At 43.3% G+C, this 72,089-nt stretch overlaps 1 long non-coding RNA gene across 2 annotated transcripts; it reads right to left on the bottom strand.

Annotated features, from left to right (window-relative positions):
• Positions 1–17,724: 17,724 nt before the first annotated feature.
• LOC128327938 (uncharacterized) lies at positions 17,725–54,664 on the bottom strand. Of its 2 annotated transcripts, XR_008308905.1 has the most exons (5): positions 48,847–48,944; positions 43,475–43,621; positions 40,206–40,300; positions 36,530–36,626; positions 17,725–18,107 (listed from the first exon to the last, which is right to left on the bottom strand). It is a non-coding gene; the product is annotated as an uncharacterized LOC128327938 (long non-coding RNA). The 2 variants fall into 2 exon arrangements; XR_008308906.1 differs by lacking the exons at positions 43,475–43,621; positions 48,847–48,944 and adding an exon at positions 54,620–54,664.
• Positions 54,665–72,089: the final 17,425 nt, after the last annotated feature.

The raw sequence follows: 72,089 nt of genomic DNA on the forward strand, positions 1-72,089 counted from the left end.
CATGGGCTTACTCTTCTGTAATATCATTTGCACAATTTTTGCATTTGCACAGCTATTGTACATGCAAAGTTATTGGGCTGATGTACCCTTGCCTGGTATGTCAGTCACTATTTCCATTTGCATTACCAACAGGAAAATGAAAAGACTCCACAAGTTTGGAACATCTTGTCTGCAACATCTATCTCTTTTCCTATAGGTGACTGTGCATACTGCTTTGATTATGTTATATATACTGCTATAGTTGCATCCATTTTTCATCACCCTTACTCATATCCAAAAAATCTATATCCATTTGTTTTCCACAATAGGGCAAATAGCACCTTGGGGTGATTTTCACCATGAAAACAGCACAGGAGAAGCAGAAGCACATCCCCACTCCCCAGTACCATGATCCTAATCCAGACAAGGCCCCTTGCAGTTATTTGCAAAATAACTGGAAGATCCAGTCACAAGTCTCAGTTGCTTGCTCAAGTTTGTCCCATATATTTTGCAAACGTTTTTTGTTGTTTTAATTGGAAGATGTGGGGCAGGGGGAGAAAAAGAGATAGAGAAGGAATATGACTAGTGGTGTGTTGAGATGAACAAAAGGGAAATTGGCACCGAGCGGGTGTGTGTGTGTGGCCAGAAGAAAGAACAGATGATGGAGAGGGGGGAATGATGGTACTGATAAAACAGAAAGCTACTTTCCTTGGAATATGACAGAGCCTCCCAAAGAAAGTCTCCTGTCATCTGAAAGACTGTCACCAAATTCAGATGTAACAGGCAAACAAAGGTCCCTGCACTTCTGGTTTCCTTAGATGCACATCCGAATTCAGGAAACTGGAGTTGAAGGCAAGGAGGGACCGTGGTTTCCCTTCCCAAGCTCCACTCTAACCCTTGGTTCAGAGTGGAGTTTGGGCACCTCCAACAGCACTGCAGTTTCGGTCCCACAGGGCCAGAGCTGAGGGAGGAAGCTTCTCCCTCACTCTGGCCCGATTGGCTGTGCAGGCTATCCTTCTATCAAGAAGAAACCCCACACAGCTAGTTCCCCCACCTCTCTACAGTCTCGCGGACTGCAGTGAGGCAGCTCTCCTGCACATTCGAAAGCAGGTGGGAGTGCGGGGGGAGGGGGGCATGGAACCACAGGTGCATTGGACCCACATTACATCTACATTACATCTGAAGGGGACCTGTTTCAAGAACGCTAGCCATGCAAGGGACAAAAGGCAAATGGATACACGGAGCCTCAAACCAGATTTTGTGCCACCCACATTCAAGATGTAGCTGCAGATACCTTTCCCAAGCCTGCAAATATGATAAAATATAAATATCTAATGCTCTGACACATTTCATTCTGAGTGTCAGAATCAGTGCTTTCTTTTTTTATCCGATTTAGGGTTTCTAACATCTTTTTGCTAAAGAAAGAGAGATAAATGTGGCCAGAGATACTGTATAGAGACAGCAAGCTCTTAGGAAGGGAGGGGGCCCCAGGAACGTTGATTCTGAAGGCTCTTTTGTTTAGCCCTTTGGAGAAAGACCTCTGTGACCTTAGAAAACCTCCAGCTGCAGCCTATGAAAGTGGGTTAAGAATCCCAGAAAAGAACTTTGAGAGCCCTCTACAGGCTGCCATGGTTTATTAACTCCAGTCAGACTGATCTTTTCTGACAAACTCTTATTTGGTAACCTTATACTGCTCATCTTTATCTGTCTTGATGTCTAGATGAAAGAAATAGCTTATTTGCCATTTATCACAGCAGAGGGTGAGGACATGCAACAGTAAGCCTCCCTTTCATGATGTCTTTTTCTGGCAACACTATCCCGTTTAAACAACTGCTGGCATGCCAAAAAAGGAAAAGAATCTCTGCTGTCTCTGGATCTGTTATTTCATTAGGGTTCCTCAAGAGAACTCCAATAAAGGATTTGGGCCAATTAATCACTCTCCACAAACCTTCTTAAGTAATTAGACTTTGAAAATGTTTGCTGCCTCTTTAAGTAGAATGTCATCTGATGCTGTTGGTGTGGGGAGTAATCAGCCATAGCTCAGACTTGCTAACCTTTTGAAATTTGGCCTGCCTGAGCTCATCAGTCCTGAAGTCTTCATCTGAATGGAAATCTAGCTCTTCCTTGACTCTTCTTAGCTGATTTATTATCCAGTACTACTGGAACTTGACTATGAATGGAACATGCAAAATGTATACACATTCATGATGAAAGAATGATATAAAAAGGGGCTTAATATTTTCATGCCATCAAAGATGTATACAAATGTATAGGGATGCTGCTGAACATGATCTGAGCATAGCCCAGAAACTGAGCCCAGCAGGTATATAATGCTCACCTCCAATTTGTTGTTGTTGTTATGAATATTTATATACTACTTTACAACAACAGTTTTCATAGCCAAAAGAATGAGAAAATGTTACCCTGTCCATATAAACTAAAAAAGAAAAATAAAGGTTGTATTCTCACAATCATGGTGATTCTGCTTAAACAGTTAATCAGGACTGCCAAGCCACATGCAATCCTAGATATCTATCCTGGTTAAACCATAGCCATTTTAACAGAATTGCCCAAGGAATCAGGATTCTCACATAACACTTCACGGGAGCGTGTGGGGCTTCATGATCTACTCTAACTAGGATCATTGTGATCATGAGATGAGAGCTGGTCTTGGAGATGAGATGATGAGATGAGATGAGATGAGATGAGATGAGAGCTGGAATTGTAGTTTTTCAAATGCTAATGATATAGGTGTGCAAAACTAGCTAGCATGACTTGTCCCCTTAGCTAAGCAGGGTCTACCCTGTTTGCATATGAATGGGAGACGAGAAGTGTGAGCACTGGAAGATATTCCCCTCAGGGGATGGAGCCTCTCTGTGAAGAGCAGAAGGTTTCAAGTTCCCTCCCTGGCTTCTCCAAGATAGGGCTGAGAGAGATTCCTGCCTGCAACCTTGGAGAAGCCACTGCCAGTCTGTGAAGAAAATACTCAGCTAGATGGATCAATGGTCTGACAGCTTTGTATGTTCTTATGAGAATGCAGCCAAAAGAGACATCAGCAACAGCTACTGGAGTGATAGTATGCTAGGCTGAACAGGAGCAGTTCCCCCCCCCCCCGCTAAATATAAGAGAAACATCACTTTGAAAGGTGCCTCTTTATCCCATTAGTGAGGGGCTATGTGAGAGCTCATCTGAATGACCCAAGTAAACTTATCCAACATGGATTTTAATCTGAGCTGGAGAAGAATTTAAGCCTGGCTTCCCTTCTTCCCTGCCATCCCACTTATCCTTATATCCTTCCTTCCCTCCACCCTCTCCCTCCCTCCCACAACCACTCGCCTTCAAGCCCCTTTCCACCCCCTTACTTTTGTTGTCCCAACAGCTGGATAATGCTGCTCCCTCATGCCTGGCACACTGTGATGGCAGTGCATTTCAGATGCAAGGGGTGCTAGGAATTGTAGTTTTTCAAATGCTAATGATATACAGGTAGGTGTGCAAGACATCAAGGAGGGGGGAAGAGAAACATCCTTCCATTCTCCTGCTGCCAGAACAAGACAGGTAATTGCAGGGATAGGCCTTGGAGTGAGATATGCAGGCAGGCATGTGGGTGAAATAATGTGATGCATGATCTACAGGGGGTTGCAGGATGGATTGTGTCCTGTTGTGCTCTCCAAGACATAATGGAGACACAACAGAGTCTGGAACAAACTTGGATTTTTTGTAAAGCGCTATTTTGCAAGTAATGGAGAAAATATTTCATGTTTTCCAAGCTCAGTTCCAAGTCTGATTGGGCTGTTTAGCTCACCATTAGTTATGTGGGCAGAAGCTCTCACATGCTCATTCAGAGACAGATGTGGCAACAGATGTGCTGCCCGTGGATTCCCTAAAAGGGTAGTAAAAGGCCCAAATGGCTAAAGTTTTCCTAACATCATTGGAGCCTCTCAGGGCCCATTCTGTATGTCTCACTTCTTCAGATTTGTGTTTGTGCTGCATGTGACTACTTGCCCTAGAATTGGAGCTAGTCCAGCTGAGCCACTTATGGGATGTTGGAACATAGGAACATAGGAAGCTGCCATATACTGAGTCAGACCATTGGTCTATCTAGCTCAGTATTGTCTTCATGGACTGGCAACAGCTTCTCCAAGGTTGCAGGCAGGAATCTCTCTCAGCCCTATCTTGGAGAAGCCAGGGAGGGAACTTGAAACCTTCTGCTCTTCCCAGAGCGGCTCCATCCCCTGAGGGGAATATTTTACAGTGCTTACACTTCTAGTCTCCCTTTCATATGCAACCAGGGCGGACCCTGCCTAGCTAAGGGGACAAGTCATGCTTGCTACCACAAGACCAGCTCTCCTCTCCTGCCTCAGGACATTTCTAGAGCATGTCCACCGCAACCTTGCAAGAGACCTGAAGATCAAGAAAGAGACATACCTGGACTCTAATTTGGCAACCAACACTATTCATAGCCTCTCCACAGGAATTAGTATTGGCTTGAAGCTGGCTAATCAGTGCAGATTAGACCATTCTTGAGACATGTTGACCAACGACATTGACATGCTAATATGAAGAAGCCTTCATATGAAGCTTGTCCATGGACACTGGATAGTGGCACTTTTCAAATAAGACCATATATTACGATCAAGATGGGCTCATTATTACCATCCCCAGAAAACAACAGCAATAGTGTTGATGTACCATGTGAAGTGCTAAAAGCATCCTCTGCCAAGCTCTGTGCCAAGCCCTATGGGAAAAGCACAAAGATCACTGACTACTCTGTCTAGAAGGGGCAGGATGTTGTGTACTGTCTCTTTAAGGAGCAAGCCCCAAAGGGATCAGGATGTGACAGGCCATGTGAGGAATTCTCATGAGTTGGAACTGTTTCACTTTTGCAGAAGAAGTCTGTTTGAGTGGTTGCGTATTACTTATTTACGGAATAAGCCGGAAAGGCACCAAGATGAGACAGGTTCCATGAGGAACTCCTGAAATTTCTCAGAGGTCTGTTTGAGTGACTGAGCCTTAATGATCTACTCAGGGCCTAAACAGTCCAAAGCACGGATTAACACAGCACAGTAAGCAGAGAGAGTCCTAAGTTAAGCTATAGCAATCTAAATCTTCCTGGTCCTTTTCAGTGGATTGTAAAGAAAAAAATGGCTGAGTTATTAAAAGATCTACTGTACATTGCTGTTCTCATGTATCCAGTACTGTACAGAACAACACCTTCCTAAAGGACTTACATTATAATCTAGACGGATAATGAAATGTGTCAGAAAGGATCCCGCAAAAGGGTAGCAAGAAATGAGACAGTAACTATTTAACTGAGAACAGACAATGTAGAAAAATGAACCTATACTGGTTCAGGAAAAGCTTTGAGGCAGGAGAGATGAAGAGGAAAGGAGGTAACTTGATAGAAAGAACAGAAAGTGGTTCTACTAACCAAGCATAGACATCACAGAGGCATAGAGATGGAACAATTTCCTTAAATGATGACGGCACAGTGATGGCAATTTCAAATTATAGTTTCTAATTTCAATTGAGAATATTATAGGGTAAGACTAATTTAGAACATAAAACCTTACACAGCTAAAACATCAGCATACAAATCTATGTGACAGTCAAATACATAATTGTTGTTCCTGTCAGTCTCCTTTTGCTTTGTGCTTGCGTGGGGCCCCTTCCCTCCTTCTCTGAGGTAGGCTGCATTTATGAGAAGGTCAAGGATGCTATTTGATAAACTTCTTTGTAAAGCTACCATTGCTGTTATTTTAGTTCCCCTAATTGCCACTCCAAGAAAAGCCATTAGATGCAACCCCAAACCTTCTCTTGTTTTCATGAATGAAATTGAGGTGAAATTCCATTCCTGCCTTCACCAAAGGATATAAAAACAATATCTAAGAGGACACCTGTCTTCTTTTTCTCATAAATAGGGGAGGCAAATTGTGCACAGTGAAACATGATTAGTCAAACAATGGAAGTGGTGGGAGAAAATGCAGAAAGAAGGTTCTGGGTGCTGAGAATAATAAATGTGTAAGTGGGCCAGGAGCAAAAATTGAGGAGCAATGCTTGCTGAGGAAAACTGTTCCTTAGAAACAGAGAGCACTGTGATGGAGACAGGGAGAGGATAAGCAGAAAGCCATTTTGAGCCATTGTTAAAGCACCTTAAAAGTCAATGCTAATTGAAAAATGGCACTGGGTCATGGGGCTGCAGAACAGGTACAATGTATATTCCTAGTTTTAAGTACTGTGCTGTTCACTGTGTTCAAACAGGGCAGCTACTCATGTCTGCTTTTTGTATTATCAGCACTTTTCACAAAGACTGCTTTTGTTTCTAAGTAAAACCATCCCATTTATTTATGAAAATGTAAGCCTGCCAGTTATGTATTTAGCTTGCATGAGAGAGAGAGAGAGAGAGCGAGAGCGCTGCATTACATAATTCATTGGTAATGGAACTGTAAATGTATTTGGATTCTTAATCAAAATTAGCAGTTTACATTTACTTGCAATGCTTTATATGAAATATATTAGTCTGCTCTGGGGAGAAATTATTAGAATACTTTACAGAAATCTACACACCTTAGTATATCTGGAAGCCAATGAGTTCCAATGAAACTATAGCATATTGATGTAGAAATGACTGATAATGCGGAGAATATATGAAACCAAGCATATTGTGCATGGCTAAGTGGGAAGAAGAAAATAGATCAGATATTATAGCAAGATGATAAAATACAGGAATTACAAGCAAGGACTATCTCTTCCTGGATAAAAGGAGAGGAGAGCTGGTCTTGTGGTAGCAAGTATGACTTGTCTCCTTAGCTAAGCAGGCTCCATCCTAGTGGCATATGAAAGGAAGACTAGAAGTGTGAGCACTGGAAGATATTCCCCTCAGGGGATGGAGCCACTCTGGGAAGAGCAGGAGGTTTCAAGTTCCCTCCCTGGCTTCTCCAAGATAGGGCTGAGAGAGATTCCTGCCTGCAACCTTGGAGAAGCCACTGCCAGTCTGTGAAGACAATACTGAGCTAGATGGACCAATGGTCTGACTCAGTATATGGCAGCTTCCAATATTCCTATGTTCCTTGCATAAAGACTACTGTAACACAAAAAGCCAGATCAGAAGCAGAGGTCTGGACAAACCAAACAGATTAGAGTCAGTGTTTCATAGCTCATAATTTAGGGCCAAGGTGGGCCAGCAATGGGGATGGGGCTGAGTAAAAAAAACTATTGTCAGTAAGGTCAGGAGGTACAGGAACAGTAGAAACCTGAGAGACTAGGCCTATCGAGAAATCTTCATTAATTCTGCACTGTTGCTAGTCAAAGTAATTGATATTTTGGTTCCGTTAAAGCAACCAGGAAATGGGTCTGTAGCTCCGTGGCAGAGCATCTGCTTTGCACAGAAGGTCCCAGGTACAATCCTTGGTATTGCCAGCTAAGGCCAGGAACAACTGCTGCCTGAAACCTTGGAGAGCTGCTGCCAGTCAGTGTAGACAACACTGGGCTAGATGGACCCAAAGTCCTATGATCCTTCCCTATGTTTCTGTTCCATTCCAGAAAGTTTGGTAGAGCTGGGAATTAACTGAAATTTGTTCTGCCAAAACTCTGAGATAGATTATGGAATATGAAATGGATAGTGCAATCCTCTCCAGGAATGCCCAGACCATGGCCAGGTCTGCACACCCTCCAAGCCATCTGATCCAGCAAGGGGTCAATAATATTATGACTCCCCTCACCTAGGGCTGAGAGAGCCAGCGTGGTGTAGTGGTTAGAGTGCTGGACTAGGACCGGGGAGACCCGAGTTCAAATCCCCATTCAGCCATGAAACTTGCTGCGTGACTCTGGGCCAGTCACTTCTCTCTCAGCCTAACCTACTTCACAGGGTTGTTGTGAAAGAGAAACTCAAGTATGTAGTACACCGCTCTGGGCTCCTTGGAGGAAGAGCAGGATATAAATGTAATAATAATAATAATAATAATAATAATAATAGGGCTGCCAACTCTGACTGAAGTTATTCCTTGATATTTTCCCCTCAACATTTCCCCCAGTAAATTTCACAATATCGAGCTATTAAAATCTCTAGGATTGCTTTCATTAGACCAGGGATTCTCAACGTTGGGACCACAGATGTTATTGGACTTCAACTCCCATAATCCCCAGGCCCAGTGGCCTTTGGCTGGGGATTATGGGAGTTGAAGTCCAATAACATCTGGGGACCCAACATTGAGAATCCCTGCAATAAACACCTCGAGGTTGATGGCAATTCCTGGAGACTCCAGGCCAACCCTGTCCTAATGGAAGATTCTGAGCACAGAAGGCAAGGCCTAGCATGGCCTCCAGCTGTCACTGGGACACACTGGGTCTTTGCTTATATGTTCTGATGCTTCCAGTGCAACAAGGGGAGATTGAAAATACTGTCTTCTTGCAGCTCTGGAGACATTCATATACGTAGGATGGACATAAAGCCTGGGGATATCTGTGGGGGTGAGGTGAGGGAGTTTAGGTGGGATCACATGATGGTTAAGGACTGCAAACAGCTCCCAGGCAGCTAAACTAAAAGAGAGGACAAGGACAGGGAGGAGGATTCCAGAGGCTCACCTCACCAGAGACCCACCTGCTGTTTCTGCTGGATTGTTGCTACCTTGCCTCCTCTCTCTTCCTGAAGGACCTTGTTTGCACAGAGGCATTGGGGGAAGGAGAACTCCAGAGAAGGACGTCAGTATGAGATATCAGTGGCAGCAGTCACAGTACTGTGTGCATGTGTATGTACGCGTGCATGCGTGCGCGCACACACACAATCTTGCTAATTTCTTTTTTGAAGACCCACTTGCATATGCACATTTAGACATTATAAAAGCACCTGCTGAATAAGCAAAGTGTAGCAAGCAAAGTCTCAGAGGGCAGTTGTTCCCTGCTTTTCCACCAGCCACATATTCTTTAGAGCATCTTACAATAGATCAGGATTTCTTAACCTTGGGCCCCCAGATGTTGTTGGACTACAACTCCCATCATCCCCAGACATGGCCTTAGTGGCTGAGGATGATGGGAGAGTTGTAGTCCAACAACATCCTGGGGGGCCAAAGTTAAGAAACGCTGCAATAGATCATTAAATAAGCAGATGATAAAAATGAATGATATAGGCAGCCAGTCTAGCTGGGGCTAAGCAAGACTTTTTATTCCTTTCTGAATTTAGCCCTGTTTATGCTGTTAGCCAAACTTCATTGTGGTCTTGAAACTTGCCATACCATTATATCATTTTATAATACCATTATATCATACCACAGGCACCATGAATATTGCAATCCCCAAGCTTTTATGAAAGCAAAGGCATTTAACATCATTGTTTCTGCCAATATTTAAACAGCAGTGACAAACACAGAGTCAGTCCTGCCACTTCAATTAGCTGGGTGCACCACTTTCTACACAGGGATATTCTCAGGGGAAAGTGGAAACCTTTTTGGTAATTTTTAGAGAAAATTCTGAATACAGTCCTTCACACTTACCTGCAAATACCAAATGGTGCATGGACGATCCAAGGAAGGAAGGGACCAGGCCAGAACCAACAAAAGTGGCTCGGTGAAGAAAACACTTTGGAAGGCACAGGTGAGGTGCGGGGTGGGGTGTGGAAGAAACACAGTGGGAAGTAATCAGCCACAGCAGTGAGTGGGGAGGAATGCCACCACTTCCACAGGTGAGGGGGAAGAAATGTGATGGTGGCAGCAGCAACCAGCAATTCTCCTCCCATCACTGTTTCCCAGGCCCAGGCGCAGACCCAGCTGCAGTATGTCGTCTTCCTGCTCCCTTGCTGCCCTCTCCTGCTCAAGCAGCAGCATTCCTCCTTGCTGGGGACAGAAGGAGGGAGAAACAGAGCGGTGGGATGAACCAGGCCAGCCCCAGGAAATGGAGACCTCTGTTTTGGTGGGTGCTGCTGCTGGGGCAAGGGAAGAAAGCATTGTAAACCAGGCCTAGCTCCTCATCCCCATCTAGTGTGAGTTGTGGCTGGCGCCCACTGCCACCCACTGCCAGGTACTTGGTAGCTCGGCAGCTCCTGCGGTGCCGCTTCGCTCTGCTGCTCACTCTCCACTGACACATTACAAGTGGCACACACCATGCTGGATGGCTGGACATAAGCAGCTCGGCCTCACTGTTGCATGTGAGCCTGGAGACTGGTGGGCTGGTAGGAGGCGGGCAGCAGCACTCAGTTCTCAGTCTGCCAGTCACGCAAGTCGTTCTCGGCCACCTGGCACAACGCCACATGAGCCACTGGCGGCCTGGCAAAGACAGCAAATTAGGGGGCCTCCAGGCCTCTGGGGGACCAGACCTCTGCCCAGAATTCTGTTGGCAATGGCCCTTGGAATTATTTGCTTATTTGCCTTGTTCTACCCTCCTGTTTGCTCTGGAACCTGAACAGGAAGCAGATTCAAAGTTAGTTTGGGGAGGGAAAGATTCGGGGCTGTAAAAGGCTTTGGGATGCGCTCCCAAGTGAAATAAGAGCCTCCCCATCTCTGACAGCCTTTAAAAAGTCTTTAAAGACACATCTGTTCACCCAGGCTTTTAATTGATACTGTTTTGATTGTTTTTAATGTTGTTTTAGAGCATTGTTTTTAAAAAAATTAAATTTTTTGTTTTGTTTTTAACCATGTTTTAATGTTGTTTTTATCTGTTGTAAACTGCCCAGAGACATAAGTTTTGGGCAGTATAAAATAGATTTAAACAAACAAACAAACAAATAAAATAAAAGACCTTGGTTAAGATTCAATAAGGGAGAATTCTCTGCTGTCTTGCCAGTCTAGAGAGCTCATTAGTGCTTCCTCACAATCTATAGCCCTTGCTCAGATGAGCTTGAGGGCAGGGGAATAATGTAGTAGCCACAGTAATGTGTAATTCAGTATGTATGTGTGATATGTAAAATGTATTAAGATATTTTAGGGTCTTGCCCCTAAAGGGAACAAAACTCAGTAATTAGTTGGCTTGAAGAACTGAAAGTTAATTTGTTAAAGTTGGAAGCAAACTTCATAGGGTGCTTTGATCACATCCTCCACACCTGAGAGAATACAATAGTAAGATAACCTGGCATTGGAAAGGAAGTAGCGTACGGCTCAGAGTGTCCAGCTGAGGGTAGCCATCAGGTGCCACTGAAGGAATACACCTATGTCAGTATACCTACTCCTCCTTTAGGAGAGACTTGCTCCTTCTCTAAACTGGAACATCTGTTTGTGTTTAGCATCTTGTGAATTAGGCTCTACTCGTGGTCCTAATGTTGGAAGAATAGAAGGCCTAAATTTAAACATATAAAATGGTACTTTCCTTTTACAGAAATGAATGATACTGAGGCTATTCTTACCATGGGGGAAAACTGGGCTAAAGGAGCCCAGCCCAGTTTTCCCCCATCATGAGAACCACCAGGCTCACGGGCAAGCCCAGTGGTTCTCTGGTGGCTAGCCCACCAAAGTAGCCCTCCCCTTAAATGAGATTAGCGGAGCAAGCCCTCCACTAACCCCATTTTGGCAACCGTGAGTTGCCACAGTGCGGCTCCATGCCATGGCCTCCCAGTCTTAGAGGTCTCCCCAGGATGCTCCACATACTTGCGCGGGTCATCCTGGAACTTCCGGGGGCCAGGCGGCCCCTGATACCCACAGCCCCTACTGGCTCCATATGGAGCCAATAGTCATGTGAGCAGCCAATCCAGCTGCCCAGGGCTCCATGGGTGACTGTCTGTGGGCAGAGCAGGCTAAGCCAGCTCTCCCCGCTGAACAATCCCAGGCTCTACACACTGAGTAGTCTCTCTTCAGGACTAGATTTCAAGAAGCCTTGGAATACTGTAGGATATGATAATAAAGAGGGGACATACATTTTCAGAATTTTATGTGATCCTTTGAGATGGGTTTGTTTCAGAAAAGATGGCTTGATAATAATTTGAAGTATAATGATCTTTCTTTATCAGCTTTAGATGCCCTTAGCCCTTACAACTGCAACTCCTGATGTAGTAAAAAGGCTCCCTAGTTTGGACCCTACAGCTTGAGGATTGTTTTTGTATTTTGGTTTTGGAAAGTTAATATTATTTTAATAATGTCTACTGTGACATCTTTATTACAGATAAGAAAGATATTCAAAACAAATGGGAGAGATTTGATCAGTTTATATTAACCCAATGTGCTTTAAAATGTTCAGCACATACAGTTATGGCTGGACATTTTAATGCATGGATGGGGCCCAGTTGGGCATCCCATAATTGGTGTTGGGGGGGGCAGCTCAGGTGGGAAGATACATGGTGGGAAGACATATGACTTGATTGCAGGTGACTCTGTGTCTCTGGGACCTCCCACACCAATGAAACCAGGGGAACCCAAACCCGAACCCAAAGACATGCCCCTCTTCATCTCCTGACTTAAGGACCTGCCAGTTCAAGTAGAGGTCCTCCAGGGCTCCTGAAGTCAGCACATACAAAATTGGGCAAGACTTCTTTAAACTACAAATCCTTTCCCAAGGAAGGGGTGGAGCCAATAAACTCTACCTGAACAGCAGCCATATAAAGTGGCAGTCAGCTCCATAAGTGGTGTTGGCAGCAACATCTATCTTACATTTTCATGTCCATCTCCCTTGCTTGGTCTACGCCCCTTCCCACAAGCCCCACCAACATCCAGATCCCTGTCATGGCAGAGGCCCCAGCTTGGCCATTGACCCCCATAGGATACTACTGATGATAAGATAATGGGATCTTTATTTTTAATTTGTGAGGAGGGAGAAGCCTAATGTTCAACTAGAAGATCTAAGGCAAATGTTTGTTAAGATTTCATCTGTTTTGTTCTTCTTCTTCTTTTAATGGATGGGTCTCCTGTGGTTAATAGAGCAGGTTTTGAGGAATCTAGTGGGGCTATTTCCAAGAATGAGAGCAGTGTATCAGACTATTTCTTAGTCTTTAGTTATATCTGGCTTTTTATTAATAATTATAAGATCATTTCTAAAAAGCAAAATGACCATCTGCCTTTTGTTCTCACTTTGAAAGCCCCTTTGAAAGATCTGTCTTTAATGAGGAATCAATGGGATATTACAAAAGATTAAAACGGACAAGCAGCTTGAGTGAGAAATGTCTGCATCTTAAAAAGCCTGTAATAATTAGTCAAACTTATGAAAGGTTAATCAGATCTGTTGCACCTGTCAGTGTAGTAAAATCCTATGAGAATCTAACTGAAATTGCTATGAAAGTTTTTGATCTTTCTGGAATTTTATTCTCAAAATCACCCATTTAAAACAGTAGGTTTGTTAAGGAATTTAGGGAGCTAAAAAGCCAACTGTCTTTACAATACTTGCAACACTACACAGAAAATAAAAGTATGCTGCCTGAGTCATATTATCATATTTAAAATGGCCTTTGGAAATTTACAAATTAAACACTTAAAATGACCCAGGACTTTTCTCCTACCTGAAATGTTAAAGGCTAATGAAGAGTGATGACAGCTTCCCTGTTGGCAGTTGTATTTACAGTAGTTATTCAGGGAGAATCTCAGTAAGATGGAGTAAAGCTATCATTATCCCCATAAATAAGAAGAACCTGGAAATTATAGGTCAATTAGTTTACTTTGAGTGATTGGCAAACTCTATGCTACTTATTGTAGCCTGAAGCTAAAAAATTGGACTGAAAACTCAAATAGATTGGATATAGATTGGTTTCCAAGTAGGATGTTCTACTTTGGACCAAAGTCTTTATCTTATCTCATTTGTCTGAGAAATGTTCTAACCGCCCTGGGCAAATTATGTTCAGCATTTATTGATCAGGAATCAGCCTTTGATAGGATTCCATAAAATCATCTATGGGCCAAATTGGAGAAGAGGCCAATTTGAAAAATGTATTATATTATTATACATACTTTAGAAAAATGTATAATATTATTTCAGATTAAATCTTTAAACCAGAGGTGATTTTGCAGGTTAGATGTAGTCTGAGAGACCAATTATAAAAAGTTATTGGGTCCCCAGGGACACCAAAGTGGGTTGGGTGTTAGGGCATTACACAACCCACCTACCACTCAACCCACAAAACATTTGTTCAATCAAGCAATTTTTAATAATTTTTTTAATTATTTGGGTCAGTAGGTTATTCGCCTACTAAGCCAGATAATAATTCAAAAAAATATTTTAAATCGCCTGATTGTTTTGTAATAATTTTTGTTCATTATTTATTGATTTTTAATAAATTTTTGAATTATCTAGGTCAGTAGGTCAAAATTTATTTAAAATCCTGCATTGCAATAACATCACAAGTTGCTCTCTCACACATAATAAGACTCCTTACAACAGCTGCCACAGCAGTAGAGATGTGCAAGCCAGTTAGGTTTGGGTGGTCCAAGGTTGAACTGGACCGGCCCCCAAAGGTGCTAGTCTGAGTTCAAATTGGACTACACCCCATTTTGTGGAACCGGTTCGCAGGCCAGCTCAGTGGGGAGTATAATTCTAAAGCGGAATCCAGCTAGGATTCCCCTATAGAAGTACAGGGGATCTCCTAGCCTAAAAAGGCTTTCCTTTTTTAACCTTAAAGCAGTGGGTGGGGGACGAAATGCTTATATTTTATCCAGGGGCGGCTCGTGAACTCACCTCCAGGGGCGGCTTCTTTAACTGTAAACGAAGCCAATGTTCTGTGCCGCCCAGCAGCCCCCACGGCGGGGAATTGCCTCCACCACTCACCTGGCCACTGGCAGGGGCTTCCCTCCGTGGGATCCAGGTGAGTGGTGGAGGGAATTCCCCACCGTGGGGGCTGCTGGGCAGCACAGAACATCGGCTCCGTTTACAGTTAAAGAAGCCACCCCCCAGAGGTGAGCTTAAGAGCTGCCCCTGATTTTACCTTTTAAATGAAGCTCTGCTGGCAGCGAGGGCAGCGGATACTCATGTGGTAGTGGATCCACATGGACCCTGGCTTGGATATACTTAAGGACATGAAGCCTGGAACTTACACATAAACTGTCACCAGCACATTGGCAAGATATTTTAGGTAGTGTTAAATGTAGCTCAATGGATCGTAAATTGTGCCTTATCCAACAGAAGATTATTTTTAGGGCACCCTCGGCACCTTAAGCGATTAAAAATGGCCTCAAATAGTAATGCCTGGAGATGCAATAATTCCCATGCCAACTTAACGCATATGATCTGGGATTGCCCCATAGTGCAAGGATTCTGGAGGGAGGTTATTACGTGTATTAATTTAGTGATGGATTCATCCCTTGCACTGAAAGCTCTGAATGCAGTACTGGGGTATATCCCAACTGAGTGGGGACTAAAATCAGGTCCTAAACAATGGCTAAGGAGAAGCTTACTGGTAGCCAAGAGGTTAATCCTGAGGCTATGGAAATCTCCCACTCCTCCTAGGAGTGAGGAATGGGTGCAGGACTTGCTCAAGTTAGTGGTACATGAAAAATGGGCCCTCATAAAAGTAAATAAAGTGCATAAATGGTCAGAAATCTGGGACAACTTTAATGAACCATTCTTAGAATAATTATTTTTTAAAAACCCAACCCCAAACACCCTTTCTGATTTACCCATATCTACTGGTGCAACTGTGTGTATCTCCTTCTCTCCCTCCACTTCTTCTCTCTCCCCCTGACTCTCTCTTTTCCTTTCCCACCTCCTCCTAGCCAGCACAGCGGTGGGGGTGGGGTGGGGTGGGGGAAATGGGGAAAGATGTATGTAAAATACAAAATGACAAAAACAAAAAAAACAAAAAAACACCATGATTAAATTAAAAAAAAAAACATGTTTAAAATGAAGCCCCACCGGCTGCAAGGGCAGTCACTGGAGAGTCAGAAGGAGGAAGCTGAAAGGGCTCCTCCAACTGCCCCACCGCCTGATAGTCCAGGCCAGCTACGGCCCTGTTCAGGCCTCTGACACACACACTGCCCAAATATCTGCCCCCACCACTGGTGGGGCTTCATTTAAAAGATTTAAAATAAGCATTTAAGTCCTCTGCCTCCACCGCTTTAAGATCTGAATTGTAGCCAGATTCCTCTTTAAATTATAACCCACACACAGGCACACACACACACACAGACCAAGCTGGCCCATGAGCCAGATTGGCCAGCATGTGGACCAGACCAGAACCAGTCAGGCTCAATTGAGCCCGAGCCAACTGGGATCGCTCGAATCCATTCTGGATTCAAGCCAAACCAGGCAAACATCCAGCTCGCATATCCCTGCACAACAGCACCCTTAGTAGCAAGCAAGCACAGGCATAAGCTCAACTAGAGCAATGTCTTCAGCCACATTTCGACTGAGTGAGTACACCTTGCAATGCCGATTGCAGACTGCAGAACAGACCAGAGCAGTGAGTGCAGCACAAGTTACTCTCAAGGCCAGACATGGAACTCATCTCTTGCTGTGAGAAGTCTTCTTTCTTTTCTTCTTCTCCAGCATAAGCATACATCCCTGCCTGCCTACCTGTATCTGGATAACAGACCTTGGCCTCAGACATATGGGTCAGGGCACCAGTCCATATCTCATCACTGGCCATGGTGGTGGTGGTTTGTGTGTATGCACGTGTCAGCAACATTAATGGGCAGACTGTGACACATCTGTGTTTGGGGTTGACCAGGGTGGGGTGATCTGCCAGTGGTGTTGCAGTGGGGGGTGACCATGAGTCATTCACTCTCCATAGCCAGGTTGGAATAGTCCAGCAGGGGAAGGTTAGCCTTCAAGAAGACCAGCCGCTCCACCATCTCAGTGTCCAAGCATGAGTGATGAGGTGTCACCACACCCCCGGCCATGGAGAACATCCTCTCACTATGGACACTGCTTGGTGGGCATGAGAGGAACCATCCGGCAACTGTCAAGTCCAGCCAGACTTGGTGATGTATTGCCCCAAACTGGATGATTTCCATCACTCAGTCGCCCACTGGCTCATGCAGGTACTGCATCACACACTGCTCAGCACTGCTGCAGGGTTCAGTGGGCTCCTTGCATCCGCCTGGCAAGGCACCAAGGAAATCTTCCATGAATCACTGAGTAGAACTCCAAGGTGGAACTGCCGGCTCACTTGGCACTGCCAGGGACACCACACTGCTGGACCAGAAGCAGCAGTAATAGTTCTGCTGCTAGGGGCAGACTGCACACTAGTAGTAGATGCTCCAGCACCCTCCTCTTGGTTGTGCCCCAGCATCATATCATTAGCTTGCCTAAATTCTGCAACCAGGAGGTCCCTACACCTGGGCAGCTGGGCAGGGGTGACTGCTTTGACCTTCATCCTTGGGTCACATAGGCAGGACAAAACATGCTCTGCTGATTGGCCCACGGGTGTCCTGAACTGTTCCATAAATCCAGTCCTCAGCCGACCTACCAAGGTGATTGCTTCCTCAATGGTCAGTGTGATCTGGAGCTCACCCCATCATCTTATCAAGGAAAAGGGCTGCAGGCAAAGCCTGGCTCAGTGTTGTTGTCTTAGCACACAAGCTGTTCATGGCAACACAGAACGGCTCGAGTGCCAAGACAACCTTGGAAAGCAGAACCCAGTCCTGGTCGCACACTTCCAAGCCACATCACCTTGCTAGCTCATGGGTGGTTGGCTCTTCCTCCTACAGGTGCCAGAGCAAAAGAGAGGTGGAGCTCCATCAGAAACTCCCTTTCTATAGCACTGTGGTGCATACAAAGAAGCTAGAAAGATTGAATCCCCTAAATAAAGAAGGTTTTATTGGGGGGGCTGTTTTTGGAGGGGACTGAGAAACAATGGGGCACATTGAACTGAAGGAAAGGCAAAGAAGGGCAGGGGATTACTGTGGCCTCTCACTAACCCACCCACCCTGTTCTACAGTCCTGCCACCTAATCACTCCTTTACCCAAACTAGGTCCTATTTAAAGAACCCCAAGTCCTAATAAAGTGGCCGAAGCAGGGGCTTCTATCTGGCGTCTTTGACTGTGGGCTTCCAGTGGCGTCTTCAACTCATGTCTGCCAGGAGTTGCTCTTGGAGTCACTCTTGGGCCAAGCAGACACCGGGACAACAGCTGGGGGGAAGGCAGGTAGGCACCAGTCGGCACCCAACCACCCAATCAAAACAACAACAAAACCAGAAAAAGAGGGAGCCTGGCAGGCTGGGTACCACACACCAGCCTACAAAAACCAAAGATCCACCAGGCATAGGCAGCAAACAGGCAGGAGCAGCATAGGTCTGCAAAACAAAACAAATGAAAATAATAACCACAGCAGCCCAGTTATTGATTTTTAAAAAACCAAATAAACAAGGAATTAAATTCCAAGCAGTACCCAGTTCAGTACCCAGTACCCAGTTCATAGCATATAACTAGAAGTGTCAAGGGAAATAACAAAATTTTCTTTAAATATATCGGAAGTAGAAAACCTGCCAGGGAGACGGTTGGACCCTTAGATGATGAGAATGTGAAAGGATTATTAAGGAGGATAAGGAGATTCCAGAGCAGCTGAATGAGTTCTTTGCATCTGTCTTCACGGTGGAGGATACTGACCATATACCCTCTCCAGAACTGAGCTTTTCAGGTTTAGCAGCTGAGGAACTGGGCCAATTTGAGGTGACAAAGGAAGTCTTGAAAAGCAAAAAATTAACCAATCGCCAGGGCAAGATGGCATCCACCCAAGAGTTCTGAAGGAACTGTGAAATTGCTGATCTCCTGGCAAAAATATATAACTTGTTCCTACAAACAGGCTCTGTACCAGAGGACTGGGAAGTAGACAATGTACCTTCAATTTTCAAAAAGAGATCCAGGGGGAATTCAGGAAATTACAGGCTGGTCAGCTTAATTTTGGTGCCAGATAAATTGATGGAAAGTATACTTGACAAAATTGTTGAAAAGGCCTTGTTGAAGGAGAACCAGCATGACTTCTGCAAGGGAAAGTTTTGCCTCACTAACCTTTTGGAGTTCTTTGAGAGTGTCAACAGGCATGTGGATAAAGGTGATCCAGTTGACATAATATACTTGGATGTCCAAAAAGCTTTTGATAAAGTTCCCCACCAAAGGCTCTTGAGTAAACTTAGCAGACATGGAATAAGGAGACAGGTTCATGTTTGGATCAGTAACTGATTGAAGGACAGCAAACAGCGAGTAGGAATAAATGGACAGTTTTCACAATGGAGGTAGGTAGGAAGTGGGGTCCCCCAGGAATTGGTACTGGGACCAGTGCTCTTTAACTTGTTCATAAATGATCTAGAAGTTGGGGTGACCAGCGAAGTGGCCAAAATTGCAGATGAAACTAAACTATTTAGGGTAGTGAAATCCACAACTGATTGTGAGGAACTCCCAAAAGATCTCTCCAAACTGGGGCATTGGGTGACAAAATGGCCAATGAGGTTCAATGTAAGTAAGTGTAAAATGATGACCATCGGGGCAAAACCCCACCAACTTCACAAATACGCTGATGGGATCTGAGCTGTCAGTGACTGACCAGGAGAGAGATCTTGGGGTTGTGGTGGACATCTCATTGAAAGTGTCATCTCAGTGTGTGGCAGCTGTGAAAAAGGCTAATTCCATGCTAGGAATAATTAGGAAGGGGGTTGAAAATAAAAATGCTACTATTATAATGCCCTTATACAAATCTATGGTGTGGCCACATCTGGAGTACTGCGTACAGCTTGGTCACCATATCTTAAGAAGGATATTGCAGAACTGGGAAAGGTGCAAAAGAGGGCAACCAGAATGATCAGGGGCCTGGAGTACCTTCCTTATGAGGCTAGGCTACAGCATCTGGGGTGCTTTACTTTGGAAAAGAGGCAACTAAGGGAAGACATGATCAAGGTGTATACAATTATGCATGGAGTGGAAAGGGTGGACAAAGAGGATTTTTTTTCTCCCTCACTCACAACAATTGAACCAGGGGTCACCCCATGAAACTGAAGGTTGGGAAATTTAGGACTGACAAGAGGAAGTACTTTTTCACACAGCGCATAATTAATCTATGGAATTCCTTGCCATGGGACAGGGTGATGGCCACCAGCTTGGATGGCTTTAAAAGGGGCTTAGACAGATTCATGGTGGACAAATCTATTAATGGCTACTAATCTGGTGGCTGTGGGCCATCTCCAGCCTCAGAGGCACAATGCCTATCAATACCAGTTGGAGGGGAGCAATGGCAGGAGAGAGGGAGCCCTCTTGCCTGTGGGCTCCCCAGAGGCATCTGGTGGGCCACTGTGTGAAACAGGATGCTGGACTAGATGGGCCTTGTGCCTGATCCAGCTGGGCTGTTCTTATGTACTTAGTGTGGGGGCCAGGCAGGCAGGCCCAGTCCACCACCACCACCACCACTCTGCTCTCAATGCTGCTGCAATCTCTCTCCCATGATCCTCTCCTGAGGCACAAAAAGCAATTGTTCGCACTCTGCCTCCAAGCAGCCCCTTGTATACATTTTGAAACTCCCTCCTTTGGCCTCCTCCCTCCCTGCTCCCTCCTCTCAGCCAATGGGGGCATGCCAACACTTGATTTCAATGACAACAAGCCAATCAAGAAGCAAGGAGATCTCAAGCCAGCTAGCAACTGAAAAGCATGGAGACAAAATGGTTCCTGCAACATGAATCATGTGAATCAATTCACAATGAATCAAGGGTGATTCAATTCAACCTTGAATCACCCCCTTCATTTAAGGGGAGATTCAATTTGTGGATGAACCATCCCCGATTCATTGCAAATCAATCTGTGGATGAATCAATTTGCACATCCCTAGTTATGATAAGGATGAACTTTGGCCCTATATCTGTTTATTAAGTACCTGTATGGAGCAGTTTAATAAACTTGCCATTCATGCTCCAAAATTAGGAACCCTGAAAATCAGTTACTCACATACAGTGCAGCACACTGCTGACCCAAGAGCAGGGTGCCCATGCAGCTTCCGTCCATCTGAAAACCACTAATCAATAGGGATGCTTAGCGACACCTCTCCTATTATTCCTAATGGAATAAGTCTCATGACACTATTCATAGGAGCCATGGATGCTCTCTAGCAATGACAACAAGTGTTCAGGTGCTGGAGGCAGCAGGGGTGTCCTTGGGCCTGCAGCACTGTATGTGAGTCAGTATTTTACTTTATGCAGAGTACTCAGTATTATCGTCCCTTTCAAAGATGGGACTTTAAATAGCTTTAAAACAATGTTCATTGTACTCTTTTAGTTAAAGGTTGGTGATAAAATATTTTTATCTATCTATCTATCTATCTATCTATCTATCTATCTATCTATCTATCTATCATATTTTTACACTGCCCAAAACTTACGTCTCTGGGCGGTTTACAAAAAGATTAAAAGTAAAACATTAATTAAAAACAAAAACAAAAAAGAAATTAAAAAGCAAGACTTTTTTTAAAAAGCAAGAAATTTAAAACACAATTTAAAATTTTCAAAACAATATTCTAAAAACAACATTAAAACAATCTAACGAAACCATATCAGTCAAAAGTCTGGGTGAAGAAATGCATCTTTAGAGACTTTTTAAAAGATGTAAGAGATGAGGCTCTTATTTCACTAGGGAGCGCATTCCAAAGCTTTGGGACAACAACAGAGAAGGCCCGTCCCTGAATAGCCACCAGACGAGCTGGTGCAGATGGACCTCTCCTGATGATCTCAATGGGCAGTGGGGTTCATAACAAAGAAGACGTTCTCTTAAAAACCCAGGGCCCAAGCTGTTTAGGGCTTTATAGGTTATGACCAACACCTTGTTTTTTTGCCCGGAAACATATTGGCAGCCAGTGCAACCCCTTCAATATGGGAGTAATATGGTCTCTCCTGGATGACCCAGAGACCAGCCTGGCTGCCGCATTCTGGACCAACTGTAGTTTCCGGACTACGTACAAGGGCAGCCCCACATAGAGCGCATTGCAGTAATCCAGTCTGGAGGTTACCAGCAGATGTACCACTGTTTTGAGATCGTCTAACTCAAGAAACGGACATAGCTGGCGTATCAGCCGAAGCTGATAGAAGGCACATCTGGCTGTTGTCTCAACCTGGGCCACCAAGGAGAGACTTGAATCCAGAAGCACCCCTAGACTGCATACCTGTTCCTTCTGGGGAAGTGTGACCTCATCCAGAACAAGCAGATCAAAATCGTCTCTTGAGTTCCAACCCCGCACAATGAGTACCTCCGTCTTATCTGGATTCACTCTCAGTTTGTTATCCCTCATCCAGCTCATTACCAACTCCAGACAGGCATTTAGGGAGGTTATGCCCTCTCCCGATGATGCTGACATGGAGAAATAGATTTGGGTGTCATCAGCATATTGACAGCACCATGCACAAAATCTCCTGAAGATCTCTCCCAGCGGTTTCATCTAGATGTTAAACAACATCGGAGACAATATGGAGCCCTGAGGGACACCATACAAAAGTTCAGATTTTGAACAACAGCAGTCTCCAAGTGACACCATCTGGAACCTGCCCGAGAGGTAGGAGTGGAACCACTGCAAAGTAGTGCCTCCCACCCCCAACCCCCTCAGACGCTCCAGAAGGATACTATGGTTGATAGTATTGAAAGCCGCTGAGAGGTCCAAAAGGACCAACAGAGTCACACTTCCTCTGTCCATTCCCAGTTGAAGATCATCTATCAGGCCGACCAAGGCAGTCTCTACCCCATAGCCAGCCCGGAAACCATTTTGAAATGGGTCTAGATAATCCATTTCCTCCAAGACTGTCTGGAGCTGGGCCCTCTCAATTACCTTGCCCAGCCATGGAAGGTTGGAGACAGGCCTATAGTTACTCAGCTCCGAGGGATCCAAGGTAGGCTTCTTTAGAAGTGGTCTAATAATTGCCTCCTTAAGACTAGGAGGCATCCTACCTTCCCTCAGAGATGCAAAACCCATATTCTGGTTTCCCCACCCCTTAGATGTAGAAAATAAGAAAAGCCTTGCTGGATCAGGTCTAAGAACTATCTAGTCCAGCATCCAATTTCCCCAGTGGCCCACCACATGCACTTCCTCTGGGAAGTCCACAACCAGGAACATTTTCTATTAGGGTGTGCACAAAACCAGTTTGTCCAGTCTGGACTCAAACCAAAACAGGCATGTTCAGTTTTGTGCCCTCTGAACTTACCCCCGGCTTGGCTCAAATTTGAGTCAGTTCAGGGGTTCTAAGTTTAAATTTTTAAAAATACTTTTAACACTCACTGCCAGGTCTGGGTCAGCGTTGGCCACGGAGAGGGGTCTCTGCCATCTCCCTCTCTCCCCACTAGCCTTCTCTCATTCTAGAAAGGGCCAGTTAAGCCTGTTTGGGGGCCATTCCAGCCCTTCCTATAGTGACGGAGGACATTCTGGAAGCTGCTGCATATGCCCAATGGGCCTCTGAGTGATCGAATCATAACAAAGGCCACACAGAGGCCCATGGGGCATGCCACCAGAGGAAGGGCTGGAATGGCCCCAAAAGGGGCCAAACTGGCCCTTTTTAGAATGGGAGAAGGCCAGAGGACCACTGCCGACCCGGACCCAGCGGTCAATGTTACAAGGTTTTTTTAAAAAAACAAAACCCACCTCAGAACCCCAAGTTTGGCTTGAGATCGAGCTGAACTGGGCCCAGTCCAGCTCAAGTGCAAGCCCTCAAGCCAGCCTGGTTCAATGGTGAACCGTTTCAACCGCGAGCTGGTTCGCACATTCCTACTTTCTATAGATAGCATATGGATGGTCAAGTGAAATCATTCCAGTATTTAGGGGTGCTTTTCCATGCTTCTACCAACTGGAAGACTAATGTACTGCACGTTACAGCAACAGTGCTTCATAACTCAAAAGCTATAGTCCATGTATGGCTTTCATACCAGGGTGGCCAATCTCTTCAGCTGCCTTTCAGGCCTACAGGGCTAAGATTTTAGCCCAACTGTTGTATGACTTTGTCATTTGGATAGGAGGTGTAGATGACACTCTGGAATGTCTGGAATAGGAGAGGAGAGCTGGTCTTGTGGTAGCAAGCATGACTTGTCCCCATAGCTAAGCAGGATCTGCCCTGGTTGCATCTGAATGGGAGACTTGATGTGTGAGCACTGCAAAATATTCCCCTCAGGGGATGAAGCCACTCTGGGAAGAGCAGAAGGTTTCAAGTTCCCTCCCTGGCTTCTCCAAGATAGGGCTGAGAGAGATTCCTGCCTGCAACATTGGAGAAGCCTCTGCCAGTCTGTGAAGACAATACTGAGCTAGATGGACCAATGGTCTGACTCAGTATATGGTAGTTTCCTATGTTCCTAATGGATACGAGGGGATTTTAAAAGAAAGATCCATGGTACATAAACCCTATATTTGTACACCGCCCAGAAACAGAGGTTTGGGGCGATTTACAAATTTGATAGATAAAATAAAATAAGGTACATAAAGTGAAAAGTTAAAAATCCCAAGTCAGGTATGAGTTATCCTCAAGTAACTGCATAGCGAATGATAATTAATTGTTCATATCCATTTTGGGAATTACCTCATGTGATTAGGTACCAAAGACTCTTTTATATGTTTGGAAGAAGACTGTTTTGCATAAAATGCCTCTTTAATTTTCTCTGGCTGCTCTTATTGAAAGGGGAAAGCCAAGGAATGTGTTAAGCAAGGACCTACGGAAATTATATAGAGTGTCAAGAACTGAAGTCTGTTGCCATTGGAACCTGTTCATTAGCCTAAGCTGGAGCAGACAATTAGATAATATACTAGACTGCTAAGTATTTAGATGTCCTTATGCTGCATAAATATAGGAAACCCTTTTACTTTGGTGTTTTGTAATGCTTTGCTGTTGGCACTAATGGAAAGACAATTTAATGGGATTTTAGTGGAAAATTAATTCTGTCCATGTGGGAATAGCAAACGGGAATCACTTAGTCATAATATGTTTTATTGTCATTTTTATGATGAAATTAGAAAGGATTTGATTTTCCCATTATTAAAGATTCCTGGTAGAATGACTGCTGTTTTGTTACTAAATTGTATGAAGGGGGATGATGAATATGTTACAAGAAAGGTAGCTGTCTTCCTGAGTTTGACCATTAAGATAAAAACCCAAACAATTCAGATTAGATGGAAATGTTAATAACTTTGGCCTGGTATTTAGACTAATCTATGATTCTGCATGTAAGATTCCTGAGGAAATTTGAATTTGAACTATACTGCGTTTTGTATTGCTTAATTTTATCTTTTGTTAACTACTAGACGGTCTGTGACCATGAAATAAACTACTCATTCATTAATTCAAAGAAACTGAAGGGAGGGTGCAGAGTCATCAATGAACTAGGAAATGAACCCAAAGGAAGGGTAGGGGAGGATTAGGTCTTTTGGAGGGGCATAGGAAATAATGAGACAAAAAGGGGGTAATAGGAGAGGTAGCTCTGAAGGAATTCCCATTGCTTCCCATATGTATGGGAAAAGGAAGAGGAATGAGATTATTAGGGAACTAATCCCTAATGGCACAGTGGGAAATGACTTGCCTAGCAAGCATGAGCTTGCCAGTTTGAATCCCCGCTAGTATGTTTCCCAGACTATAGGAAAGCAGCAGTGACATAGGAAGATGCTGAAAGGCATCATTTCTTACTGCATGGGAGATGGCAATGGTAAACCCCTCCTGTATTCTACCAAAGAAAAACCACAGGGCTCTTTGGTCACCACCAGAAGTTGCCACCAACTTGATGGCACACTTTAATCCTTAATAGGGAAATGAGATGCTAGAGCCTTTTGATCATTTTGAGAACATAGGAAAGGAAGTGGAACAAAATGGGCAATGGCCTTTAAAGCAGGTTCCTGAGGAAGCTATGAAGAGTAGAGATGTGGAACTGAAGAAAAGCAGCAATGCAAGTAAAAAGAAGAGTACAGTGAAAGACAAGTAAGACAAACACAAGAGGCAGGAGGGGTTGAGTACTATTGGTAAGAAGGACGTGGGCAGGCAAAGAAAGTGTGGAGAGTTGGAGAGCATGTGTTGGTGAGCTCAGGAGGCATCAAGTCCCTAGTTGCAAGATTTAGACCCCGACACAGAAATTCTGCCAGTTGTGGCTTTTCCTGTCACTACAACATTGTGATCTGACAACCCTACATGGACATCAAAGCCCCCAAAGCATTGGAAGGCTCGTTAAATACTGCATTTTTATTTGAGCTCACAAGTTAAAATGGCAGACTTCTAGTCATTATGGTAAATGTAGCCAAATAATTAACAATGAATGAGTGGGTCCTTTCAATCATTTGTTAAAAAAAAAACCCAACCCTGCAACTTATTACTGCACCCAGCCTCACTATGTAGTACATCATGAATGGCAGTTTTACAGGGCATTGTGCTGTACAGGATAAAGAAAACAGTTTGCCGAGCCCTAGAAGCTCCAGGTAAGCAATTTCTGGGGGTGAAGAGAAGATACACGATGACAGTAAAAGCTACAGAAAGCTGTTTGCCAGCTCTTTGAACTCTGCTGAGCAAGCACCTCCAAACCAGCTTGAAAGAAATTACAGAGTTATCCTTGCTCATTAACTATAAGATGCATTGCAAACTAAGGTGCAAAGGACCTTTGTAATATTTTCACAACCACTGCAACAAATATTCTCCAGATTCGATTTGACTTTTAGACTGTGCAAATATTAACCTTTTGTCAATTTTCTTCAGTGCCACTGTGGTCTCCCAGGAGCTGCTCCTTCGGCATCATTTCTTCCCCTAGCTGCTGGTTTCCTTATTCTTGGATTAGTCACATGGCTGCTTCTGCTCAGTCACACAGTAAATGGGATGTTGTCGCTGCTCTATGTAGCCAATCAGGCATGGCTATGTAATGACATCAGTGAAGGCAAGTGAAAGCAAACTCTTTGTAATGGTGGGTACTATTTGCATGGTTAGCAACACCATGCTGACCATGCAAATGGTGCCCGCGCATGCTCGGACACGATGTGCGTGCTGGTGCAGTGCAGGAGTACTCGGGATGCACACCACCCCAGCAGGAAGCTGCATGGGACAATAGAGAGCAGGTATGGACCTCCTCTTTCCTAAAGCTCCCACTCCCTGCTCCCAACCAGGGCTCGAACTGCAGTCTGAGCACATCCTTAACAATAAGACAAGTGAAAACAATGCAAATGGAAATCACTTAAAAGGTGAAGGGCAGGAAGCCAGAGTGTGGTATATAAGGATAACAGAGTCAATGATGAGGCAGAATAATTCTAGCAGGCAAACAGAGGCTGAAGGAAGGCAAGCAGCTTTAGGGAGGTGAAGGCTGTGGGTGCTGGGACTCCTTCACTCCCATTCTGAGACTCAGCTAGGACTGAAACTACAACAGTAAAGGCCTACAGAAGTCTTTGCATTACATTGGGAAAGTTAGGTGTGGTAGTATACAATCATCTCGCCATTAGAAAAGTTGTGAGACAAAGCAGTCAACCAAAAGCAGCAATGTCCTCCTCAATAATGAACTGAGTTGGTCCCCATAGGCCTTGGGCCTGGAATAATCAAGGATCGGAGCCCTTCTTTTTTTATATATTTCAGAATGAGGGAAAATGGTGGAAAAGTTTGCAAGCTTATTATGTGGGGAACAATTTATCTCCCATGAATCCGTTTCTAGGGACGTGGTAATCATGGTGGTCAACATACTAATGAAGCATGAGTGCTGCATGAGAAGTGTTGCTGCTGGTGATGGGCTCAATTCAATTCAGTTCAAGCACAGATTCTTCCGTGGGGAAGGACAAATTTCAATTATCTCTCCTTCCCCTGGAAGTATTCTGTGCTACCCCAAAATATGTCCCTGGGTAGCAAAGACCCAAGGATATATTGTCAGGTGGCACAGAGCACTTCCAGGGGAAGGGGAGGTCATAAAAGACCAAACCAGAATTTATTGCGTAAAATTGTTTAATACCACTGTTCCATAGCTTATATTGTACCATTACATTATTATCACACCACCATTTAATAGCTGTGCCACTGAAGAGAGACTCCTGCTTGTAACATTGGAGAAGGCACTGCCAGTCTCTGTAGACAATATTGAGTTAGATGGGCATGTCTGACTCGGTACAATGCAGCTTCCTATGTTCCTATGAGTCCCTAAACACCCATACAGTAGCTAACTTGACTCAGGACCTATTTAATAGAGGTCCTGCAAATTGACCTCTCACAAGAATTTTAAAAATATATCTTTTGCAAATGCTCATGCCTATATTGTACACCAAGATATTCTACCACATGTCACGGCACGGTTTTCTCAGAAATGCAGCTACTCTAACTAGTGCTCAAAATGCTGAATCACCAGAGTGATCAATGTTAGCTCTCCACCTCACATGACTTTTATGGCTTGGAAGAACTCCAGAATGGATTTCAATACCTGGCATCTCTTTGTAAATGCTGTCGGCAGTCTAAAAGCAAAAATGTGAGAACACCAGCTATCACAGCAGATTGCACGTATCTTGTCCTACAACATAAGCGATGCTAAGTGGCTAATGTTCTTATTCAGATCCTGATATTTTGAGACGTGCAGAAGTAGATATCTATAATAAGGATATGTGTATAATAGGTTGGCCCGGAGCTGGTTCAGGGGTTCTAAGTTGAAAATGTTACTACTACTACTACTACTACTACTACTACTACTACTACTACTACATTTAGCACTCACTGCTGGGTCCAGGTCAGCAGCCACGGCCATGGTGATCATTTTCATCCAGTGGTGGTGGCCATTTTTGCCCAATGGGCCTCTGGCTGGGCTGGGTCATGACCCCCCCCCCCCGCTTTTGGCCCATTTTTACAGTGTTTTCCAAGCCTGACCTAACCCTCTCGATTCAGTAATCCCAAAACCTTTGGTTTAAAATGAGAGTTAGGCTATTTTACATTTTCATGTGCCTTAAAAAGAATGGGAACCCTTTCTTATGAGCAGTGAGAAAGGGCTACAGGGTTTGCGGGGAGGAAGCCCTAAAGAGGTTACCTCCCCACAGACGATCATTCTGCCTTCCATGGGCAGGCGGATTGCCCACCCAGATGAGCACCAGCTACTGTCAGCAGCTCTGAGAGTTGGTTTTGCATGCACGTGTGAATAGCCTCTGGAAATTGCAAGTTAAGGTGCCCATCTTAACTTCTGCATCATATAAGCTGTAAAGACTTTGTACAGTCTGGTATATGATGTTGGCATTAGAAATGAGGCTCCATGCACCCACACTTTGCCTTGATCAGAGATGCATCAGGCGGAAATTCATCCGGGGCATCTCTAGGAAGTGATTAGGGAAACTGCACATTTTAAGTGTCTGCTTGGATCATCCCTCCCCAGCCCAATGTCCAACTGAAAGACCAAAGCAAAGTGTGGGCGCATGGAGCCTCATTTCTAAAGCCATCATCATATATCAGACTGTACAAAGATTTTACAGCTTATATGGCATGCAGTTAAGACAGGCACCTTAATTTGCTATTTCCTTTCTTTTTAGGGCACAAGTGGAAATGTAAAGCAGCTTAACTCTCATTTTAAGCCAAAATTTTGGATTGTTGAACTTCCAGGCATTCTAAAAAGGGAAAAATGTTTAGACACTATGGGGAAGAACTTACCCAAACCACAAGGTAAAAAACTTCCTAATGTTGAACACCAAAAACTTTGTAAAACCTTCAACTAAGATAAAGTCACACTCTGCACCCCCGCCTGAAAAATAACAAGTAATTGAAATTAGTGGATTCAGAGAAGGTGTCTCTTGTCACCTAGCGGAGGTGTGCTGATGGCCAGGCAGAATGGATAAATGGTTTTGATTTTATAAGCAATAGAATGTTCAGGGCTTATAATGCTGGAATGTTGAAAATACTCTCCAGCTTAACTATACTGGCATAATTGTGCCAGTGTAATCAAAAAATCTTCTCCAGCCCAGAATATTGCACAAGAATCTCTACAGTGTTCCAGCTGTTTTGTAGAAGCACGTACAATTTTTTTTAATGTTACCCATTTATTTCCAATAAAACTCTCTTTGATCACTGTGAAACTACATGAGCAGGCCATCCAACCGAGCGGCATTCCATTTGGTGAATACCTCCACTATTTTGTTCAGCAATCTTAATTGTTTCTGCAAACATTTTGTGTAGTTTTGCCCAATAACCAGATCTAGAATCCTGACTTACTCTTTCGTGCGAGTGTTGTGGGGGCTGCTGATTTCCAATTGATGTTCTCCCATTGCTGGTGCTCTAGGTCAATGCAAGGCAGGCAAAATCACACAATTGTTCTCAAAAAGCAATAGAACAATATGCGCATGTGTGACCCATGAGTGCACCTACACCAAGAGAACTCTCAGAAAACATATGCCTTTTTTTGTCCTAATGCTCACTGAGAAAGCGATAAATATTGAGGCCTTTTTTAACTGAGCTGTGGGGAGCTTGTATTATCACTGAAGCCAACCATTTTAAAGACCAATGTTTTATTCAACTGCAGTAATACACAATACCATATAGAAAGAGTTGTGGCTATATCATCATATATACCGACATTTTAGCAAAGCACGTACCAAAAACCTTATCTTAAATACTTAGCACAGAGAAGCCAGAAAAATGATATACTTGAGACAATCCTTTTATCATTTATTGTAAATATGTTTTGAAATCTCATTTTACTTTGGTTCTTTCCCCCGACCCTGCAACATACACATATCCTTTAGATGAAAGCAGCATTTATCATTCCAAATGGGGACTTTGCATTGGCTGTATATCAAAAGGAAAAGGAGTCATGAAACTTAATCTACAATGACTCATTAAAGTGTGATAAGTAGGAAGAACTGGGTAGTAGTTTGGACTTTACTACAGTTAAATACATTTTGTATCTTTTTCTGTCTCCCTCTCTTTCCTTAGGGATATGTGTAGAGTATTTCCATACTCTACAGATGAACAGAAGAGATTTTATTCTCAACGAACTCAATAAAATTAGTGAAGGTCTCTGAGCTGTTTCACTTAGCAGTGGGAGGAAAGACAGGCTGGAGTGATGAAAGAAGTACCAAGATGAGCCTGACTGATTAACAAAAATATTTTTACACATTCTAGTCACCATGGTTTTTGCAGCAGGAACAACTAAACATGCCAGTCTAAGTAGAACAGACGGGTAGGCTGATGCAGAAGCTTCGTCTAGGAGTTAGGACAATCCAGAGAAGTAAGTCGCTTGCATTGCCTTTTGCTCTTACATATCATAATGTGTCCTTAGCCTGCCTTTCATGGGATCTACACTTTCCTTGGCAAGATACTTGGCAAGTTACCTAGGGGAGGTGGGGGCTGTGTTCACCCCTTTCCCTGGTGGCCCCTCAGAGTGAGATAGATAATGAAGAAAATAGGGAGGGGTGGATCTGGGGGGCCCTCAGGAGCTGGGGGGGCCTGGGTTCTTTGAACCCATCTGCTCAATTATAGGTACACCCCTGGCAAGCTATATATCCAGGAGGTATTGATTAATTCCACATTAAGAAGGCCACAACAGGAGAAAATTACCCTCCTGCTATTAGCACAGCTGCCTTGTCTCAGTCCAGAATAGCCATTTTGAAAACTAGGCATAAAAGGATACATACATTACGCTGGGGGATGAGAAACACATTTTGCTCGGGTATGACCTGGCATATTCCTTCCTTCATGGATGGCTGACTTCCACAGATAAGGCTAGGCACTAAGAAAGATAAAGACCAAGCATCCTCCAGTTCCATCATGACTCAGTCTGTCTCTTCACAGAAGTCTCTGAGCATCTACCTTTTGCCCACAATTGGACATCCATCTTCACAATCGGAGGCTTCCCCACTACTGCAGCACATGTGAACGGGAAGGGAGTGATTTTTGCTTATCTTCCCTGCCTTTGGAAGTCTCTGTACCTTCCCAAAATATGTCCCTGGGGGTTGCACGGAGCACTTTCAGAGGCAGAGACGATCAGCAAAAATCACTCCTTCCCCAAGCCTGTGCATATGCTGCAGTAATGAGGAAGTCTCTGGCTGCATTAAGGGCAGTCTCCCACTGCAGCCTTGCTTCCTTAGTCAGGATGGCAGTCATTATGGGTTGTGTTTGTTTATTTGTTTGTTTGTTTGTTTGTTTTTAACCAATGTCTGTATCTAGGATGCTAAAATAACCCTTCAGTTTAAGAGAAGAGTTAAGGGACTTAGGAATTCCCTCATGTACCAAAAAGCATGTAAGTTGTAAGTTAAGGTGCGCACCTTAACTTCTATGCCATGCAGGCAGCAAACATATTCTACAGTTTCATATACTGTGCTCATTTATAATTTAGACTCCATGCCGCCACACTGCCCTTAGTTTTTCAGGCCCAATCCACTTCATCTAAAGGTTAAGGGGACACTAACGCTCAGATGCTATGGCAACAGTGACACTGATATTGCTGTAGTGCTTGAGAAAAGTACTTTTCTCAAGAGCCACATTTCACCTTGGTATATACAACATACCAGGAGCTAGAGGGGGAGGAAAGTAGATACCTTCCTTTATGCTTCTTATCCTTCTACCCATGGCCAGAGTGCTGCTGCCTCAAGCCCAGCAAGAAAGTTGTGATTAAAGGAAAGGAGATAGTTTGTGAGGGAACTATGGAGGATGTGTGAGTGGGAGTGGCAGTTAGCCAAGAATTCTACTCCATCTTGGATTTTAATCTGAGTCAGAGAACAATTCAGTGCTCATAATGCTTATCTTTTATTTGAGGTGAGCTTGACCAAATCTCATAAATTCATATCTGATTAATGAGGTTCTCCATTGCTAGTATGAACTGGCTCTCAAAATGCCCTTTAGGCTCTTTAAATATTACTTTAGCAACATTATGTGCCTTGGCATAACATTCTGTTACTTAGCCAACTGGTAAACATATACCAAAGTGGAAAACTGTGACAAACTGCCAGTCTTGGCTCACAGCACATACGAGCTGTATCATAGAGCTTAATACAAGGGTCTGTTTAAATCACATCTGACACGGGGGTGTAGCTAGGGGAGAGGAAGCCTGTATTTGCCCCTCTCCCCTGCGGCCTCTTGGAGTGGGGGAGCTAATGAAGAAAATAGGGAGAGGTGAAGCTGGGGGGCCCTCAGGAGCTGGCGGGCCACAGGTTCTTTGAACACACCTGCTCAATTATAGCTACACTCCTGATCTGACAAGTTCCCTTTCATTGACAGTGGGTGGATCATACATAACTTTTCAAGATCTTCCACTCCATTGGTGTCAGGGACAAAGGGAGAATAAAATGCAGAAATGTTCAAGCATGCCCTATCTATTGCCGCCTTTGGACATAATGCCAAACTAGATGCAAACATGCCAGAGGTCTGGTTTGTGGTCATCTGAATGCGTGAAATTGTGGTTTTGTCACCCAACTGTGGGCCGGCTTTCAATCCAAAACCTGAATCTGAACTTTTGGTTTGTTTAGTGAGTTTTGCTGCCAGAACCTCAGGTTTGCAGACAGCACACTGTTGTCCAAATCCTGCTGCCATTGTGACCTGGGTTTTGCATGCAATCTCCTCCTGTTACCATCAAGAGCCATTGAAAGGCTGGCTCAAAGCAACCCAGAAATGCATCAGTTCTAGGGCAGCCCGGTTTGTTGCTGGTCACCTCATAGAGCTGATGCACCATCCTCTGCCATCTCTTTACTACTCCTGCCATTGCCGGGTAACAGGGACACCATGTCTCTAGATTCAATGCATTCAAAGGGAGTGAACAACATTGGAGAAAGACCACTTTCCACTGCGACTTATGGTCCCCACCTCTGTCAATCCTCACCCAAAAATGGGTTAACGAGATGGGCACAGCAAGGAAGGCCTGCAAAATGCAGGACTGCAGCAATATGGGCGCAAAGACATGGAGCCCTGGTGATAGCAGAAACAAGGCAACTCTTGCTGTTTCCCTAAAAAGTGCATGCATGCCCAGGGGGTAATACCAGATCACTTGGCAGAAATACCAATGTGCTGAACCCATGCATAAATCTGCGGAAACCCCAGATTTATTTTGTCCAGCCATATAAACAAAGAGAGAACACATATCTGCACAAATCTGGTGTCTGTATCTACCCATTTGCTTAGATTACTTGAGCAACCTGCAATGCACACCTTGGCATGTTGTCCGGCATGCAGGAATTTTAACTGGAATCACCATAAAAACATTTTGACAGCTTCCATCTAGGGAAGGGGACAGAGCATATGTGCATGGAACCCTTCCATTAATAATACACCCAGTCAAGTGCAAGGCATGCCCAGCAAGTGTGTGTTATTGAGTATGTTACTGGGTGTGTTATTATTTCAAAGGTGTAGCGTGTCCTATCTGGTTGGACAGCAGGGTGTTGATTTCTCAGGATGCCTGGACAGTGACTGTATTTTTAAGGTTCCCAAGGACAGTGCTGCTCTCTGCAACTGTGTAGAGGGGTGCCCTCAACTCTGCACATATATGTGTGTGTATCCAAATGTTCAGCCTTGGCTTCTCGGATTGGAAGTACCCCAGACTGTTGCATAGATATGTTGCATGCAATGCTGGTCCAAGCCCAGCCCATCTGGCTGTGGACGTGGGATCCATCCCTGGTATTTCCCAACTATGCCCACCCAAAACCGATCAGACACATGGAGCATACCAAGGTCTGGAAGAGTTGAGTGGAGAGGGGAAGGTATGGAGTATGAGTTCTATTTTTAACCAGAGATACCAGAAACCCCACATCAGTGGGAACCCCTATAATTGGATGGTCTACCTCAAGTGCAGTCCAATAGAGACCCGAAGCCAATGGTGTTTCTGTTTCTCCCCAGTGGATTGGCCCTTTCTTGAGAGGCCTAATGCCCAGCCAGCAAGCCAACATGTAGGCAGGAGTGTGTTGGGGCTTCCTGGACTGCTTGGCCTGGGTCTCTGAGTCAAAGAGCATCCTTTGTCACAGTGCACCTAACCTCAGGATCCTTTGCCAGCCCTCATATACATATTCCCTCCCAGGAAGTCATCATGATTCCTTCCCGGAGTAACAGAAAACTAGCACCCTTCTCAATCCTACAGTACCACTGATTCTGTTTGTGCAAAACTGTATGGCTGCAGGGGTCTTGCAAGGGCAATGGTGCAAGTGGTGTGAGGAAAGGGTTAAAATGCCTTTTTCCTGCCAAGGGCAGGCAATCACTGCTGAAAAGGCATGATCGTACTGGGCATGCCCCCTTGAAGTTTGTGGCTAATGGTTGCCACTCTACTGATGTCCTGCCTCCTTGCCCTGGTGATGTGAGCAGTACAGAGCTTGCTGGGATGCAGCCTCAGCAGATCAGGAAAAGGGAGTGGTCCCTCTACCAGAAGCTAGAGGTGGTGAAATCACAGCTGGTCAGTGGTCTGTGGAATGATTCCCAGTTTCACAGATTTACCACAGGATCCTCTATCCGAGGTTTCACACTGTCTGAAGGTGCCCTCTCCATCTGTCCATCTGTCTATCAATCATCTGTCTTATCTATCATTTATCTATTCAATCCATATCTAGAGTGAATAGATAGATGATTTCTATATCTATATATGTATAGAACCAGAGAAGCAGATCTTTCTCAGATTCAAATTTACTATGGTTCAAAGAAGTTTACCATATTTGGTAATAATTCAATCAAATGAAGAGAGCCCCTGATGGCGCAGTGGTAAAACTGCCGCCCTGTAACCAGAAGGTTACAAGTTCGATCCTGACCAGGGGCTCAAGGTTGACTCAGCCTTCCATCCTTCCGAGGTCGGTAAAATGAGTACCCAGAATGTTGGGGGCAATATGCTAAATCATTGTAAACCGCTTAGAGAGCTCCGGCTATAGAGCGGTATATAAATGTAAGTGCTATTGCTATTGCTATTGCTATAATGTTTGAAGACGCAAGCACATTAATAAAAAAATTCTATGACATATATTTTATTTTTTGAACTTTTCTATGTCTAATCTATGCAAAATTACTTTGCCCAATCAACAACAGGCCTCATCTATAGATAGACAGATAGAAGCCTATCAAGCTTAAGGAGATCTATCTAACACTATGAGATATAAAACCATAGGTATCTTATGACAGCAGTACTAAGAGACTGCATCAATGCAGCCAGAAAAGACATGCAGCTAATCAAGTGACAGTGAATATGGCAAGGAGGATAAATCCATTTCTACATGGAGCCTTTGTTCAGCGGAGCTGATGCTGCTGTGTTGTGATGCAGTTTTGCAAGCTTCAGTGACACTTGCACTTGGCACAACCAGTCAGCATAACAGAGACTGACTATAGATGGACACTTCCTTCTCAAAAATGCTCCTTCCCATTCAAATTGTAGAATGAGCAGACATATTCCAAAATCACCACAGCAACACCTTACTTCACTGTGACATCAATCCCAGATTCACAGCCCACAGGTGTCAGATAGTACACCCTGCTTATTTCTGTCAATTAATATTATTGATTTCAAAGCAGGGCCTCTTAATTTTTTCTTTGCTTGAGGCCAGTAATCCTCCAGGAGCATGGAGGTCGACGTACTTTGATGCAATTTCCCTAATTGGGTTGCAGATGTGCAAATTTGTTCTGTTATCCTCAAAAGACTATACTTTGTATCTGAAAACCAATAATCCATATAAATAAATCTTGCAATAACTCGTGCTAATTCATGTAACCCAGTTTCACAGGGAAGAAGGATGGTTTCTTCTTACAATATTTTCCCATATGGTAACAGTCACAGTCCAATGGATCAGTAATTAAATCAGTGGGTTTGAATAAACTTTACTCTGGGCTTGGACAATACTCACTGATCATCATGTGGAAGGAAATGGAATGTTGTTCTTTTTTCTCCTGAGGCTGCAGTCATGACAGGAAAAAACTATCAATCCCAAAATCTCACGGGAGCTAGAAGAAAAGTTGATTAAAGACAAGAGGAGGAGTGTCTTTTAAACCAAAGCCATAGAAGACATGGCAGCTCCAGGCATGCTCCAGGATGAGGAAGAAGAGGAGGAGGAGGAGGAGAATGGAGGAGGAGAACGTGGCAGCTCCTGCTTTCCCTTCCCTGTTTGTCACACACACACACACACACACACACACACACCCATCCATCCCCAAGCCAAAATATCCTTACCTTTGTGAAAAAGAAGAATAACTGAGGGTGGGGGAGAGAGAGAAGCACCCACCAACTCTTACTTCTCCCTCTTTCCTGAGGTAAGGTTCGTTTGGCTTGAGGAAGGCATGCCTGGATAGCCAGCAGTGTGGAGGAAGCATGTGCAGGGGTGGATTAACCTTTTTGCCGCCCTTAAAAAAAAAAAAGCTTCGAGGAGTGGGGGTGAGGGGAAAGCTCCCCCTTTTATTTTGATTTTTTTAAAAAGCCGAGGCAGCAGTAGCTACCGGGAGGAAGGTGACCGGGCGAGGAGAAAGTTTCCTCTCCCCCCACCCCAAAGATCACTGGCAGCAGGATGGGGCCTGGTGGCGGCGGCTGGCTGGCTGCAGGGAGGGTGGGGAGCAAGCAGGGGAGAGTCATAGCGTGCCCCCTCTTTTTCCCTCTAAGCCCTCTGTGCAGGCAGCAGTGGCAAGCTCCTTCCCCCTCCCCTCCTGCTAGGAGGGGACCACCGTGCTCTGCTAAGGAAAGCCGGAAATGAGCCTGGCAGACATTCAGTCACCTAGGAGGAGGAGGAAGGAGTTCACCACTGCCACCCGCGCAGCGGGCTTAGAGGTAAAAGGGGGAGCACACTGCGACTCTCTCCTCCTCACACACCCCCTCCATGCAGCCAGCCACTGCTGCCACCACTGCTGTGCCCCATCCCACTGCCAGCGATCTTTAGGGGGAAGGCGGGGGACTTTCCTCTCATCCATTCAACCCCCTTCCCTGCAGCTACTGCCACCACCGTGGCTTTTTAAAATATCCAAATAAAAGTGGGAACTTTCCCCTCGCCCCCACTGCCCAGAGCTACTGCCTCTGCCACTCCTCATATTTTGCCACTGTAAGCAGATGCCTCCTCTGCCTCTGAATTAATCCGTGCCTGTGCATCTAAATCAGGTCCCTGCTCAAAGATGGGCTTTTCCCAACTCCAGTTTGACTTATTAAGGCAGAGGAGTTTCACATTTCAAATTCCCCTCCCTGTTCAATGCTCACGACACCCCTAGTTACATACAGTATTGCACAAAGAAAAGAGATAGCAGGCACCATACTCAGTATCAGGGCATGTTGAATATATAGGTAGCACATATCCAGCTGAAGATTTGTGTATATCTATCTATAGTTCTATTCACATGTTAGGTTCAACATTCATACAATCTATGTACAGTGTACTCAGTTACAGTTATTTACATGTTATGTTGAACACAGGTACACTTCCTATCTGTACCATGCATTTGAGGGGCCTGTACCTAGGTATTATTATTTACAAAGCCTGTATGTTAGCATAAAACATCCACATAATACAGCAGCCTCACATGCATATCAAAATGCAGCTGAAGAGTCATGTCACATGGATGACTGATGCAGTTCCCAGTTTTTGCTGGATCTTCAATGTATGAATGGAATAATTCTTATTTGCAACTGCATGAACAGCAGTATGTGATGGCAATTCAATTTCATGCCTCCACAAACTCTGAGGATCTAGCAGAATGCTATAAATGCAGAACACACTATAGACAATTCACCAGATGCCAACAATATGATTTCTTTGAACAATAGAATTTTAGAGTTAGAAGGTCCCTTTGGAAGACACAACCCCCATTTCAGCGAAGGAAGCTGCTACACCTCCCTGACATCCACCGTCTGTTTGCAAACCCCCAGAGAAGAAGTACCTTCCGCTGTGTGAAGTGGAGGAAGTTCTTCCTAATATCTAACCTAAATCTGCTTCCTTGAAGTTTCAACCTCTAGTCATGCCCTCTAGAGCAACAGAGAAGAAATTCGCTCCCTCTATGACAGCCCTTCAAATATTTGAAGATTGGCCTGGTATAATAACGCCCCTTCATCTTCTTCAGGCTTAACACATCCAGCTCCTTAAACAATTCCTTTTATCATAATTTGTTTTCAAATCCCTCATCATCTTTATTAGCCTCCTCTGAATCTATTCCAGTTTATCAATGTCCTTCTTAAAACGTAATGTCCAGAACTGAGCACAATATTCTAAGTGTGAAATTAGAATAAAAGACAGAATAAAACATAATTAAATTAAATTATAGGCTGATTCACACAACTGTTAAAATCGGGGTAGGAGGTGGGCTACCCAGGTTTATATGATTGTCAGAACTAATGTAGGGATGGGCCCGGACCGGTCTGGAGCTGGGCGGTACGGGGGTGGGGGGTACCTTTAAGAGCGGCGGGAGGGTTTACTTACCCCTCCGCCGCTTTCCGCTGTGGCGCCTGTAATGCTTTATGTAATTGGGGCGGCAGGACATCTCCCTGCCGCCCCTTCCCCGACGTTACTTGCAAAAACCCCAGCAGTCCTTTGCACGCGTGCACGACTGCTGGGGTTTTTGCAAGTAACGTCGGGGAAGGGGCGGCAGGGAGGTGTCCTGCCACCCCAATTACTCTTGGAATTACGGGCGCCACAGCGGAAAGCGGCGGGAGGGGTAAGTAAACCCTCCCGCCGCTCTTAAAGGTACCCCCCACCCCCGGACCGGACCGCCCAGTGTACGAATCGTGCACACCCCTAAACTAATGCATTTCCCTCCAGCCCAGGTTTCTCTCAACAGGGCTACCAAGCCTTTGTACTAAGTTTTTAACCAAGGGTGGAGAAGAGGAAAGCCCTCCTACCCTGATTCTTCAATCGTAAGAACCTTTGCACCTCTTCTACCCAGTCACTAATACCCAGCACACCCTCTCTCACATGGAAACCATAGAGAGTTGTGCATACAGTGGCCATACAATGGATACACTGGCCTGAAAAGCACACTCTCTGATCCTGAGGCTGGAGCAACTTTGACAGGCCTGCATCTGCCTCCTGCTACTTCATGGCCAATGGGAGGACAGTGGCTGATCATAAAGCTTTTCCAAGTCTGCTGGAACAAAGCATGCTAAGAAGCCATACATGCCCTTGAGGACCTTACATGGAGAGGCGGGGCTTACAGTTGTTGGGTTCAGCAACAGAGCCCTTGACAGCCACACTCGTGTGTTTGATAGGTTTGCAGAGCCAAGCTGAGATGATGCTCATGTGTTGCATACAGGATGATATAAGATGATGATGAGATGATGCTCATGTGCTGCATACAGGAACACATGATGCTCGTGTGTTGCATCCTGCCCATCTCACAATGGTTGTGTGAACAATCCTTATTACTTTTTGTGATTTGGACACTATGCCTCTGTTATTGCAGTCCAAAATTACATTGGCAGTTTTAGCTGTTGCATCACACTGCTGGCTCATGTTTAACTTGTGATCTACTAAGAAGCCTAGATTCTTTTCACATTTACTCCTTCCAAGTCAGGACTCTCCCCACTCCTATATTTGTACATTTGATTTTGCTTACCTAAATGCAGGACTTTTTTTTATCTCCACTGAAATTCTTCTTGTTGATTTGAGCCCAGTGTTTGAGCCTCTGGTAGCCCTACAATTTCCAATGTGCTGTCAATATGAATGAAACAAAATGAATTCATCAAACCTTTTAAAATCAGAATTATATTCGAAGCTGAAACAATAGGCTGGCCTTGGAAGTCTATATTACCCTTTTCCTCTCAGTAGAGGTCTTTTCAGTGTTTTGAAATTTTTGAATACAGTGTTCCTAGCAAAAAGTAAAATTATTGTTTCACATAATTCAAATGATTGATAGATATGCATGCAGGCACATGACATGAACACAGACAAATGCCTGCAACTTTCCCAAAGGACAGAAAGAGCTTTGCTGCTCTTTACGCAAACCAAGTGCCAGAACATTGTCATTCATTGTGTCATCCTTGAAGTCATAACTTAAAGCTTGCCTGCTCATCCTTTACTCATGCACTTATCTCACTGTCTTAAATCAGTACTTGCTGCTTTCACTGAGTACACATTTCGTCAGCTGGCAGGAGGAAGTTCGGCTTTCTGTAAATTGTTCTGCAGGCAAACATGCAGAATGTCGTATATTATCTTTGCCATCATTGTTGTTCTTTCACAAATAATGAAGGGAACAAAGCAATAAATATGACAGGAGATCCCCACTGACGTACAAGTGCTGTGCAGACGTGGACTCTGTCATGTATCTGCAGTCCCAGCTTTCACCAATCAGCCTCCAGATGGGGTCTTTCCAGAAAACCCTTCAGCCATGCCACCTGCATGTTAAGCAGGCATGGTCTCTGGAGACACTGCTTTCTGAGGCGTGGCTCCATCTTCAGCTAATACAGGGAAGGGGGGAAATGAGCACCACGGTTCTGAACTGTAAAAGCAGAGAAAATCCCCCCAAGGGATGCCACACTGAATTATTCATTGTGCAACTTCTAATTGTTCTTGAAGTCAGCAGCGCAATTTGTAGATAAATTGACTCAGTCTTGTTAGGGCTTTTCTCTCCACTCCCTGCCCCCATTTTAAAGATATACTAAGCAGAGGAGAGCTCTGAAATACCTGATTGAAATGCTTGTATCAGCTCTGCTGCAGTTCACAACTGTGCTGTGAACCTGACACATACTGACTCCTCTGTTTCTAGCTGTTCATATATTCTAGCCCTAAATTCTATCCTAAATTGATTCCTAGTAGGGTTCACAGAGTGCAAGTGGGTCACAATCATCCTCTTTGTCTACGCTGCTTATAGGGCAGGTATAAATTTAAGAGAAGATGGCTTCTGTAAACCATCATGCATTTCATTGTTTGTTTGTTTGTTTGATAAATGTTCATACCACCCACTACTGCCTAGTATCTAGGTGGTTTACAGCAAACAACAACAACAAAAAATTAAAAATAAACACAAGAATTTAACAGTTGAAACCTATAACCATCAAATTAAAATATCCATTAAAAACACCAACTAACTAAAAAGCTTGGCTGAAGAGATGTGTCAGTTGTTTCCTAAAAGCCAACAGAGATGGAGCAACTCTAATCTCAGCAGGAAGTGCAATCCACAGTCTCGGGGCAACTACAGAGAAGGCATGCCTTTGAGTCACCACCAGTTGAGCATGGAGGCAAAACACTGGGGAGGGGCCATGAATAGCTGGGTGGGAGAGCAGCATGTACTCCACTCATAAGCTGTCAATATCAGTCCTTTCCTGGTACCTCAGGTGGCAGGGATGGAACAAACCTCTGGCTGAGCCTTGGAGGGCCATTGCCACTCACAGCACTGGACTAAATGGAGCAATCGACTTACTCATCATGAAGCAACTTCATAGCCCTCTTCAGACATTATTAAGCATGTTCATGCCTACAGCTTGGAAAGCGAGGAAGAGGTCCCACCCCCAAGCTGTCACCCACCCCTTCCTGCCTGGCACTCACAGTTAGGGTGCTCTTTGTCTGAAAGGGGAAGTGCCATAACCATGATGGCCAGCGCTTCCATGAGCAGCATTCTTGGGTGATCCAGGTTGCTGCTCACAGAAGCACTGGCCATCACAGTTATGCTGCTTTCCCTTTCAAAGTGCTCCCAAACTGTAAGCACTCGGCAGGAGGGAGGGAGTGACAGCTCCGGGTGGGAATTCCTCACCACTCTCTGAGCTGTAAGCATGGGTGGGGCATTGCTTAATAATGTCTGAAGAGAGTTCATATGTTCACAAGCTCTGCTTATTATTAAGAAACTCCATGATGCCTCATTATTCTGCAGGAGTCATGCTGGTTCAGTGTTTACTGTACAATAATTGCTTCTTCATTGGAAACTGGGGACCAATTCACCCTTCCCGTCAGCAGTGTAGGGACCTCTTCCCCATTGTAGAATCTTATGCCACCCCTTGAAGCTTGTATGGGGGAGATCCATGATTGTCCCAATGGCATTCTTCCTTCCAAGCCATACATACAAGGCATCAGTCCTCCCATAAACAATTTTGTGCCAAAATGTCTGACTTTTTATGAAAAGTCAAATTCACACAAACACACACTTATTACTTTGTACTCAATCAATCTCTCTCTCTCTCCCTCCCTCCCTTTCTCTCTCTCTTTTTAATGGTGCAGAAACCAACATGACACACATGAAGATAATGTGCCCCCTTGGAAAACTAATTCACATTTTTTTTGGTAAGGCCAGGTCTAGAAGGCAACATAATCCATGCTTTTTATTGCTGTTGATTCTGTGTTCTGTATTATCAGTGGTTTTACGTATTTTGTATATTTCATTAATTTTGCAAGCCATGTTGGTTCAGATGAAAAAGTGGTCTGTACGTTTTTAATTACAAAATAAATAAGTCATGCCCACTGCCTGAGATTTAAATGACCATGTAATTCTGTTGAAGAGTTCCTGAAACTCGAGCGTTCAGCTTGAAAAGGGAGAATCTATTATCTTCATGGTAATAGTACCCAGACTGTGGGACCTGGGAAATCTGCTTGGCTCCCCTGCTGATTGAGTTTATACCATTAGTAGAAACTATTTTGTTCTAGTGCACCTCTGGCCTGATGACTTCTCAGATTTTATTTTTTTTATTGTTTGTTCAATCTGTATACTGCCCTTCATAATGCATCTCAAGGCAGTTTACAAAAGTTAAAACACAAAAAAATTCCATAAAAGTTACCTGTTAGTTACATTCCATAAAAGTTAAAAGTTACATTTAAACCCTTAAAATCAATTAAACACTTAAACCATAAAACACTAAGAAAAAATTAAAAAGAAACAGAAGCAAGAAAGCTGAGAACCCTGCCAGCCTCTAGGAGGTAAAAGTCTGAGTATTCTCTGTTTTCATATTCTCTGGTTTCATATATTTAGTTTTATCTGCTGTTCTTTGTGCTTTTTCTCTCTCCTATAATTCTATAATTCTTTTTAATCTTCTTGATGTTAACTCTCTGTGGTGATGAGACATAAAGGAGGGATATACATGTTTTAAATAAACAACACATATATAAGTAAAAGTTTCTTCCTGTACAGACACTAAGGTCATTCACATGACTGTGGAAGCGACCAGGGAGGGCAGGTGGTGGTGTGGGGAGGCTGGTGGCGAGGAGGCAGGGTTGGACCTACCTTCCACCCAGACGATCTGGATCTGCAGCCTCCTCTTTGGCGTGTTGTTGCAAGCCCACATGACCTGCTCTGTTCGCAGGAGGAGCGAGGCCAGGAAAATGAGTCCCAGTCTCCAGGTATCCCACAATGCACCGCGCGACAAGCATGGTGCATTGAGGGAATCCTCTGTGAGTCAGGCGCTCTGGGCACCCAACTCTGTGTGTGCTAGGGCTGTGCGCAACCTGCGCACACATATTACCATATTACCATTACCACATATAAGGGCATGCTTATGTCCTTAACCCTGGCTAAACACTGGAGTAAAAAGTCGGGTTAGGTGAGACGGAAGCACAGGGGTCGGGAGTGATCTCAGTGCTCCACACTGAGCTGCCCTAACTGAGTTAGGCTGCTCGTGAGAATAGCCTCACCAGGTGATCATGAGCAAACCACTATCTCTCGATCTCATATAAAGCAAAATAAGTGTTTTGAGGCTCAACTGTTCCTCTCAGCTCTTCAAAGATGAACAGGATACAAATACTGTACAACAAAGAGAATTACAATTATCACATCTTAGCCTGGCCAGTTGCAACTTTCATCACATGACAAGCCTTTGTGAGATAGTCTTTGTATTTCATAAAACTGGTTGCCATCTTATTTCTGGTCCAGAGTCAAAGTACTGGTTTTGACTTCAAAGTCCTACAAAGCTTGGCACCAGTTTTAGTTAGAACATTTGTCCATATGAATCTGCCATTCGCACATGCTCACTAGCCCTACTTTCAGCTCCTCCAGTAACTCAGATTTGGTTTGTGTGGATCAGGTGCAGGGTAGGGGTGGGTGACCCACCTCAACTTGAGCCAGGCTTGGGTTCAAGCTGGTTTGATTAGAAGGACTGGGCCTGGTTCGGCCCAAATTCAAGCCAAAACAGGCCCCGTTTGGTTCGAGCTGGCTCGCAAATTACTGGTAAAGGGGAATCCGGTAAGAAATCCTTTACCAGTAATTTCCAAGCCAGCTTGAACCAATTCACTAAAATGAGTTGTGGTGGGAGGGGAATGAATATTTACCTTTAAAAGTGCTGCCGGCAGTGGCTGCGGTTTCAGCAACAGCGGCATCCACAGGAGTTCCTCTTCACCTCCACCAGAGCAGACAGGGCTGGTTTGGGCCTGGTTCAGGCCTCTGTGTGAAGGCCATTTGTGTGACATTTGTGTGGTCATGTAAATGGCCTCCATGCATGCACAGAGGTGCCTGCTTTGGTGGACGTGAGGGGAGTTGCCGCCAACACCGCCCACCCTGTGGCTGCCACCAAAGCCGAAGCTCCCTGCTCCCCTCTTTACTGGTAAAGGGGAATCCTTACCAGATTCCCCTTTACCAGTAATTTCTGAGCCAGCTTGAGCCGGGCACAGTTTGAACTGAACCAGGTTTTCTGGTTTTGTGCACACCTCTAGTGCAGGGCATTTTCAGTGGTGTCCTCTCATGTTTGGAATGGCATCCTAGAGGAGATTCAAAAATCTCCTTCATAGATAAATTTTTAAAATAGCTTGAAAACCCTCCTCTTCTGAGACACATTTTAAATCTGGTTCCACTGTTTTCCAGTTTTAATCCATTTTAGCTTTGCATTGTTTTATTTTTTTGACATTTTCTCTTAATTGTTGATCTTTATTATATTTTCTTTCTTTTGTTGTAAGCCACCATACACAGCAGGGTGCTGGAGGGGCAGGCTTAGAAATATTTTAAATAAATAAATAATCACAGTGCTTATTGAGTAATAGGGAATACACTCAGTACTTCAAGAGTTTCAAACTGCAAGAAAAATGAATGACATCAATACTTTTTTCTTCTTCAAAAAAAGGAATTAACTAGAATCAATCTAAATTAGCATATTCAGACTCTGCAGGCTGGCCATTAACTGATTCATTAATTAGGATAAAGTAGAGCACTACCCACTGTTAGAAAGCAGGGTTTGTCGTAAGTGAACATAATTAACTGGATAAGTAAGAAATTACCCAAAGTAATGTGGAAATGCTTCCCTGGAGCACTCCCCAGCTTGGGCAGTCTAAAACAAAAAGAACAAGCTGGCACTTTCCAACCACTTGGAAATATATAATATAATGTTGTTAAGATGACCAAATATTTTACAGTCCTCTGAAAAGATGTGTTAGCATATAGCTGCATCAGAGACAACTGCAAGGGGTAGTAAGGAGTAGTAGATGCTCCCCGCCCCCAATATTTCCCATTCCCTTTTGCTCTCCCATCCACTGGACATAAATTTCACAGCAAAGTCATAGTATATTATGGTCCCATATCTTGAATTAATGGTAAATGATTGGTTAAGGGACTTGGCTATCATGGGTATTGGGGAAAAGTTCTCAAAGTCTCTTGATCTGAAGAATGTTATAAACAGATTTGCTCCTTGTCACTACAGATGTATTCAGCTCATTAATAAGAGAAATGAACATTATTTACCTTATCTCTATAAGTATTTAATGTATAGCAAAATCCCTACCCCATTAATAAGGGTTTTTGCCACCTTTTGCTCCCCCAAACTAGTTCCAGAGTCACCCCTACTGGCTATCCAAGAGAAGGATGTTTAGATCATATCAGGAAGTCCCCTGAAAGCAACAACTTATAGGGTTTCAACAGCTTTAAAAGTCACATTTAGCATTAGCCACTCTTAGAAAAGAAACAAGCTAAAATGGCAAATATTGTTTCTCCCCGTTCTTTGAGAATAGTGGATACATAGGGGCATAGCCAACGTTGTGCAAACGGGTTCAAAAAGCCTGGGCCACCAATGGTAGGGCTGCTGAAGCCCCCAAGGGGGCATGGCTCAGACTCTGGAAGAGCCCCGAATGAACTCCCCCCACCCACGCCCAGGCTACTAAGAGCCCTGAGCCAGCACATGCCTGTCCTTTTCAGGCAGCATGCGCTGCCTGAAATGACTGGGAAGTGCTCATTCAGGCTTTTCAGAGCTCGAGGCCACGCCCCCTCTGCATGTGACATGGGGGGGTGGCCTCAAGCTCCGAAGAGCCTGAGCAAGTGCTTCCCTGTAATTTCAGGCAGTGCTTGCTGCCTGAAAGCATCTATTCTCCCTTTCTCTCCCTCCCTGGAGGGAGAGAAAGGGGAACAGATGCTTTCAGGCAGCAAACACTCCCTGAAGGATGGGCAAGCGCTCACTCATGGGTGGGAAGGGGATTTTTCCCGGGGCTCAGGCATGCCCTGTGCACATGACGTCACACACACGGGACATCATTAGAGGGGCCACCAGGCAGGGCTGGACCCAGTCCCCGCTCGGCTGGCTCCACGCTTGTGGATACAGCTTGGTTCTATTTGGGGTACTGAGGTAAGATCGAGAGAGAAATTAAGGTGATCTCTGGGTTATGTTTAATCATGTTCAATTTAATCATAATTTAAACATGTTCAAGTAAGTGTGCAAAGGATTACAGCTTGAGATGCCTACAAAACAAGTCCAACACTTTAGTTCTGGTAACTTTGATACTTCTTTGTATTCAGTGTACTGGATATGTGAGAACAGCACTATTATTCTAACAATTCACCTCTTTATTGCTTGCAACTCATTGGAAAGGCCAAGACAGAAGAATCTAGATTCATATCTAGAGATTCATATCTAGGGGCAAGAAGGGGGCACTTGTCCCCATCCCCCCAAATTGAGCCAGTGCCACTGAATTCAATGGGACTTACTCCCAGGTAAGTGGGTATAGGACTGCAGTCTTTGCCTCCTCTGGATGCCCATTTTAAACTGACCAAATAAGAAGTACAGTTTATCTAATGGCGCAGCGGGGAAGTAACTTGCCTAGGGAGCAAAAGGTTGCTTGTTTGAATCCCCACTGGTATGTTTCCCAGACTATGGGAAACACCTGTATCGGGCAGCAGCAATATAGGAAGATGCTGAAAGGCATCATCTCATACTGTGCAGGAGGAGACAATGGTAAACCCCTCCTGTATTCTACCAAAGAAAAACATATGGCTCTGTGGTCGCCAGGAGTTGACACTGACTCGACAGCACAACTTTTCTTTTACTTATTGGGGACATTGGGGCCTAAACCTGTTTGGGCCTTTGTGGAGATAATGCATGCCCAGCTACTTACACACACCACTGTGGCAAAACTAAAACTGTTTCTCCTGGTTAGACACATGTCCTATCTCATCCTGAGGCAGATACAGTGCTAGCTAATTATGCTTAACTGAGTGCCAAAATGGTACTACAGTACAGATGCTATTTTTCCTCATTATGTTTTTCACTATACTTAGGCCTATTACTTCAACCTTGCCCTGCTTTAAAGGTGGGTTTAATGATATTCTAATGAAGATGAAACACCATCTTCATATCAATGGGTGAAAAATGGTAAGACAAACTATTTCAAAACTGTCTTCATGCCATGTGTCTTGTAAAATGACTTTCTTGCCTAGTCACCACTTGTTCAGTAATTTAGACTTTAGAGCAATGATGAAGCTTTTTCAGTTCACATGCTGGAGATCGAACAAATGAAATGCCTCTGTGTTGTCAGGGGCCTTTTTCTTACTAGGTCAATATTTCATGCCTGAAGCTACTGTGAATAACAGAGAAAACAGTTTGTTTGTTTTTTTAAGTTCAGCAAATGCCAACACTATTAAATTAATGTCATTCAAAGAATATATTGGCCAAGATGCAGTACAGCAGTCACACACACAAAGTGGCTTTATCGCTACTAGCCATTGAAAACTCCACATTGAAAACCACACATGACGCGGGGTCGTTGGTCATAATACAAAGGCTCTAATGTGCCTATGAAGTTCTTGTTTGCTCCATGTTGTCCACAAAGAACTCTGAACAAATAAACCAATGTGTACAAATCCCCGCTGGTACAGCTGTATATCGGGCAGCAGGGATATAGGAAGATGCTGAAAGGCATCATCTCATTCTGTGTGGGAGGTAGGGATGTGCAAACAGGTTTGACCCCAAACGTGTTCTCGATGGTTCGGGGTCGAACTGAACCATCCCCTGTTCAGTCCGACCCTGGACCAAACACCCCCCGACGGTTCATGGGATTCGCGGACTTTAAAAAAAAAAATTACTTACCCCCTTCGAGGTAGTTGTTGGAGGTGATGGGTGTGTGTGTATGGAACTGACTATTGTTCCCTAATCTCTCTCTCTCTCTCTCTCTCTCTCTCTCTCTCTCTCTCTCTCTCTCTCTCTCTCTGTTGAATGAGTTTCCGGGCAGCAGTATCAAGGCAGTGTGTGCACATGTGCATTATTATGTGCCTATAATGAAATGCACACGTACATAAAAACTCCATAAACAGGGGGGGGGTGCATTTTACAATTCTATTATATTTATTAAATTGCATTTTTACTTTCTTTCACTTCACATTTAAGTATAATAAAAACAAGGCGGAATCTAAAACAAGGCAGAAGCAAAGCTGAAAGATTTAAACCTAAAAAGAAGCATATATATATATGTCTTAGACCGTAATAAAGATTGATTGATTGATTGATAGTAAAGAATAGTTTCTTTTAAGAAAGGGGTTTGATAGCTACTTGGAGTTTATTCAGCCTCACCCCCTCCCTCTCCTCGCCCCCCCCCACACACCCCTTTATAACATCACAGGTATTTCATTTGTATGATAGGTGGTGCTCCTTCCAGACGTCTTTCATCAAAGTAAGCAAATAATTATAGGAACTTAAAAAGGAGCTTAAAATATAAGTTCCTATATTTAATATTTTTAGTGGTTGATACTTTGATGAAATAAATACTGTCTTGAAGGAGCACCAACTATCATACAAAAAATCAACTCTATGCCAGCTTCATCATCCTGCAATCTCTTTAGCTAAGATTTGATTAAGGGCCATCAAGTTGGTGTTGATTCTTAGCGACCACATAAATAGATTCTCTCCAGGATGATCTGTCTTCAACTTGGCTTTTAATGTCTCTCAGTGGTGTATTCACTGCTGTCGTAATAGAGTCCATCCACCTTGCTGCTGGTTGTCCTCTTCTTCACTTTCCTTCAACTTTTCCCAGCATTATGGACTTCTCAAGAGAGCTGAGTCTTCACATAATGTGTCCAAAGTATGATAGTTTGAGCCTGGTCATTTGTGCCTCAAGTGAAAATTCTGGATTGATTTATCCTATGATCCATTTGTTTGTTTTCCTGGCTGTCCATGGTATCCTCAAAAGTCTTCTCCAGCTTTGATGTCTTTGATTTTGAAAAGCATCAATACATTTTCTATCTTGCTTCTTCAAAGTCCAGCTTTCGCATCCATAGAGTATCACAGGAAAAACCACTGTCTGAATGATTCTAATTTTTGTATGTGTAGACACGTCATGGCATCTAAATATCCTTTCCAAGGCCTTCATTGCAACCCTACCAAGTGCTAGTCTGCAGTGTATTTCTTGACTACTGGATCCTTTACTGTTGATGGTCAATCCTAAAAGGCAGAAGCTATCCACCACTTCAATGTCTTCATTATCAACTCTGAGGCTGGTTGCTGTGACTGTAGTCATTAGTTTAGTCTTCTTTACATTTAGTTGTAGTGTCATTTTTTTCACTGTGCTCCTTGACTTTCATTACTAGAGCTTGCAGATCATCCCCATTCTCGGCTATCAGAGTGGTGTCATCAGTGTAGCGCAGGTTTATTGATGTTTCTTCCTCCAGCTTTAAAACCATGCTTATCTTCTTCCAATCCAGCTTCTCTCAGTATATGTTCAGTATATAAGTTGAATAATTAAGGAGAAAGTAGACAGCCTTGTCTTACTCCTTTGTCAGTCTGTTTCATCATGTTCCATCTGGACTGTGGCTTCCTGTCTTGTGTATAGGTTTCTCATGAGAACCATGAGATGTTCTGGGATGCCCATTTCCTAATATCCTAAGGATATTCCATAACTTGACATGGTTGATGCAATCAAAGGCTTTTCTGTAGTCAATAAAGCACATATTGACTTCTTTTTGTATTCTTTGGCTTTCTCAATTATTCAGCGTGCATCAGCAATGATAGCTAAGATTACACCTCTCATATGTTAATGACCCTTTATTTGGTGGCAATATTCAAACAATCTGTTGTTCAATTGTACAATTTCTATTGAACGGGTCTTTGTCTTCTTTTTTATATTCTTTGTTACTATGAGCCCTGAAGGTTAAAAGTGGCCTATAAAATAATAAAAATAGAATAAACAACTCCCTGTTGTTTAGTTTTGTTTATCTAAATATGAATTCATACTTGCCTTCTTGAAGATGGATAAACATTTGATAAAGTAAATGGAAATAAGTAAAAGCAGACTATTTAAAACTAGGCAATAATTATTGTCACCTTGATAATATAAACAATGCCTAAGTGATAATGAACATGCTGATGCTATGCAATCCAGTGCGGTTTAGTAAGGGGGGCTGGCCTGAATAACTCAGAGGGAGAAGGGAAGCTAGGAAGGAAAGAGGCAGGCAGCAGCAGAAATTTGAAGACAGGCAAACATTTGAAAAAGTTAATGGAAGCATGTAAAAACAGGGCATTAAAACTAGCAATAGTTAATGTGACCTTGATAATATAAACAATGCATAATTGATAAACCTATTGGGAAATGATGATGATAGATACCTTACCCACTTGCAACACTGTGCAATTTTGTAAGGGGCGCTGGCTGGAAAAAATCAGAGGGGAGATGGAAGGAAAAACCGCCCTGAGCCAGTTTTGGAAAGGTGGTACAAGTTGAGTATCCCTAATCTGGACATCCGAAATCCAGAATGCTCCAAAATCCAGAAACCACCATGGTGTACACCTGCAACATTATTGCATTGAAAATTTTCTCGCAATTAATTTTTATTACATTTACAGCTACCTGTAGTTATCGTAAAGTCAATGCTTATTTGTTTTTATACTTCAAATAAAACCTAAAAAAAAAAAGTTTACAGTAACTTTTGTGTTTAGACTTGGAGCCCATGCCCAAGATATCTCATTACAGTATGCAAATATTCCAAAATCCGGAAAAGTCCAAAATCCAGAACATTTCTGGCCCCAAGCAGTTTGAATAAGGGATACCCAACCTGTATAGAAATCAAATCAAATCAAATCAAATCAAATCAAATCAAATCAAATCAATCAATCAATCAATCAATAGTCAGGGGTCCAGTAGTTTAACCCTGCTAAGAACAGACTCTCTGGCCACTCCTGCCAGAAGGTTACGGAGAGAAGCCAAGCTTAGCTTTTTTTTTTTTTTTGGCCTGTGGAGTTTGAAGGATTGTGATGCGCTACCAACCAAGCTTCTTACAGCAGTCACAGCAGGAGAGTCAGGGAAAAGCCAACAATTGTGGGGAAAGGAGGGGAGAAAAAGTACTTAGAGAATGTGCTGGAGAGCTGATTCTTTGGTTGTGGGGTGGAGAGTGAGGGCCTGGAGGAAGAGGATGCTTCTCTTCGTTCGTGGGAAACTGAGATATTTCCTCCTCCCTCTTTTGCTGGGGGGCACATTATTTGCTTCCTTAGTTTGCTGGGGGGGGGAGGAGAGGGAGGTGAAGGCATTGTGAGGTGTGGAGGGAGAAAGAGGGGAGGACCAGAAGCTGCCTAATTGCTGTGGCCCCACAGACATCAGATAATTGACAGGCAACACCTCTTTGGGTGGGGTGCTGCTAATTGCAGGTGCTTCAGAGCAGCAATGTTGGAGGAGGAGGAGGAGGAGGAGGAGGAGGAGGAGGAGGGAAAAGCTGCCACCACAGCTCCATAGAACATAGGAAGCTGCCATATACTGACTCAGACCATTGATCTATGTAGCTCAGTATTGTCTTCACAGACTGGCAGCGGCTTTTCCAAGGTCACAGGCAGGAATCTCTCTCAGCCCTAACTTGGAGACGCCAGGGAGGGAACTGGAAAACCTTCTGCTCTTCCCACTGCAGCTCCATCCCCTGAGGGGAATATCTTATAGGGCTCACACTTTTAGACTCCCATTCATATGCAACCAGAACAGACCTTGCTTAGCTAAGGGATCAAATCATGCTTACTACCACAAGACCAGCTCTCCTCTCTCCATGTGTTGGCGAAGCGAAGCGGGAGCACAGCTATCACCTTAAGACAAGAGCTGATTTTCCAAACCCCCCTCTCCTTCCCCCATCCTGTAAATTGCACCATTAACCAGCCCCTCCAGCGCTTCCTCCTCCTTTCTAAATTTAAGAACTTATTTCTCCTCACCCTGCTGCCTTACCCTGCCGTGTTGTTGGCTCTTCCTAGCCAGAGTGGGGAGATCGACTCTCCAGCTCTGACTGCAGCAGGCACCTATTGCAAATAGCTATGGGCACACATGCAGCCTGATGCCATATCAAGGTGCAGGCATGCCTGCTGCTATTTTCAGTAGGGCTTTTGCCACAGTCAGAGTCAAGGGAGCAGCTCTTTTGCTTGTAGGAGGGAGCCAATTTCCCCAATTGGCTGCGGAGAGAGCCCATGAGGTGGTGGTGATGGGGAAAGGCAGTAGTGGGCTGGGAAGCAGCAGTGGGGGTGGATAGGGAGTAGAAGCTAGAGGCGGCAGCAGCAGACAAACAAGAATGTGTGGCCTTTTGCAATTGCTGCACGGGGGACTTGAGTTTTATGCGCACACATACGTTCAGCTTAGAGGGAACAGTATGGCTGACCATAACCAAGAAGTCTAGCACTGTAATTCTGCAAAGGCATAACATGAACTTAAAAAAAAAGACCCACAGGTGCCGCATAAACTAGTTCTTTAAAAAAGAAAAAAGCCTCCATAACTAACGCATCACTAAACTGACTCCCTAAAAAATTGAAGAATTTTAGAGGCCTGTACCTGCACTTGTAATGATGGAGGATTGGTTCAGACTGTTTAAATTGTGATTAAAGCACTTTTAATCTGGATTATCCAGGGCTAGGGCCAGCATGCCAAGGGGCAGGGCCAGAGAAGCACACTCTCGCTTTTCCACATGCTCCAACATTTTGTTTGAACTGGCCCATAAAGGATTTCCAAGGGGGCTTCTGGGAAAATAATCATGGTTATTAGAGGGTAAAAAAATTCATCAGAACTTCTCAGATGAGACGGGGGGAGGGAGATTGAAGAAACCAAACTTCCTTTTTTTTTTTTAATGCCTGAGAATTTTGTGGAGAAAATGGGAGGGGCATTTTGGATCAGCTATAAAATTGGATTAATTTTTTTAATTTTTAAAAATCAGATTAAAAATCAAAAAGAGCCAGTAAATCAGCAAAACATTTCTAAGCAGCAGGTAAATTAAAAGCTTGACAAAAAAGTAGGGTCTTCAGTCAAATATAAATTCATACATAAAAATACATTCTATACAGATTTGATAAAAATCGGTAGCAAAATCAGTAGCAAAGGAACAGGGAAAACAGTAATCAGAGCAAGAAGTGGGCTGCTTCAGCCTGGCATCTAAAAACCATCAAGGGAGAAGTAAAGCAAGCTTCCCTATGAATGGAATACTAACGCTTTGGTGCCACTGCAGAGAACGTCTGGTTCTGCATTGATATCTAGTGTAGTTCAAGCAGTGAAGGCACAATAGATAGCATTCTCACGTGTGATACTTAATAGGGCTGTGCAAAATTGGATCAGTCAAATCAGACCATGTCCAATTATAACAAAATTGGAGGGCTTTATTGAGAGTCCAAACTCAAACTTAAACACCCCAGTTCAGACCAGATTTTTCCAAATCCCTTTGGAAAAATTTGAAGCTTTCCAGAGTGCCAAATGGTGGCAAGAGGTTGTTGTGTGGTTTTTTTAAAAAAAATTATAGCGATCACAGCCGGGGTGTGTGTGTGTGTGTAATCCATTTATCTGCCTGCATACTAGCCCATCCATATCTCATCTTTAAAAATAAATAAATAAATAAAATTCTCTAGCCTGTTTTTTACTCACATTAGCAGCTGCCAGCCAATTTCCAGGTTTTGCTTGCAATTCTCCAGTGTGAGGTAACTTCCCTTTAGACTCTCTGATATTACATCACTTCCCCTGTGACTCTCTGGTATTATGTTAGTTTTCTTCCAGGTTCGCAGTAAGTATCCGCGGTTACTTTTATAATGTTTTAAATGTTTTTGTCTGGTTCAAATCCCAACCCCAATCCTGACTCTGATCCCGATCCTGACTTTGAGAAGGGTCCAAAGGACCCTGAACGGACTTTTGCACTTGTGCAGAAGTCTACTAATTATTATTATGCATATAGATACTGTAAGTCAGAGTACTATGTAATGCTGAAACAGGGGAGACAGTAGATTCAGATGACTAAGGTCAATGTTCAAGGAACTATGCAACTAGTTTCATAAGCTAAATAAAATTTGGAACTTGTGTACCTCAAACTGCAACTCTACCCCAAATCTCATGGGGTTTGTTTATGACAAATCATTTTCAAAAGTAGTTGTTACATAGCAGTGGAATCTGCTGCCCAAAGACAAAAAATTCAAAGATCATAAGCCCCTAGGCGCACATGAAGTACTCCTTTGGATCTCGGTCTATATTTCTTGGACAAGGGAATAGCAATTTAAGGTGCTTTTGTAAGGTTTGAACAATTCTGTGATATAATTATTCCAAGCAAGCACAAAACCCAAGGTTGTACTGCGTTATGTTTATGTAATTTTTACTCAGTATATACACCATAAACAAGTTTGGTCCAGTACTATTTGCCAATTAAAAAGTGCAAGAAGATAAAAGAAGAATTACTTGTTCACTTTCCTCCCCACTATGATTTACAGATGGATTTTGTCATGATTGATTGGTAATATACAGCACTGCTACACATGTTTTTACTTTCACTGAATCATAGAGACATGAAGGAGAGTTTAAAAATAAAGTGCATGTAATCAAGTTGGCTTTTGTAACTTTTCTCCTCCTTGCTTCAGCCAAATATAGAAAAATGACATTGGATGCAAGATCTGAGATCACCTATTTGCTTTAGAGTAATGAATACATTCTCCTTGCATAATCTGAACCAAACAGTGGTAAAATCGAGCCCATGAGGTATCATGTGAGTGTCTTGTTCCTCCAAAAGATAAATCTTGTGCTCTTTGTATATACAGAACTTTATAAACAGTTTCTATATAAGCAAGTAGAATGACATGCTAATCCAAGCAGAGCAAAAGGCTGGAGAGGGAAATATTTATGAGACTGCATATTCACATTGCACAGTACAGTTTTACATAACACCTCTGCAGAATCTTTATAAAGAAACAGTTGAGGCAAAAACAGAAGAGTTTTAATCTAAAATTAGGTTAAAGGACACCTGTGTGCTATTCTTGGCTCCAGTCAGCAAAAGAGAGTTGTGACAGAATCCTACTGAAAACAATGGGCCAAGTTAAGCCCTCTACAGACATTATCCCTGTAAGATGATGAAGATAGGAGAGGGGGAATGAGAACACATTGGTTAGCCACACCACTGTGGCCACATCCCCAGCTTGCTCTGCATTCAGTGCCTCTCTGCAAAAGCGAGAAATAAATACGGAACAAGTTTCTCCGCAAGCTCTTGTACTTAGTCAAGACTGTAGCACGTAAGGAGAAACTTGTCTGCCCATCAGAGAAACAATGGATGTGTCGAGAGACAAGGGGCATGCCAATATGTTCCCATCCTCCCATCCATATGTTCAACTTGAATGCTTGAAAAGAGCTTTATTTTATTTTATTTTATTTTATTATTTATATACCACCAAAATGATAAAATCTCAAGGTGGTTTACAATAGTTAAAACTATTGAAAAACTCTTAAATACAATTTAAAACACCCACCAAAGGTCAGGTTAACGAAATGTGTTTTAAAGACCTACTTAAAGGCCAGCAGAGATGTTGAACCTTTTATCTTGACAGGGAGCACATCCCAAAGCTCAGGGGTGGAAACAGAGAAGGCCCAACCCCAAGTCGCCACCAGACAAGCCAGTGGCAACTGCAAGCAGAACTCCCCAGATTACCTTAATAACTGGTGGGGATTGTGCAGAAAGAGGTGTTCCCTTTGGTAATCCAGGTCTAAGGCTAAACTTTTAGTCATGCCTAGTTTGTTACATTACGTTCAAAGGGACTTAGTAATGATGAATTTTAGCTGTATATCCATGCCTTAGTATACAAGACATAGGTTCAAACTAGACATGGCACACAGTCATGTATGTCTATCCCCTAATTTATTACCACCACCAGTCTCATGATGATCTGAGTTTAAATGGAGGAATGGGGAAGGGTAAGAGGCTGCTTAACTGTTTCACCTCAATCTGTTTTAAAATTCAAAATCTTCCTCCCCCTGCCAGTTTTTCCCCCCACCACATGGGATATCCCCAAGGTAATACAGATTTTCTGTATATCCTTGGGAATATAGATATTCCCAAGGTTGCCTTTAGTTTTAAAAAATGAGGGAAAGACAAATGTGATAGAGATGTAACAAATTTTACTTGTCACAGACAATTGTTTGACTTTCCTTGAAACTTCTTAAGATGTTTTGCCTTGGGAGGATCCATGAGATTCATCTCAAATGACACTTGGTGTGAAATTTCAGGGCCTTGTGACTGTGCCATCTGGTTTGGACCACAAGTTCCACCTGGCAGTTTCTTCTATGCACAAGGGCTCTGATGCACACAGGATGGTCATCCACCTGCAAAGAGGCACCCCATTTATTTCAACTGAGAAGGAAAAGTTGCATATTAATTCTAAAACCCCTGCTTAACTTGGCAAAGAGGCACCTTTTAATGTGGCGATGCTCTTTATTCAGCAGGGGGAGAGCAACTGGCCCTATCCACCGCCAGCACAGTACCTCCAGTGACTGTTGCTGGTGTCTATCTCATGTTTCTTTTTAGATTGTGAGCTCTTTGGGGACAGGGATACATCTTATTTATTTGTTATTTCTCTGTCTAAACCGCCCTGAGACATTTTTGGAAGAGTGGTATAAAAATCAAATAAATAAATGATAAATAAATAAATTTTTAAAATAGGATCTGCTTCCTCCATGGAAATTAATGGTGCACTCTGCAAGTGCAAGAACTCTGTATTTGCATCAGCAAGACTGTTTCTGACAAAGACATGGTGAAATGGAGAAAATTGTGAATCATTGGGAACAAGTGCTGAGTATGGAGGCACCCACTAAGGTGTAATAAACAAATCTTTCTGCACTTATATCTTATACTAGGATGCAACATCTGGACTGCAGGGAGAGGAAGTGTGGAACAAATTAGTGGTGATGTACAAACACAAAAGAGGAAATCCATCACATATACACTTAGCCTTTCCAAATGAATGTCCAGGCACCGCTAATTTCCTTGTATGTGGTCTGTTACTGGTGCATTAATGGTACCAAGAACCAAGTTAGTCTGGGATTATTATTGTTTTGAAATGCAAACCATTTTTTCCAGAGCCACAGAAAGAAACAGGGTATGGGGTGTCATAGTTTAACAGTTTATATCAGAGCCTTTGTGAACTGGTATGTTTCAGAAATAGCTTGTCTTGGGGCTGCAGACAACACCCCTCTATGTGATCTGGAGTTGCAGGCTTGCAACCTCCATCTTGGATACCTGAGCTCACGGGATCATGAACTCTGCACATGTTCATGTTTGGCAAATATGCAATTTAGTCGCTTGGCAGAAGCAAACATGGGGCAACACTGCCCAAGGTCAGGTTAGCAGATGACTGCAGGGAGACCCCCATGGCCTCTCTTTTGCAAAAAGGGAGGAAACTAGTCAGAGACCTTCACAAGCAAAATAGCTAACTTCCTTCACAATGGGATTTGCTTAGCTAATTACTTTCACAACTACTTAGATAAGCATGGCACACTCCCAGCCTCTTATCACCGTGTTAATGAACTGGCACTGACCCAAAGGCAGGATCATTAACAGAAAAATAAACCTATCTCTCTCAGGTCTCCAATAAGGCTTTTTTGAGTTCGCCCATACAGTACCACACACACACCTCTCCACCAGCCATTCCAGCTATTGTTCATTAAAGAGCACATGCACTTGAATGGTTCGTGTAAACATGAACAACTTTTGTTACACATGAGTTTCAGCCCCTGCAGTCATGGTGCTTGACTTATGCAATGCCTTAGGATATTTATGACCACAAATACCCCTGGTCCAGCCACATGGCCTTAGGATCAGAATTGGTATCAGATTTGGAAGCAGACTCCATATGGATTTTGCCCTGCTGGTTCTCAAGGGTTTGAATTGTAGCTTTTTGTTCCTCACCCTTTCTTCTTTCCGCTTTTCTGCTGCCTTCCCCCTGCAAGGAAGTATATCTGCGCACCCAAACCTGCAAATGTAACCAACACACCAACGGATTGGGGCCGGTAATACTAACTGCCTATCCCTTTAAAATCTCTTTGCTCCCTTCTCTCTTCTCTTTAAGCCAATCTTGGTCCTTTCTCAAGCAAAACCTTAAGCTGATTTAACTGACAATTTGTACCTTAAGCCCAAATGCCTCTATGTGAGACTCTAGTTAAAACTGTTAGTTAAGATTTTATTGCCTCCTCACCTTGTCTAATCAGTCTTTTTATTTTCCTGCACCTCGATAATCTCTAAATAAATCTGATTGTACAACATTCCTGTCATCTCATTTTCCAGACTAAAACTTTGCACAAATTTATTCTGTAATATGACTATATTACCAAATAGTCGTGCTGATTCCACACATTAACCCAAAACCCCGATTTGAATGTTATCAGCACTCTGGAACAATCTCATTAGCAGGTACTCCATAATACCAGTACTCCTACATCTAAAGCTGCCATCATTCTCCCATTTGGAGTCTTAACCAAACTCACCCAAACTCACTTTGTAAGTAGCTAAATGCCACTAAATCCCCCAAGCTTTGTTGCCTCAGAAAAGTTCTCCTCCTCACTTCTGTTCATACAGGGGGAGCTGTTTTTGCTGATCTCCCTCCCCTGGCAGCTCCAATTCCACATCCCAGCAGGTCCCCCAACTGCCCAGAGTCAACTGCTGTGGGAAGGAGGGGCAGGGGAACCCCCTTGCAAGAACTTACTTCTGTTTGCACTAAGTTATGATCAAACCAATGTCTTGAATAGTGCTTTACCACAATTTACCTGGAACAATAATTTAGTTAATAGTCTCCATGTTTTTAAGGCTCCACGGTCTCCCTGAAACATAGATGGCAATGACTAAATGACACTTTTAGAGGTTCATGACTCTGGGGGGGAATTTTCTTTCATCCATATCAAGAAAAATGGTGAGAATGTACAACTAAAATTACTTGAAGAGTTTCATCTGACAGACGGTAACATCATCTTGATCTTTGACATCTAGGGAGTAATACATGAATGAAAATTTGAACAACTAAGGCAACCATGCTTATCAGAAGAATCCAGAAGTACAGAATGATGTATATCATTTTCTTTACTTTTAAAGAAAGTAATAAGCTTTAAGAGTCACCTTGATCAGCTTCTTAGGAGACATAATCATGTGCAAGAGAGCTGATGAATTCTGTCTTCATTTATTTGCAGACTAAAGACATGGACAAGCAAACAGATAAAGCAGGTCGCTCCTTTCTCTGTAAATAGTGTAGAAATGAGGGACAGGGCTATTATCTTTCATTACCAAAGCAAAACATCACAAGAATCTTTTCCTTCATCCACCTTTTTGCATGTACTTTTTACACGCAAGAAACTGTGTAGAGCACAGAGCTTTTTCTCTGCCTTTTATCTTTTGTGAAGGTTACAGTCATGAGATTTTGCAGTGCAATTGTAGTCGGATATGACCTGCTATTCAGCTGGGATTCGTGAAGTCAAGTTGTTTACAGTTCTCAGGTGCACTTGAAGTCCCAGCCCAGTCTCTGCAAGAGGTCTGTTTATATGGCTCTTGCCAAGCTGAAAGTGATTTCACCACTGCGCCACAGGCACACAATAAGACCCAGCACTGCAGCAAGTTTAGTCAGTGGTATTGGCAGGCAGCCAGGAATTAGCAGTGCCTCAGGTTTTGTGACATTTCGCTAGTGCCCAGGTCAGTTGCTGTAGCGATAAGTCTATGTTGTCTTCAGAAGTGTAGCTTATGAGAGAAATCATTCGCCTAGAGAATCACTTCATAGAAAACCTTTCTCATCTAAATATGGCATTCTTGCCTTACAGTTCTAAATTTTTAAACACAGCAAGGGAGTCACAAAGTGGGAAACTCCCTTTGCCACTAAGAGTTTAAAAAGAGGCAAAGAAGCAAAACATGTCATGTTTTCCTCACAGGATCTGAGAGTATTACACTTTTAAAATGACTGGAAAGGAGGAGCTTTACTTTGCTACAAGTTTTGGTTTGATATTCTTCGAAAGCCAAACCTTCCAAATGAATAACAATTTCATTTGAAGACCTTCCTCACACAACACTTTCATTGTTCAGTCCATTCTTTTCAAACTTTTCAGTCCTTTCCAGATCATCTAGCCTGCCAAGGAACCTCTGTGTGCCCCAGCATTCTGTTGCAAAGGATTCTGGGGTGAGTTCTAGGGTTTACAGTTAGCCCCAGCTAACTTATAGTTAGCCCCAGCCAACTTAAAAGAGGAATCTTTTAAAGTGGTGATTCTTTTCTATTTAGCAAGGAGAGAGCAACTGTCCCTATCCAACCCCTGCACAGGATCCTTCCAGTGGTGGATTCTGGTTGTCTTATGTTTTCTTTTAGATTGTGAGCCCTTTGGGGGTGGGGTGGGGTGGGGTTTGGAGGGGAGCCATCTTTATTTTTTATTTATTTATTTTTCTATGGAAACTTATTTGGAAACGTTTGTTGAAAAATCTTATATAATAGTAGTTGTAGTGGTAGTAGGGCACAAACAGATCATGAGGGGCACTGAATACTGGACCATCAGAGTTCTTTGAAACACACTTTGAAACCAGTGATGCCACCAAAATACATAATGGGCTTAGAATACAAATTTTCCTAACCTGTAAAGCCCAGATGGATTCTGAGGAGAGCTCACTTGTCCTAAAATTATTCCTCTTTTACACAAATTGAGTTTATCTGCCCTTTTTGTTCCTCCACCATCCACATTAATCAAAATAGGCACTCAGAATCAGTAACCATTGTTAGCATATGTTCAGAAGTTAATTACTTTAACTCTTTACTCTCAATTAATAATAATAATAATAATAATAATAATAATAATAATAATAATTTGAGTTCTATACCGCCCTTCCAAAAATGGCTCAGGGCGGTTTACACAGAGAAATAACAAACAAATAAGATGGAACCCTGTCCCCAAAGGGCTCACATTCTAAAAAGAAACATAAGACACACACCAGCAACAGTCACTGGAAGTACTGTGCTGGGGGTGGATAGGGCCAGTTACTCTCCTCCTGCTAAATAAAGAGAATCACCACGGTAAAAGGTGCCTCTTTGCCCAGTTAGCAGGAAGCTGAAATGGACTTGAAATGGGAGTGTAATTTTTACAGAGCAAAATCTTTGCTCTGAACCTTCAGCTTGGCTCAGAATCAGAATTTCCAAGTTCAAAAATCAGGTACACCTGAAGGGTATTTATTAAAAACAATTCATGAGTCTGACTGTGGGTTAACCCACCCACCCCGACATAATGCCTTATCAATGTAAGATCTTTCCCCATCACCACACACTACAGTTCCTAAGCTGCACTGTAAAAAGATCCATGTGTCTGGAATAGAAGCATGCATGCACAAAGAATTACAAGCCAATACAGAATTCCTGAAAACAGTATCTTTTTTCCAAATATTCACCAATGGCACTCAAAATGTTCGATCCAATTCCAAAATGCATCAAAGAGAGCTAGCCCAGTACAATTTGAAACCCACTGGTTTAGAGTAATTTTACAATGGTAACATTATATATCTGTTCTTTTGTATACAAAAAGTACCAGAGAACATGTGAATTTTGTTCCTCCATGCCATACAAACAATTTCTGTATTTGCATGTGTGTTTGGAGAGAGGATAATGTGTCCAGGTACATTGGTAGAAAACAGCTAAGGATAAGAAGCACTTTGGAGCAGGTTATTCTTTGAGACAGCTGGCTCTGACTGGTCTTGGCACCGGAAAGACAGAACTGCCCCTTTGAAAGAAGTTGTGAATGTCATCTGTGTTTGAAGCTGCTCATTTCAGCCAATATACTAGATCTGAACTGCAAATCGGAGCTATCAAGCACACAGGGAGCCTTGTGGGCTGGTAGTTGGTCTTGGACTGAGGAAGATCTAGGGTAGGTTCACATGACCAACTTTGCAAGTTAGTGGGAGGGAACTGGAGGTTCCTGGGGAACATACACTCCTGATGTGAGCCAGTACTTCTAGCCTTTTCAGAGCCATCTGAACGCATGGCAGTGGGGAATACAAATATGACAAATATGTATGTACCACTTTTCAACAAAAGTTTCCCAAAGCAGTTTAGATATAAATAAAGTAAAATAAATAAATAAAGTAGCTAAAATGGCTCATTGTCCCCAAAGGGCTCACAATCTAACAATGAAACACAAAGAAACAATCTAACAAAGAAACATGAAAGAAAGAAGCTGTGCTGGGGAGGGATAGGGTCATCTGAACCAGAATGTCAGGTTCCTACTGCCATCCGACATACATCCAGATCTGTACAGGGTGGAATTCTTGGTAGAATTGAAGGTCTTCCTTCCTGAAGAATTAATTTTTATTTATTTTATTTACTTAACATATTTTTATACCACCCAAAACTCACGCCTCTGGGCGGTTTACAACAAAGCAAACAAACAAACAAACAGAAAAAGTTAAAACATTAGTTAAAACAAAATAAATGATACAGAAAAAGTTAAAACATTACTACAATTTAAACCTTAATACGTTTTAAAACAATGTTAAAACTATTAAAACAATATTTAATTAAAAGCCTGGGTGAATAGATGCATCTTTAATGACTTTTTAAATGTTGACAAAGATGGGGAGGCTCTTATTTCAGCAGGAAGCATGTTCCAAAGCTTTGGGGCAGCAGCGGAAAAGGCCCGTCCCCGAGTAGCCACCAGATGAGCTGGTGGCAACTGCAGACGTACCTCTCCTGATGATCTCAATGGGCGGTGGAGTTCATGACGAAGAAGACGTTCTCTGAAATACCCAGGGTCCAAGCTGTATAGGGGTTTATAGGTTATAACCAGCACCTTGTGTTTTGCTTGGAAACTTGTCAGCAGCCAGTGTAAATCTTTCAATATGAGAGTAACGTGGTCTCTCCGAGATGACCGAGAGACCAACCCGGCTGCCGCATTCTGTACCAATTGTAGTTTCCAGACTACACACAAGAGCAGCCCCACATAGAGCACCCCCTTGGCTACTTGCAGGTCTTCCTGCCTTCTTGTGTGGTCATCCACTTTGAATCAGTAGTCAAGGTGCCCTAGCATCAAGGCAATAGTCAGACCTAACCCCATGCTTAGTTATATATCCCTATTACATAATGACATAAACTGTAGCTCTTGGATTTACTGTTTTTGGGGATACCATGTAAGGGGTAAATGAAAATCGCTCTCTCCTTTGTCAATGTGTGCTTTTTTGACAACATGTGATTATATCTCAGCAATACCTTTACCAGCTCACTAGTTCTACACACTGAATCACTGTTCTAAAAGGTTATTAAATGGGCCTTTGTAGCAAGTATACATGCCAATGGCACAAATGCTTTCCTTTTTAAAAAGTTAAGAAGGCATTGGTTGTCATGTGTTGATAGTACTGCTATATAAATTATGAGGTATACAAATCTAGAATAACCACAATAAATGCTCATAATATATCGGGCACAATCCAGCCAAATTTAAGCAATTTTAAGTCCTATTGATTTCTATGGGAAAGATTTAAGCACATACATCTCTTCCCAGTGAGATAAATGGGATCTAAAAGTGCTTCACTTTGGATGCATGCCCATTGTGCTTTTGTTTTTGATTTTGTTTCTTTTTGGTGGCCTTTGTTTTGTTTTGTTGCAGTTTATCTTTGGCTTTATATAGAAGTGAGCCAGGTCTTTCCCTCACTTTGTGAAATCAGAATTAGTGTCTCTGACCTGCTCCTTGGGTTGACATACTGAGGATAGAGTACAAGAATTCTGAAGCAGAATTTATGCTTCCTTATGATACTTGTTTCAGCACTTTTACAAAATTAACATTCTCAAAATTCATTGAAAGATAAATGGTATAATTTGCATTAGAGCTAGTACTTCTGCAAACATATGGAAGGGGGAAGGCCAATAAGTTGAGGGCCCCCTTTCCCTCAACAGCTCCCTGTGTCTCCACCAATCTGCTCCTAAGGACCCTCTAACCCCCAAAGAAATATTTTGGGGTGCACAGAAGTCTGTGAAATTTGCCACTCTTCCCTTGCACAAAATAAACTGCTTCAGTTTGTAGAAGTACTAGTTGAGATGCAATTCAATGGCTGACATCCTGCCGAATTAAGCACTGGCGTAACAAGAAAAGTTACACTGGTGCAGGAAGACTGAATAGAGGCCGCACACATGACCATGAGAGGGGCAAAGAGGGAGGGCAGGGGGAAGGTAGAGATGAACCTACTATCAGATAATCGGTAGTTTCCTCTTCGGTGTGCTCACATGATCTGTGCTACTCCACGTGGTATGGATCTCTAGAGGCTGTGATTCGTTTTCCTGGGGTCCAGGGATTCCACAATGCATCACACAATGAGCACAGTGCATTGGGGAATTCCCCCAGGAGTTAGGTCTTCTAGGCACCCGACTCTGTGTATGCTCAGGCTGCATGCAGCCCTAGTATACTCATGACCGCGAACCTGGGATAAATGGCACACTCACACCCTTTAACCCAGGTTAAAGCCTGGAGTAAATTCCCAGGCTTGCAGGAGAGGCAGTGCCAGGAATACCCATGATCCCGGCGCTGTACATGAGAGCCCAACCCAGCCTGGGATACCTTAGCCTGGGTTTTGGCTGCTTGTATGCACAGCCTCATAGTCACGCTTAAAAATGAGCATTTGTGGCATTGCACTATTTTGCTCTTGTGCTATAGCGCTCTTGACATGCTGCAGGCTGTGCAACTGTGGCACGAGTGCAAGCATACTCGTGGTTGCACAACACGGTTCTGGAACAAAACCTCCAGACTTAGCACAATAACTTTGCACTAGTGCAACATCCTTCCATAAGTGCACCATTATCAGTATGTCAGCCATTGTCTTTATATTATATGAAATCTGCTCTATGTGACTTTATTATTCTTCCCTTAATAGAGTAGCATACTTGTGTAAAGCAGTAAACTAATTTTGGCACAGTGGACTGGCATCAACAGGGGGGTGTTGCTATTTAATATCCTTACTGCCTGGTTACAAACAATGGTCTAAGCAAATTAACTTACTTGGGGTCAAACTAGATTGGTTGCTAATCATACCATTACTTCTTCTTTTGTAAAATTAAATAGCAGCCCCAAGGGTGTTCAGGACTGAAACTCTGCACACAGCAAAGCTGAGGTTAACCCCCTTTCCTGTTCTATGACTCCCAAGAAGAATTGTCACCTATGAAGCGGCTCTAAGTCTGGCAGAGAAGCTCCCGAATGTATATCTGTTGCATATCTGTTGGGATATGCAACAGCTGCAGTCTTAACTTACTGTATATACAGTAGTTTACATGTAATCTGCTATGAAGCCAGAGGGGGCACTGTAGCTTCTTCAGTACTGGTTGGGCTAGCTAGGAATTTCTGTTCTCCTTCCTGGTCCTGTGTGTGAGTCAGCAAGTTCTGCTGCACTGATCTCTAAGCATTTCTCTCACAAGTAAAGTTTGCACTGGTGTTTGTTCTGAAAACTACATGAACAGCTGCATTCGGCAACACCCTCCCAAGGCTAAATGCAGCTTTATAGTGGGAGACAATTTTTATCAGGGTTAAATACCCCATCCTGGCATGCCACTGTTCTTTGGTGCCCTGTGGCTGCTATTTAATTTCAGGCAGGAAAGGAGAACTCTGGTTCATTTAGCATCCTACCTGCTTTGACCTTTACTTATTTATAAATCATTTCTTGGCATAAAGTCCTAAGTGGTCACGGGCTATTCATTCTCAGCCTGACCTATCTCACAGGGTTACACAGATACAGTGGGGGAAAGCCCAGGTATGCTGAACTCTATATATTATATCCGTGTATTACTCCTAATTTCTTTTCTTTTCCTTTATAGGATACACATGTGACAAGCAGACAGAGTAAATATAATAGTACATTAGTGGGACTTCTCATATATTAGTGGGCATCTTCCTGTATAATATCTGCAGTGCCATTCCTAGACTTCCCGGCAGCAATACTTTAAACTGATAAGACTTTCCACTAGCTCAATACAGATTTAAATATAATAATGGGGTATAATTTCCACTATGAAATATGGTGAGGTGTGGGGGGGGTTTTAAGGAGAATTACAACCAATTTTTAATGGGTTGTGTTTAAAACAAAACAAAACTGTAGACGAAACTCATAAGAGAACTTCTTTCCCTTTGATTAGGAAGCTTACAAAGGGTTGGCATTTGAACAACTGACCCCAGTCTCCAAAGCAAAACACATGCAGTCTGTTAGCAATGAAAATTATATTCAACAGCAAATGGTTTCTAAGGAAACCAAGCTGAGGACACAGCACATGAGCCAGCTGTGCTTGCTTTTGCTGCAGGGAGTTTTCGGCTGTCACATGGAATTCTGTTTTCATGCTCTGTGTCTGCCGAAAGGATTATTAACACATGGGTAATTCCTAACCACAGTTTGTGATTTTTTTTTTAAAAAGGAAGAAAAGTCAGTACAGTAGTTATTATTACAGTACATGCCTATATTGCATCATTTCATCAGAAGCGGAGGTTTCTTAATAACATGTATAATTAAGGTTTTCTGCCATTGCTTTTATTTATCAATCTTCAGCTAAATTGAATCAAGGCAAAAAGAAAGTGAAGGCATGTTACATAACTTCAGCATAACAAAAAGTATTAAAGGGGAGGTTAGTAAATCCATGCAAGAGAAAGAATGCGTGTGAGAGATAGAATTTAATTAATTAATTAAAATTAATGACAGGTATTTGTTTGTTTGTTTGTTTGTTTGTTTGTACACAACCCCAAACTTCTGTCCCTGGGTGATTTGCCTCAACATAAACAAATTAAAACAGAAATTAAAACCTTAAAACAATTTTAAACCACAAGTCTAGTTTAAAAGGATGAGTGAATAAATGTGTCTTTAGATACTTTTTTAAAGTTGTCAGAGATGTGGAGGCTCATATTTCAACAGGGAGCACATTCCAGAGTCTTGGGGCAGCAACAGAGAAGGCTTGTTCTTGTGAAGCCACTAGTTGAGCTGGTGGCAACAGCAGACAAACCTCGCCAGATGATCTCAATGGGCAATGGGGCTCATAGTGAAGAAGACATTCTCTTAAATAACCTGGGCCTAAGCTGTTTAGGACTTAAGAATGTAAGAACAGCCCTGCTGGATCGGGCCCAAGGCCCATCTAGTCCAGCATCCTGTTTCACACAGTGGCCCACCAGATGCCACTGGAAGCCTACAGCAGGAGTTGAGGGCATGCCCTCTCTCCTGCTGTTACTCCCCTGCAACTGGTACTCAGAGGCATCCTACCTTTGAGGCTGGAGGTGGACTTTATAGATTATAAGCAACGCCTTGTATTTTGCCTGGAAACTTATTGGCAGACAGTAGTTCTTTTAATATAGGAGAAATATGGTCTCTTTGAGATGACCTAGAGACAAACGTGGCTGCCACATTCTGTACCAACTGCAGTTTTCAGACTAGAGGCAGCCCCACATTGCAGTAGTCAAGTCTGAAGCTTACCAGTATATGTACCACTGTTCTGAGGTGGTTCATCTCAAGAAATTAATGCAGCTGGCATATCAGCTGAAGCTGATAGAAAGCACCTCTGGCCACTGCCTCAACCCGAGATACCAGGGAGAGGTTTGGATCCAGAAGCACTCCCAGACTGTGTACCTGTTCCATTTGGGTAAGTGTGACCCCATCCAGAACCAGCAGATCAAAATTTTCCCCTGAGTTCTGACCCTGCACAATAAGCACCATCACCTTATTTGAATTTGATCTCAGTTTGTTATCCCTCATCCAGCCCATCACTGGAGGCAGTATGGAGCTCTGGGGGATACCATATAAAAGTTCACATTTGGAAGAACAGTCTCCAAGCAACACCATGGGGTATCTGCCCAAGAGGTAGGAGCAGAACCATTGTTGGAGGTGGCCTAGTTAATATCATAAATGCATCGCTGAGGGGGGGTAGAGTGCCCCCTTGTTTGAAGGAGGCATTGATTAGACCACTCCTAAAGAAGCCTTCTCTCAATCCCTTAGCAATGGACAGTTACAGGCCAATCTCCAATCTCCCTTGGTTGGACAAGGTGATTGAGAGGGTGGTGGCCGACCAACTCCAGGCAGTCTTGGAGGAAACTGATTATCTAGACTCATTTCAAACTGGCTTTAGGGCTGACTATGGGGTTGAGACAGCCTTGGTTGGCCTGATGGATAACCTTTACTGGGGAATCAACAGAGGGAGTGTGACTCTGCTGGTTCTTCTGGATCTCTCGGCGGCGTTCGATACCATTGACCATGGTATCCTTCTGGATAGCATGGGGGAGTTGGGGATAGGGGGCACTGCTTTTCAGTGGTTCTGCTCCTATCTCTCGAGTAGATTCCAGATGGTGGAGCTTGGTGATAGTTGCTCCTCAAAAGCAACTATCTGTTATATGGGAGCTGTTATATGGAGTCCCCCAGGGCTCCATTCTGTCACCAATGCTTTTTAATACCTACATGAAACCGCTGGGTGAGGTCATCAGGAGATTTGGTGCTGGGTGTTATCTGTATGCTGATGACACCCAAATCTACTTCTCCTTTTCATCTTCAGGAAATGTCACTCATTCCCTAAATGCCTGCCTAAAGGCAGTAATGTGCTGGATGAGGAAGAACAAATTGAAGCTGAATCCAAGCAAGACGGAGGTGCTCATTGTGGCGGCTCAGAATCTGAGGGGTGAGTTAGATCTTCCTGTGCTGGATGGGGTTACATTCCCCCAGAAGGAGCAGGTGCGCAGCTTGGAAGTACTCCTGGACCCAGGCCTCACCCTGATTTCTCAGGTGGGGGCCATGGCCAGGAGTGCTTTCTATCAGCTTTGGCTGATTTGACAGCTGCGCCCATTCCTTGAAGAGGATGACCTCAAAACAGTGGTGCATAAGTTCGTAACCTCCCAGCTCGACTACTGCAATGCACTCTATGTGGGGCTGCCTTTGTATGTAGTTCAGAAACTTCAGTTAGTTCAGAATGCGGCAGCTATATTGGTCTCTGGGGCAACCTAGAGAGACCATATCATGCCTGTTTTGAAACAGTTACACTGGCTGCCAATATGTTTCTGGGCAAATTACAAAGTGCTGATTATTACCTTTAAAGCCCTGAATGGCTTAGGTCCGAGTTATCTAAGAGAGCGCCTTCTTCTACATGATCCCCACCGCACGTTAAGGTCATCTGAGGAGGTCCATCTCCAGTTGCCCCCAGTTCGTCTGGTGGCGACGCAGAGGCAGGCCTTCTCTGTAGCTGTTCCTGTGCTGTAGAATGCTCTCCCGGCAGAAATTCGTAATTTGAAATCATTGCTGTCCTTCAGGAGAGCCCTTAAAACCTATCTGTTTGGCCTGGCCTTCCTGGGTTTTAAATGATTAACTGTTTTAAATTGTTGCCCTGTTTTCCAGTGTTTTTAGCTGTTTTATTGGTTTTATTGTGTTTTAATAGTTTGATTTTAATTGTTAATTTTTTATAATTGTTTTTATCATGCTGTAAACAGCCTTGAGCCATTTTGGAAGGGCAGTATACAAATCAAATCAAAAAATAAATAAATAAATAAATAAATAAATAAATAAATAAATAAATCTCTCATATTCGGGCCGACTTAGATTCAGACTCTACAATTATTGCAGAATCTAATGTGGAGGTATCTAGCAACTCCTCTTATGTGTTTAAGCTGGATCAGTTTCAGTTTGTGACTCCTGAGGATGTGGATAAGCTGCTTGGAATGGTGCAATCTGCTACCTGTTCTCTTGACCCTTGTCCAACATGGCCAGCTGCATATGTTTCATAAGATAAGTGACCTCAGAATGATGGTACATCTGCTGGTCACCTCCAGACTTCCCTTAGTCTGAGCCAGTGTAGCTCTTTCAGGACAGGAGTGATGTGGTCTCTCCGGGATGACCCAGGGACCAACCTGGCTGCCTCATTCTGGAACATCTGCAGTTTCTGGACTATGTACAAAGGCAGCCCCACATAGAGTACATTGCAGTAGTAAAGTTAGTTAGCATTATTGCCTTTTGAAACTCCGGAGTTAAACCTTTAGGTCAAAAAACAAAATTGTACCTCAACATTGAATTTCAGAAGCAACCACTGAAAATATTTGAAATGCTAAAATTTGAATTCATACTTTGAAAGTTTGCTCAAAAAATGGTTTATTTTTGTGTGGAATTTTCATTTCAGCTCTAGTGTCATGTGTGGATCAATTGTATCAATTGTATCAATTGATATCACGGGGTTAGGGGCCTATTAGGATGCTCCACCCCAGAAGGTTCCAATTGGATTCGAAGAAGCCTTGGAAGAATTTTGTGTTGGCTCTGTCAGTGATTTTGTTGATGCTCTGGTGGAGAACTGGAACAGCAAACTCACTAGGGCCGTAGACATGATCGCAACTAAGCATCTTCTCTGACCCGCTTCAAAATTGGCCCCTTGGTATATAGAAGAACTACAGGAACTGAAGCAGAAAAGTAGATGATTGGGGTGCAAGTGGAGAATGTCTCAACTCAAATCCAACAGATTAAAACAATTTTGTTAAAGTGACCAGAAAGTTTGGCCTTCAGTCAAAAGTGCTTGTGCTACACTGTGATGAATGTTACTTTCATGAGAGGCCAGTAGGCATGCATCTTATGTAGATTCACCAGTAGGGATTAGGGATGTGCAAAACGTTTCGGATACAAAACGTTTTGTATCCAAAACAGCCTGTTTCGGGTGTTTTGTAGACAAAACAAAACACGCATTTTCCACATCCAAAAGTTTTGTATACAAAACAAAACGTCCCTGTTTCGGCTACAAAACGTTTTGTTGTTTCGGACCTCCATTTTGTAGTGATCTCTGAGTCAGTCTCTGTTTTGTGTTTGACATCTCTTTGAATTTCCCACCCTTCCAGCCTTCTGATCGGTGACCTAAATCATGGGCTGACCTGCTGACAATTTCCTCCTTGTTCCCCATTGGCTCTTTTGCTTCTTGCCACTCTTTACTGACCCCACATTGCCCAGGGGAAGGGTTGCTAACCCATGGGGTGCTGGGTTCTGTTGTTTCTGTGGTGTTCTGAGTGTAGATTCTCTGGTAGCATATGAGAGTGGATTCTTGTTTTTCACTGAAAATCTCATATGCTACCAGAGAATCTACAATGAACACCTCAGAAACACAAAACCCAGTACACC

Source organism: Hemicordylus capensis, chromosome 5, assembly GCF_027244095.1.
Source record: "Hemicordylus capensis ecotype Gifberg chromosome 5, rHemCap1.1.pri, whole genome shotgun sequence".
NCBI lineage: Eukaryota > Metazoa > Chordata > Lepidosauria > Squamata > Cordylidae > Hemicordylus > Hemicordylus capensis.